Source organism: Melanotaenia boesemani, chromosome 16 (assembly GCF_017639745.1).
Source record: "Melanotaenia boesemani isolate fMelBoe1 chromosome 16, fMelBoe1.pri, whole genome shotgun sequence".
In the NCBI taxonomy this organism is placed as follows: Eukaryota; Metazoa; Chordata; class Actinopteri; order Atheriniformes; family Melanotaeniidae; genus Melanotaenia; species Melanotaenia boesemani.
Genome location: NC_055697.1, coordinates 23,708,261 through 23,769,208, shown reverse-complemented (window position 1 = coordinate 23,769,208; position 60,948 = coordinate 23,708,261). Strand labels below are relative to the sequence as shown.

General features: G+C 38.4%; 1 protein-coding gene and 1 long non-coding RNA gene across 2 annotated transcripts; one reads left to right on the top strand and one right to left on the bottom strand.

Moving 5' to 3' along the window:
* Positions 1–2,459: 2,459 nt before the first annotated feature.
* Positions 2,460–6,258, bottom strand: six3a (SIX homeobox 3a). The gene is made up of 2 exons (XM_042010439.1): positions 5,266–6,258; positions 2,460–3,486 (listed from the first exon to the last, which is right to left on the bottom strand). The coding sequence occupies exons 1-2, from the start codon at positions 5,955–5,957 to the stop codon at positions 3,294–3,296; spliced, it is 885 nt and encodes a 294-aa protein (XP_041866373.1). The 5' UTR covers positions 5,958–6,258; the 3' UTR covers positions 2,460–3,293.
* Positions 6,259–9,000: 2,742 nt separating this feature from the next.
* Positions 9,001–14,818, top strand: LOC121655067. The gene is made up of 3 exons (XR_006013075.1): positions 9,001–9,115; positions 9,288–9,717; positions 10,445–14,818. It is a non-coding gene; the product is annotated as an uncharacterized LOC121655067 (long non-coding RNA).
* Positions 14,819–60,948: the final 46,130 nt, after the last annotated feature.

Sequence of the window (60,948 nt, the reverse complement as noted above, 5' to 3'; positions counted from 1 at the left end):
CCCCCACTGTTAATGACCCCAGCCAGCAACAGATAGGCTCACATTTTTTTAACTACTGCTCTGGCCTACATATGTTTCGCGAGAACAATCTCATACCTGTTCACATGCATCTTGTTTACGTTATTACTCATGTGCTTATGGAAAATTATTACTGACCAGAACTAATATTGATTTATTCTGTGTCTGTCTTACAATATGCCTACTTCTATATTTATTGGGATCAATGGAAATCCATTGTAAATCTGGCGTTTTGTTCTTGGAGTTGTGCAAAAGTCACCTTCTTTTGTTGTCTTTTTAAAACGTACTATTTCCAACAAACTAATCTATTTTATTTATTTTCCCAAAGTTACTTAAGTTTATGTGCATATTTGAACTCCGTTTTCCAGAGACGTGTGTTTAATGAACATAAAGTTGCGCAAATGAAGCCCATTCATAGCTTATTTTGTATTCATGAGCTCCTATCTGTGGCTCCATCTTTTAGATATAGCCCCTAATCCTCGTGTTCTGCTTTGCTGATAAAAAAAAATGCTCTTCAGTTTACGATTAATTTAATCTCAATCATAGCCGGGACTTGGAGCAGCCAATAAAACTTATGGAGTGCATAAATGGGGAGGCAGGGGTGGGGTGTCTGTGATAAGGGTCTGGTGGTGCAGCAATGCTACGGCCCCATGGTGTTCTTGATAGAGCCTATCTGTCTCTCGCAGGACGATTTAAGACACGGAATGGATTTAAAATATGATACAGATTGACTTCATTTGCGATCAATTGTCAGTGAGTGCGACAGGAAATAGTTTGTTTTAGCCAAGCAGGGCCGTTGTGCTTTGCGTTTGCCTGCTTTATGGCCTCACTTATTTCCGGATCATATGGCTTTTACAGACGCCTTTGACACACTTGTTTTTCTGTTTTCATTTGTATCAGACCGTGGCATACTTGCATGGACATTTCGTGAAGTGCACTAACATTTGCAAACTAACATACAGAGAGAGAGAGAGAGAGAGAGAGAGAGAGAGAGAGAGAGAACTAAAACTAAACCATCTCCATAAATTAACTGCGCACGTTATTGTCTGAAAATTGTTGTCTGATTTCAATTCCAAATATCAAATACCTCCTCTCAGCTTCTAATGCTGCGCACACAAATCATATGGGTTAATCTTTGAAACTTTCAGATTTTTGTACTCCAAAAAAGGATACTCGACCATTTTTTATTTCACCGCAACAGGTCTAAATATCCAAGAAAGCTTTAGCTGTCAAATTCAAACCAACACGAACCTGATCAGATTAAGAAACTTAATGTTACCTCCGCTGCCTCTAATTTCTAAAAGTCTGCCTGAGTCAAACAGAAGCTCGTGTCCTATTCTGTCGCCATGACCGCAGCGATCACAGACTCGACGCGGCATCTCGGGGTTGCTGGATACTTATTTGGGGAAGATCCTGAGCTAAACAACTCTTCGAGAAAGTGTTTCCACCACTGTGGCTGTTCGTGCAACAGTGTCCTAAAGCAAAACTGCCCCAGCCTGCAGCATAATTGGTCGGGGATTTTTGGATGGAAAAGGACTGCAGGAAAGAAAGCCTTTTTTTTTTTTTTTTTTTTTTTTTTTTTTGGGGGGAAATGGTTCTCGTCCGAGGAAGAAAAGCTCTTTTCAGGGGCCACAATGGGAGATTGGGACAGAGGAGGAGTCCCATCATGATTAGCCCATTTAATGGCGCGTTTACTTAATTTCTGTATTCACCAGCAACGGTAAACAAAAGGGGAAATAGCACTCAGTTTTTTAAGTGCTGTATGACGTTGACGTTTGGCAAAATTTGTATACAGCGTCAGTCGTGGAGAGCGATTCCATCTATACGTCAACACTGATTTTGAAGCAGGGGTGCATTTGTCAAATAAAAAATAAGATATATATATATATATATATAAGCAAAAATAAATAAAAAATAATGAAACAACAATACTGCTTAACACGGTTCTGCAGATACAGTCGAATCAACGTTAAGCGACTTCAGCCCTCCTGACTGCATAACCTGCTCCGGGACGCATAAGCCATGATGAGCATTAATACTTTCACAATCCAATAATGACCCAATATGAACATGTGTTTAGCCACTTATCACTGTCCTTATCCGTAATCGGATGGAAACACAAGCATCATGCAAAGAGGTATAGCAAACTGAAAAGTGCATTTGATTTTACCACGCAAGAAAAAAAAACACCTTCAGTAACCCTGAGGCTGCACCCAGCACACTTAAATACAAGTAGTAAGATATAACACACACACAGACACACACACACACACACACACACACACACACACACACACACACACATATATATATATATATATAAATATATATATATATATATAGGGGTAAATACTGTTCATTGTGTCATAGTGACTCACCAAAATTCTAACCAAAAGCAACAAAAACGCCTGCAGCACTTCAGTTATAAGTTTTGACAAATATTTTATGTAGGAACACCAAGTCAAGAAAAGTGAGGAAGGGATAGAAAAGAGGATGACACGGGGTTGGAGGGGAAGAGCAATAATTATGTACAAGCATATTTCTACACGTATTTTACAGACCGGGAGAATGATCGCATTATTTGAGATATACATAATTCAATATAAAATTTTGAAAATAAAAATAAAAATCTGATACAGTCATAAACGGTTCCTTCCGACATTTTTTTTACTATTATACCCCACACAGGCAGTGACAGAAGTGTATTAAAAAAGGTGCTTACGACTTAAAATGATTGTCTGATGAACACAAAATGAAAAGAGGATTGCATCTTGTCTGCACGGCGACTTCCTCGCTGTCACCATCATCATCATCACTTGGACTAAAATCGGAGATGGAGGGGGGATGGGGGGAGAAAAAGTGCGACGAGACACGAAGACGATCTGTTTTTATTCCCTCTGGTTGATGTTCCTGATGGAAAATCTTGCATTCAGGTTTTTCCCCTGATAACAAAATTAAAAATAAAAATAAAACATCATGCAAGTATTCTAGTAGTGGTGGTGTTGTGGGGGTATGAAGAGGAGGGGTAAAAGTGGGTCCTTTGAAAGCGCTTTTAATTAAAAAAAATAAAATAATAATAATAATAAAAAAAGCAAAAAAAAAAAAAAAAAAAAAAAAAAACGTGCTTTTATCTCTTTTATTTTAATATTTATATCAATCGGTCCTTTTTTCATCCGCCATATTTAATAAGTCTTTTTTCTTCCTCTCAGGTCCATTTTCCCTGTAAATATTTCTCTTTTTGTTTGTTGTGTTTCTTTCTTTTTTCCCCCTCCGTATCATACATCACACTCCGAGTCACTGGATGTGACTGACAGGATGGACGTCCCATTATCAACTCTCTCTGTCATACTGGAAACGCTGGTGGTGGGACTGGCCGCAGTTGAAGGCGACTCTGCCGAGCTGTGAGGGGTGAGACCGGCCTCTGAGAGGGACCTCATACCGGTTGGTCCTATTGCTTGGTGCTGGAGCCTGAAGAAGAAAAGGAGGGGAGAAAAGAGAAGAAAAAAATGAGAGAAATGGCAATTAGACCTGAGAATGTCCCCCTTCCCCTCCTCCTCTTCCTGCAAAATAGGGGTTCAAACTCGCCTTTTCTTTCCCCCTGCCGGCCCCAGCCATGCATGCATGCTTTTATCAAACAGGCAGCTTTCAGGGGACAAAACACAGCGCTATTTAGACTACCAAATGTTGGAAGAAATTTAATGCACTTTTTTGTTGCAAAAGTATGCCTGGTCATGACACAAGTCAACAGTCTGGGATAGATATGTTCTGTCATATCAGTACAAAAAGCTTTAATTCCAACATAGAGTATTCATGTCTATTTTGGATGTGTATCTATTTTAGCTACAAGGTCCATTCGTTTATTATGTTTCCTTGATTCTGCACAATTTTGCTTAAGCCCCAATGATTGCACTACATCCAAATTATTATTGTTATATATTATTGTATATATATATATATATATATATATATATATATATATATATATATATATATATATATGTATGTATATATAAATATTTTCCTTTATACAAATGCAAACCGTCACGAGGCTTTGACACAGATAGTTTAGTCTGATGGAAGTGTATGAATGAGTGACGTCGAGATCCAGGTTACTCCAATCATACTAAATGTTTATCTCCAGTCCAATCACGATAATAACTCAACCACAACAGGATAATGTCTGTCGGAAATATATCTCTTCATTTATCAAAAAGATTAGAATAGTGTTCATATGGCTTAGTACTCTGCGAGATATTTTCTAATCAATTATGGCATTTCAATGAAATGATACCATACATGATGTTATGAATACAGCCTCTCATTTTACTCCAGTAATATAAATACTTTTCTCTTATCTTTTCAAATTATCTATATTTTCAACTATGTTTATACTTGACGTTAAAACGATAAATACGTGGCAAACTACAACTGCCATACAATGAGCAAATGCAGCTGAATAAACCGTAAAATTCTGTATTTTTGTTAAGAAAACAACAATATTTTGAATCAGCTGCAAATCAAGACACTGCTAAATGTTTAAATTTAACATTTCACTACAAACATGTTGTAGTAACTCAGTGCAGTTTATTATACTGACAATCCACATTTTCCCTCATAATAAAAAAAGTTTTTAGAATATCCACGGTAAACGTGTGATTAACAGTAACTACTTTTTATATTTACCTTAAGCATTCAATATAATTTTAAAATGTTAACTCTTGAACGGATATATATGTATATATATATAGCCTATACATATATATATATAAAGAAATACATAAAATAAACAAGGGAAAAATCTTAAATTAGCTAAGTAAATTTAGTTTATATTTGTATTATATTTTGTTATTCAAATGGACCTAAAGACTTAACTTAAAGACTGTATTTTTATATTCTGTTACACCAAAATAATTAATCTGCCTAAACAGTTTTTATAATTACTATTTTTATCCAGTCTCTCGTATATCCTACATATTTTGTAGATTAAAAAAAGTATTTTGTACATATTTAGGGAAGTTTGTTTGTATTTGCAACTGCAAACAAAGTGTTTTGGATGTTTATCCGTATTTCACTTCATAACAAAAATGTCGCCGCAGCCAACTCCCTCCATAAGGCTGATAGTAGTCGGTCTGTCTGGAAGCATAACTACATTTTTAAATAATCCTCATTTTTTGTTATGAAAATAGCCGTATTTGTCATACTTAAGTGCATTGTGCTGTCTCGACGGCGCAAAGAAAGATCACCAACCTGTTTTTGGCTGCCGCAGCTCTGTCTCGTTGCCTCCGGTTTTTAAACCAGTTTCCGACTTGTGTAGGAGTGAGTCCAGTGGCTTGAGCCAGTTCTCTTTTCTTGCTTGGGTTTGGATATGGGTCCTGAAGGTACCACTCTCTCAGCAGGCTCCGCGTCCTCTCTTTGAAACAGTGCGTCTTCTGCTCCCCGTCCCAGATGGTCCGAGGCAGCGGAAACTTCTTCCGCACGCGGTACTTATCGACAGGTCCGAGGGGACGACCGCGGAGTTTCTCGGCCTCTTGGTAGTGAGCTTCCAGCCACATGGCCTGCAGTTTACCGTGCGAGTCCTTGGTGAACTTGTGGTTCTCCAGAATGTGGTAGAGATCTCTGAAATTTCCCGTGTGGAAAGCAACCACAGCCCGGGCGCGCAGGATGGACTCGTGCTTGTTGATCGCCTCACACGCTCCTGGAGCCACAGGCAGGGACCAGAGGAAGCGGCCCAGCCGTTCGATGTCCCCGGTCTCCTCCAGCGTCTCGCAGACGCTTGCCACCTGCTCCGGGGAGAAGTTGAGGGTCGGTAGCTGAAACATGGACAAGTCTTCTGGAGACCTGGTGGTGGGAGCGCTGTTCGCCAGGAGTAGTGGGCGATCAGCGAAGTTAGGCAGGAAGAAATGGGGGGGATAAAGCTCTAAAGGGGATCTGAAAACCATGGAAATGACCTGAGAGAGAAAGAAAATTATCGAGAAAAAGGAAAAACCGATAAATACGGCAAGTAAAAAAGATTGAATGATTCAATGGCTATCGCCTAATGACACCAGACTCATAATATCTCCCCCCTAAATCCGCCGTTGAGTGTAGCATTGAAACATTTTGTTTCCCTTTTCTATTGGTCTTCTTGGTGTCGCTGTAGCGTTGTCATGGCAGCCCTGCCAATCACTGTCAAGCGTGCCAATCATTAGCCAGTACGTAGCGCGAGGCTTTCACCACTTGTGCAGCACGCACGGGGGGTTATCAGAGTCTCCGATCTCCACAGCAACCCTCCCACCGCACAGCGCGCATCAGGCACAAGCCAATGCTCGCATATCTACTGAATGGAATGAGCAATTAGAGGGTGGAATATTATTGCGATCTTAACGAGGCTCGTTAAAGCTAAAGAAGATATGTAGACTGGAGATGCTTAGCAGAGACGGGGAAGGGAGGGCGGGAGGGAGGGAAGCGGAGGGAGCTTTAAATGGGTGACAAATGGACAACCAATGACTACAACTTCGGAATACACGTTTTGAATAGAAGCGAGTTAATTTGCACATTATTTGCGTTTAGTTTTTCTCGAAGTAGCCAGTTCTATCATTTTTCTTAATCAGTCTGTTTATTTTGGCGTAAGGGAAAGACAGGCGAGAACTCAACATGTTAATGTAGTTCTTGTTTTTTCTTAAATATCATACTGTAACATATTGAAATTTCTTTTGATTTATATATATACTTATATATACATATATATATATGAAATTTTGGGACCTGCTGTGATCTAGACTTGACTCGGGCTCGTTGGTGTGTGTGGTCACATTTTGTTGGGTGGTGCTCGTCCGAGTATATGCTGCAGTGTGATGGCGCTCCCCCTACTGCTGTCCCCGGCCCTGCCTCCGGGAATCTGAGTGCAGCTCTGGCCCCCTGCCCACTGCTTTTCTCTCCATACTACAAATTTTATTGTTCCGAATTGATATCGATGCGCATCGCTGGTGCTTTAACACAGATATATTATTTGGAAACCTAAATTGTCGGTGGCATTGTCTTTTTAAGAGTTTATCAGATTTTTTTTTTTTAAATAGTCCAGCCTCCTTATTAAACCCATTAGGCTAGTATTGGAATTACAATGAAATGGTAACATGAAAGCTTCTTGGAGACATAAAAGCAGTTTTCATGTATTTGATCTAGTGGTAAGGACATGATCAATGTTCACATCCAGTCATAGGATTCGGCTTACAGCGGTAGCCAAGGCGGTATGATTTTCATGTTTATGGCTAAAACGGCTTCATATTTAGACAGGGCTTATAGGGTGTTAAAATACTGTGAGTCCACTCTAAAACGAACAGTGCTCACATTGTAAAATAGCCATGTACAAGGCGTAACATCTAGACTTCGCTTAATCCACCCTCAATAAAGCTGACATAATGATCCTAAGCTGCCTTTCTCCAAATTCATTCAGGAATTCAAAACTTTTCCTTCTCTCTCTCCGATTTGCACATTCTCCGGAGCTGGACAGATAGACCGCCGACTTCAAGCTTGGAGGGACAGTAAGTAGACTCCGCATGCATGTATAGTCACCTGTTTATCATTTAACCCTTAAATGGCACACTAAAACATGTGGCTTCCATCGTGCAATTATATTGCAAATATTTGCGCACTTTTACGCACAGGTTTTTTTTGTACAAAGAGAACTTCAGTGCGTGCATATAAGATGATGCACGCTTGTTGTGCCAGCGTCCGTGCCTCGAGGTGTGTGTAATTTAAAAAAACGGGGTCGTTATGATCTTCAGGATCAGACGTTTGGTTTGCGCCTTACCTTTGGGTGTTATGTTTGTCTGGGGGGTAGGGCAGTATATGGGATCAAACCTGTCCACTGTGCTGTTACACGAAACTCAGGAGGACTAATTCCAAGTGGCACTTGAATTGGTCCCATTGGAAAGCTCTGTGGACTGGAAGTAAAGACTGGTATTTTCATGCTGGTGTTAAAACTAACCTCCTAGCCTATAACCCCTCTCCCCTTTCTCTCTCTCTCACGCACACATGCACAAACGACCCCGGCACTATAAGTTGAGAGTGGAGGCTTAGCAGGATTGCTCCCAATATGCAAAGCCTCCTATATCTGACTGGGTGCACTAATTTAAGTGACCACAATTCAAGCCGAGGCTGCAGGTATTATCCAGCATTATGTTTTGGAGGTTACTTGTTTGGGAGTTGCCCTCGCAGGCAATTCGGAAATCACTTCTAGAAACTGGAGGTGAAATGTAAAACCTGAATGGGGGATTCTGGGAGGAAAGCCACTGGTAATTCACATTCTTTTACATGGCTTTTGTTTACGTTAAGCATGTAATTAACACCCCCCAAACAAGTTTATTCACCTGCCGTAATTGTGTGTTTATCCGAGAGCTTGCTGAATGTTCCTAGCAGCGGGGGACTGGAGCTCTGAATGCACTAGGAGCATTTAACGTCTTCTCCGTTTACTTACAGCCTAAACCTCCAGACAGACAACACAAACAGCATTTTGTATGCTCCAACATTAGAAATGTGTTGGTCAAGCACAAACAGACAATTGTGGTTTTGCTTTGCTGCCCCATTTAATTTTCTGTGAAGTCTTCTTCGTGATGAATCATTTTGAAAAACAATGTAAAACTTTGTTTTATTTAAGTTAAGTTGTTCATTTTCGTGTAAAACAGTCTCCTCAAGAGTTATTATTTGATTCCTTCAGTTCTTTTGGCACACATTGTATAACACATGATAAAACCTGAATTACAATGCTGATAATTGGCATTTAATAAGTTGATGCCGTTATCAGTTTGTTCCAATAAGGGGAGCAAATAAACAAAGCTGATGTTACGTCATATACGGGAGTGAGAGAGAGAAGGGGACCGGATGAGAGAAAGAAAGAAAAAGGTGTTGACTGTTATAGGTAAGAGGAATAGAGAAAGAAGGCACGAAAGAAAGGATCTTGTTTTATTTTTTGCTCCCTCGTTGACCCCGGTTTGGCAGAGGCTGGCCAGAAAAGGCAGCACACCCCCCTCTCTGGCAAACAGAGGAGAGGCTCATGTGCTGCTGCTCCATCCTGGATTCAGCTCAACTCCACAAGCGAGAAGACAAGGACTTATAAGGGGTATGTATCGAAAAAAAATGTCTATTTTTTATTATTCTTCAAAGTGAGTTGCCTGTTATACTTTTGAGAACATTTAGCCTCAATTGAAGCGACTTCATTTAAGAAAACTTATTACTGGTATTTTTCCTCAGTAATTTTTGGCTCTTTTTTTCGTCTTCTTCAATAAATGCAGGATGTCGTCCACAAACTGCCCCCATTTGAGCTTGGAAGTGAAGGTGCACTCGCTCAGCTGCTATTTCATTGTTAGGATTGTCCAACATCCAGATGGAAATTCATAAGCGGCTTCAGTAAGTTCCGTCCCCTGTAAGCTGATGTTTCCAGTTAGATGACTATTATTTGTACCGCATACACGTATTTTACCGTTTTAAGAAATTAAACGACTCATCCGACAGGACACTAGTTTAAAGAACACGTTTCTTTCTCTGGAAACAAAAGTAGTTTTCAACGAATTGTTTTTCTCTTTTGCCTTTCCCCCCACCGAGCAACGCACATATACGGTGCCTTTACAAAGCTGATGTTTGATGCTGTCGGGACGGGGAGCAAAATCCCATCCATCCCACTCTGGCCAGTCCAGGATGCGGAGAGTCCACGCTGTAAAAAATGTCAGTCTGAGCAACTCATTAGCCGAAGCACTGGATTTAGGCAAAACCAATTTGAATGTCTATGTTTTGTTTTTGTTTTTTGTTTTTTGTTTTTTCCCCAGAAAATGTGTGAGACAAGATAATTTGATCTGTTTAGATTATAACTTTTATAAACGAAAATTCTCAATGAGTGCAATTTTTCTACACATAGCATCATTTGTTATCAGAAGAGGCTTAGGTATTTGAAAAAAGGGCAGTGCCATAAATTTATGACCCACCCTTGTACAGTTAACAATATTCTGCCTGTTTTGGGGAATGGATAAAAATGCCGAATTGTTTAATATTTTTTGCAGTGTATTTTACACTCTGGTAATTGCCATACCATTTTGTATAAATATATCAGTCTAATACAAATCAAAATTACGTGTATATAAAAATGATAACAAAATTATTATTTCACCCCATTCAAACTTAAACAATTTTCTAAATTAGTATTTGTACAATAAGTTAAAAGTCTGTACGTTTGCAGACCCAAAATGACTCTATGCCTTAGTTTGATATTAGAGAAATTCAAAACAAAAGTCAAGAAGAAATCAATGCAGCTTTTTTACGCAAGTGTTGTTACAATGGTAGTAAATGTGGCGCCAATTTTAATAGCAGAGCTTTTACAAAAGTTTTAACATCTCTCTCCCTCTCTCCCTCTCCCTCCTTCTTTTCTTTTATTGTTTTTATTGTGTGGTCTCATTAGGGGGACTTCCTGGCAGGGCTGGGAGCTTGTATCGGAGCTGTCCAATCAGTGTATTTACACGGGTTGTTAGCGACAGTTAATGAGGGCTCCTCCCCGGGCCGGTAGAGAAAGGCGCCTCAACATTAAGATTTACCTTGTGTCAACTCGTTACTTCTAATGAACCTCCCTGCAAAAGCCTCCTCGTACTCAATGGAGCCGTGCGCCCGGATCTTGTGTGTGAGACTCTGGAAGAGTGGAGCTGCAAGCTGGCCTCCCTCTCCCCCATCCCATTTTCTTCCGTTCACTCAGGAGAGGTGCTTTTTCTCTCCAGGTCCGGGTCTGTGATGCATGCCTGCATGCCATGTGCGTGCGTGTGTGCACGCGAACATGTGTGTTGAATGAGGTGCGTGATGTCCATTTTTCTTAAAATTTCGCTTAAATTTCGCACAGCACTTTCTATTATTGCGCTGCAGATTAACACATTGTAATGCAGACCTTCAGAGTCACTTGCCTTGAAATTGAAATTTAATAGAAAAAGGTGTCTAATCACCAAAACTACGATCATGTTCGAGACTTAGGGAACAGGGGTGTGTCAGGGCCACGCAAACGCAAATCAAACCACACACTTGAAACATCTTTCATTGTTTGATTAACAAGGCTTGATATATCAGCTTTACAGAAGTTTATTAATAATCAACCTTCATCCCTTACTAGAGCACTGACCATAGATCGGACTCTGGGCCCCTCTGCTCACCCCTTCGTCTGCCCCCCAATGTGGCTTGTTGAGCCGCATCAGCAACACATCACTGCCCCTCAATTCAGGTACAAACTGGAGGAGTTTGGCAGATCCCTAAAGTGGACACTCCTCCTACGCTTCTAAACCACAGAGACACCACTTAAAAATCAATTAGGCTCATGTAGGCTTTCTTTCCGCAAGTGATCGTTCCGAAAACAGGTGGCTCCCATCGAATTTCATGAAGGATTTTAAACAGAAAAATACAAAATCACTTTTCAGTTTCAACTCAATAATTTTAGTGGCTCCTACTCACTTCAATGACAGAAGGCTGTCGTTGCGCCATACGTCTCAACGTGCAATTTGATAAATCAAACTTTCCCTCTTCACTATTTCCTTATCCAAACAGCAAATATCATCCTCTTATTTACAGGAGCTGAAAAGTAGAAAGCTGTTCCACAGTATGTTATCGCTCGAGAAAAGGATTCATCAATAAATCTACATCCGCCAGCAGGTGACAAAGTGGCACAGTCCCAGCTGCTGGCACCTTGTTACGCAAAGTTTGGTTTCCTTATCCTTTATAGAAAACAAAATAAGTAAATAAATATATTTTAAGAAACAAAATATAAGAATAATTTGGCCTTCTGTAAAATCTATTATTTCACATAACTCCAAGTTAAATGCCCATCTTTTCATTTTAACGTCACAGTCGTCTGTGACACGGAGCAGCAGCGCCGGGGGAAGCCGCGTGCTCACTCTTCCAGGTATATTGACTAATTTAGATAAGGAGATGCAGAAAGAAGCACATAAAATTGGTGCATATCTGATGTATTTCCCCAAGCTATGACGCTCGTCTTTCAAGCTCTATTCTTTCTAAAAAAAATAAAAAAAATAAAAATAAACACATTGAGAGGGAAAAAAACAACTTTTATAAAACTTTAATTTCAACTTTCAGCCCCCGAAGAATGGTTGTGCATCAGTCAGTTGAAGTTGGATGTGTAAAATATCCACTGAATTCTGCTGGATGGAGAACCAGCACAAAGGCCAGAGTCACACCAACACCACCCCCAAAAAACATGGCTGTTTTGGCTTTGGAGGCTGATTAAGCGCCCGGGTTCTTACGCGCAGATGGGGACTGTGGAGATGGTCATTTAGCCCGGTGTCACAGGAGCAGACAAGCTGTAATTACTGTAGCTGGCATATTGCTCTCAAAGCTTGTTAATGTGGGAGATTCTCGTACCACAGACAGCATGCATACAGTCGAGGCTACTCAACTCTCTGGCCACAGAGTCCCTTTTAACCCAAGCTCAGACACTCATGGGCTGGCCACACGCTCCACAGCTGACCCTTTCCATTTTAACATTTCAGTAGTGAAACACCCTCCTATTTATGAGCTAGTGATATCGTGGAAGGGATCACGAGGCTGTTTGTGAGTGAAAAACATCACACACTGCAATACACACAAATACTACAGTAAATCAGTATTGAAAAGGAACGAAGTAGATTTATTTAGGCACTTACTCTCAACCCTGATTTTGTAGTATATGTATATTTACTGATCTATTTGAGCTAGTCTTTCAAATTTATTCTAGTTTCTTTTATTTACTTGACAACAATGTGATTATCTTTGTGCAAGGGTATCATGCTATTGTACCTTAGCTTCTTTCCGCTTTTGAATCATGCATTTTAACAATAGAGATAGTACATGGGGATCTGATAAGTGACTAGTACCCCATTTACTCATACATTTACCAAGTTTTAGGTAGTTGGAGCATATTTTGCCCAAGTACTTCTAATTTAGCTGTTTCGCAGATTATCATTACAACATTTCAAAGGTAGGCCTAAATATAAATCTTTATTCAGGGTTCCCTGCCAAACATTCACAGAATGCTTAACATGCTATCCTTTCTGGTATTTTATAACATAAGAGTGAAATGGGCCGTGCTGTCAGTCATTTTACATTTAATACTTTGAATAATTTATAATCTCAAGTTTAAATATGCAAATGCAGTCCACTTAACGGTATGTATAGGAATAATAAGCATAAATAGATCTCACATGGCCATTATAACAATTTGGTGCCAGACTTTTTTTGGTGCCAGGGAGGTGATCCAGCCCCCAGACTTGTGTTAACACTCAGTAGCAGCTTGTCATACCCATTTTACTCTTGTCATGACGAGCAGCACTAAAGCTTCTTGACAGATAAATAGTTTCACCAAGTCTTCTTGTGTCTAATTAAATAACCTGATTGATAAATAGATCAAATGCTTCCTTTCCCCTCCCTGTAAATGTATGTCTGCAGTGTTATGATCCTGCAGTTTTCTCATATTTTGATTTGAGTTGTGTTTGCATAACAACCTTGCCTCCTCCTTGTCCCTCTTGTCCTTGACTGCAACTGTTGACATAACTCCACTCAATTTCCCGTTTATCCCCCAAGTCAAGTTGAAGACAGACATGAAGTGTAAAAAAGGTGGGCCATGTCATATCAGCTCAGTGTGTATGGGATTGTTGGCCTGAGCGGCTGTGATCATTGTTCAGGAGAACAATTCATGCCCGTCACAGACAGGAAGACTGAAAAAGTGGAAGCACTGTTGAAAACTTAGGCTTGTTGGACAATTTTCTCATGCTTTTTCTCAATAGCAGTGACAGAAAGGGTTTATCATGAGCATATATGCTGATGTCTAAAGGCCACAATCAGCTTAACAAAGTGCTTTCAATTTTAGACAGCCCTTCATTAAAATTCTGCTGCCAACAATAACATTTAAGATGCTGAACTTCGAAGAGAATTTGTGAAATGAGCCTGCAGACATTGTTCTCTTCTTCCTGAAACATTTAAAAGATATTAATATTCATGACACATAGCTACTTTAATAAGCTACAAAACAATTTTATTTTCACAACCTTGTGGAAGTTCATTTGGAAGGTTATGAGAGCCCTAAAAAGTCTGAGACATTTTAAAACCTGAGGTTAAGATACTACCTTTCAGTAGACCAGGATATGCTATGCTAGGATTTTTTTTAGTCAAAGCTTCTATCAAAAAAGTCCATTCGTTTAAAACATTTCTATATTTGGATACCTTATAAAGGCTATTTATTGTATCCTTTAGGGATTTAAGTTTAATGTAACCTCTGGAGAAATCGTTTCTGATTTTTCAAGAGTTAATTTGTGTTTGAAACCCAGTCTGTATTAAAATATATCACGTCACTATTTTAATGATTGATCTGCCTGAATGCTTTTCTAGCTTCTCTAATTAATTGGTTACTAAGCAACAGATGGACGAGTGTGACCAATTGTATATGTTGTCTCAGGTGTGAATTTGGTGAGTACTTCAGCGGGTTTGACTCGGCAGCCAATCAGAGGTGAGGACCGGAACTGCCATAGAACTGGATATTATAGTATTTGTAGCTTACAGGAACGCTGGGAAGCGTCGGTCGAGAAGCCGGTTAGCTTACTCACGGCTGAACAGCCCCGTCTAGTCTGATTTATGTCTGAATCTCCGTTTGGCTCGCTTGATCAATAGCTAATGTCCAAGAGAACATGGACAGGTCAGCAGGAGTGTGACCCACGAAGAAGGGCGACATAAAACCACTTGATATGCTTATTATTATTATTATCATTATCATTATTATTATTATTATTATTATTATTATTATTATTATTATTATTATTATTATTATTATTAATATTATTATTATTATTATTATTATTATTATTATTATAGTACTCACTGCAGATATTTGTATCAATATTTGGAAATATTTAATTTTTAAATCATAAAAAGTGAAGCGTAAAAGTTGGCTGTGCTTGATCAACTTTTTATTGGGATAAAGAAAACCGTTCATTCACCAATCTGTTTTTTTTTTTCTTCTTCTTCTTCTTCTTTCTTTTTTTCAGTTTAAGAAATTCAAGTTGAAGCTAAATCATCATTATTATTGTCATTAACATATTTCTGTCAGTTCGTCTTTGTAGGAGGATTTGAATTGATTGTGGTAGGCAAATCTGCTTTAACATCATCCTGATTGACTTCTCCAGTATCAGTGGTTTGTATACCAGGTTTATAACTCACACGCATACCCATTCCCTGCTGAAACCGTAATGTTTTCACTGGGCCCTTATACACACACACACACGCACACACACACGCACGCACACAAACACGCAGCTGGACCAAACGGAGCCTACATCTAACATGCAATCTCTTCTGTTCAATTTACACACTCAAAAAACACAAGAAAAAAACTGAAGTGATATAATCATCAAGCAAATCATTAGTAGCCTCAATATTATTAAACGATAAAGAGACGTAAACTTGACCCACATCCATCTTTGCAATATGATTGTGATATTTCAACTTAATTATTACTCTTCATTCATTATTCATGTTTAGATTATTAGCTTTGGATGGCAGATGTCAGAGCGTGATGGAGATGTTTATGTTTGACTGATTTAAGGAGCCATTATCCCGCCCGCTTATCAAACATTCATGCATGGCAGCTGTAGTTGTGGATCTGCCCTCCGCCATCTCTCTTGTGACCGCTTCATTTCACTCCTTAAGAAATCGCGACCTTTAGCTTCAGTGTTATCTTTCCAGATGCTTGTGAGGAAAAGGTATCAAAAGGCATTATTTAAAAATACATATAAATAAATTTAAATTCCTCGTGAGATAGCCGGTAAAGATTTTTGTGAATCGAAAGTCCTTTTAGTGTCTATTAGCAGACACAATATACAAAGACAATTGGGACGGAGATAGTGTGTTTGTAGACTCAGAAGGCTAATTACACCTAAGGCAAGATTACACGCACACACACACACACACACACACACGCACACACACACACACACACACACACACACACACACACACACACACACATATATATATGTATGTAACACTTCATTAACTGAATGTTTTCTGTTTTGCTATCTCATTTGTCTTTTAAACTAGAGAAGATGCCTTTTATGCAGGCTAAAAAACAAAACAAAAAAAAATAAAATAAAAACAAAAAACGCACAGCCTCTTTGCTTCAGCAGCATTTTCATTTGACTGTGGCTTCACAGACTAGCGCCCAAGTCTCTTTGTAATTGCCCTGTGAACACGGTGGTTTTCATTCTTTCGACCCTTCCATGAACAGCACGCGGCCGCCCTCTCTGCTCCCGTCCAACCTTCCAAACAGTTCCACACAATGCTGCGTGTGCGTGTGTGCGCTCTTCGGTATGTGGGCTAAATGTCGTGCAGAGGTAATGGGAAGTAGTCGGAAGGTAAGGTCGTGGGTTCACGGCGGGGTTAAAGACACCCGTCCATGGCTCCTGTTTGCTTTTTTTTTCTTTTTCCACAACTCTGCATCCTTCCTAGAGGAGGATGTGTCCAGAGTGCCACCGTCCTCACCCCGCAGCAAACCCGTCACAGCACAGACTCTGTTTGTTTTTCTGCGTTTATTAAATCTTCCCCCGGCAGGAAAACCCACCAATATCACCACGTCACTGGTGAGTTTAGCACTTTGCATCCCTTCTCGACTCCATGAGAAAGCTTTTGTGTTTGGACTTGTGAAGTCTCGTATCTATTTATATCCACACACTAAGACTTAATGTTCAAGGCTGTTGCAGTTTATCCGTGTTTTTGGCGAGATTTTCTCAAGGTTTTATGTTTAATGACGTAAATAAATTAATCAAAAGCAAGATTATAGGCAATATAGGCAATAATACTAATTATAAACCATTATAACAAAGGAAAACTACCTTTCATGTCCCCAGTATGTTATTTATAATTGATCACAAATTATTTCACTTTCAGAAAGAAGTCAGTTAGCCATCTCAAGAGTTAAGTTTCCTGATTGTTTCCGTGAATAAACTACATTCAAGTAGTATCACAATGATGTAAGCTGTTAAGAAGAAATAAATTTAGATTTTTTTATGTCATTTAATTTTACCAAGATAATTATTAATATGTCATTAGGTATAACCTCCTGCAGGTCAGGTGGGTTATCAACCATTTTAATTGCCACTGCATCGCTGCTCATTCCTTTGACCAATTTACGGTTTTTTCTTTTGTAATAAAAAAAAAGTATGCTTTATGGAAGTCACGTCTTTATATGATGTAGATTATTCCTTTAAGAAACCAAGTGAATTACTAATCATTACAGCCTCACAGATAACATATATTTGAAAAAGACTTTCTATTCTGTTTTGTACAGGAGTTATTTAATGTAAGTTCATGAATTCTTTTTGCATGGGATTAATTTTTAAATAAGAATTTGTGATTTGTTTCTCTACATATGAAAAAAGGAATTTTATTCTAACAGACTAGAAATGCTAATGTGTTACTAAAAGATCAATAAAACATATTTTAAAACTAATTTGGTGTCATTTTTCCTTTAACTTCACTAAAATACACATTTTGGAAATTTTGTTTATTTTTGTGTGGCTAAAACTGGCCATCTTGTAATTAAGGTAGCACTTGTAGTCTATATGACAGTAGAACTTATCAATATTCTGCAGTATCAGCTTTTTCTATTCTAAATAAATCAGGCATTGGAAGAGTTTTTAAAAAAGAGTATTTTTTTTTTCACTTTAATTGGACTATGTTCAAATTTTGCATTTAATTGGCACATCATACCAACTGATATATAATTATAATTATCAAGCAGTTTAATGTAACCTTGAAATCTTGTACAAAATACAAAAGCAAGTAATGGGTAGGATCTGTCATGGGATTTTAAGGTCAAATTGGACTCTTTTATATCTTTTGAACAAAATGTTTCTGATGCAAATGAGCATTGATGACTCTCATAGCTTTTTTGATGCCATAAAAATGTAGTACATAGACGTTGTGAACTATTTATATTCATGAGGATGAGCCCTTGGACTAAATTTGAAGAGAGAAGCTCATAAATGAGGTGACCTAGACCAAACAACAATAACTTGAGTATTCGTTTGAAGCAGAAGACAGGTTAGAAGATAGGCAAAGGGGTAAGCAGAAAACACATATCCTCAAAACAGGTGATTGAAATAAATCTAACCAAAAACAACAGAAAAAAGAACAACAGGAGTAAAGTAAAGGGCAGTAGGGCCTTTCATTGGTTTAGAAGTGTGTTTTATTGCTACCTTCTGTCTTTCACCATGTCTCTCATCCTCTCCCTTTCACTTTGTCTTCACGTAAAACATCTATACTAGAGGCGGGAGAGTGGAATTTTGGTTTTCTGCCTATCTCTTCCTCACCATGGTGCCCCCGAGACCTAGCTAGCAAGGAGAGTACACACACACACATATGTACACACAAAGACACATTCAGTAGGCATCTCCGAGGAGAGTAGCTTGGCTCTGTATTACACTAAAAAAACTCACTTTCTTTCTATCAGACAAACAGGTAGACAGCTGGGTGTTTCGCTAAATCCCTTCCACCATTTGTTCCTCCTAACAAGGGCTCCACTCTTATTGTTACTTTATCTCACTCCTCATGCTTGAAGACAGGAGAGGAAAGTCATCTTTGGAGAATATAAAAAGGATATTTGACTGTAAATAGTAAGTTTGAATAGTTTAGAGGGGATGCTCGGGTATGACACACCAGAATTAGTCACCAGAACTATTTATACAATGCAGAAACTAAAACAGGGAGTCCCCCAGAAGTGTTATTATCCCCTCTCTTGTCTCTCTTCACTTTGACCCTAAGTTCATTCCTTCTAAGCACCACTTCACCCTCAAGTCCACATTCATACGTGTATATATATGTGTGTGTGTGTGTGTGTGTGTGTGTGTGTGTGTGTGTGTGTGTGTGTGTGTGTGTGTGTGTGTGTGTGTGTGTGTGAGTTGAGAACTATTTGATTTCTTGTGCGTGGTGTGATAGAGAGAGATGAGAGAGGACGATGGTCAAGCTTGGCCTACTGACTCATCCACAGAGAGAAAGGTGTTGATACAGGAATAAAGCCATCAAACACTTAGACACACTCACACACATATAGGTGGCCTCTTCCCATCAGTCTTTTGTTTTGTTTGCCAGTGATGATGATCTCACCACATTGCAGGACTAAGCCTCAACAGTCAGTCAGTCTGATAGCTTGGCAGGCAGACAGGCAGCCAGTCAGTCAGTCAGTCAGTCAGTCATGCAGTAGCAGCTAATTATCCAAAGTTTTATAGTCAGTTAAGCAAGTAGTTTAGATATCAAATGAGATCATATCATCTGATTGCTTTGAAGCTGCTAGAATTAGACGGTTATAAATTCAACCATGAAAAGTCTTATGTCTAAAGAAACTCGGCTCAGACACAGAAAACAAGGAAAGGATAAGAGAATGAGGAAGAGGGAATATCATCATTTCTGTTTTCAGAGCTCATCTCAACTTTCTGTCAGCCTGCCCTGCAGTTTCAGGTGTAAATTCCAATAGCAAAGTCAAGTCAATAACAAACTGTACTGTAATCTTAAAAACAAGTGAATAGGAACATTCAAGTCCAGGCAAGATGTAAAGAAAGTGATCCGTCGTTTATTTCCAGCAGGTTGAGCTTTAACAGTCTCACCCAAAAGCCTCTGAGGCTGATAGAGCCCTAACAAAGACAAGAAAATCAACATGTGATGTTTAAAATGGCTCTGCCTGTCTGGAAATTGTGTCAGCTGTTCCTATAAGCAAAGCGAAACATGCAGAAGCAGCAGTCATTGTGACTGACACTTCCTGTTACATAAATCTGAACTCACTTCTTTTTATTAATCCTCCTTCAGTTGTGTTTAATCATTTGTTCTTGTTTTTAAAATGTGTTGTGGTATATGCACTATTCAGCTTTAGAATTTTAAAGCTTCTTTGCTTTGGTAAAAACATATATATTTTTAACAACTTTATGTGTTATCTTTGTGTAGATATATTAGTGCTTTGTTATTTCTTTGAGCAAATTATTAAATATGTATTTGCACTTTTTGTTAATAGTTGGATCCCTATAAACCTTAAACTGGTGGTAATGGGACAAGGTAGGTTTGTTATAGAGTTTGAGATCATGGTCATAAAATAAACTCGGTCAGTGTTTTAACCACCTGCTATAATGTCAAAAGAATTTATCAATTTCAATAACAAAATTCAGTTCCCGAGAAACATAAAAGTTCCCTCTTTAATTTGTATTCAAAATGGTCCAATAAGTGTGTGACAGATAAAAGAAGTGAAAGAGTCTGCATTGGTAAATCTGTAAAAAGAAAAACTTTGAACACATCACAGAAAGCTGAAAGAGAGAATAACGTGGTCTTATTGATTGTTTGCCAGATAGTAGCCTCATCCTTGCTCATCTAACAATGCCTATTTGATTGAGTTTCACTTCCCTCAGACTTTCCCGCTGCAATACTATGATGAAGAAGAAAGAACAGGCTAAAGGGAAAAAGCAGATTTATAAATTTATTTAGTTATTTTAAATTAGAGTCAGAGTTGATAGGCAAACGGTGTGCCTGATGAGCATGAACAAAACACAGAGCTGGATTCGAAATAGTCTAAGAACAACTGTATCCGTTGTTGTGCTAATCCTAAATGAAATATGTATTCAGTAAATGGATTAGGGCGTCCAGTGTCATAAAAGAAACCACTTACCAGCTCCAAAGGTAATTTGTAACCTTAGCAACTGCTTGTGGAAATGAATGGGGGATTAGGATTGGCTGCAGCGAGCGTTGTCCTCATGCAGTCAAAACAACCTGTACACACACACACACACACACACACACACACACACACACACACACACACACACACACACACACACACACACACACACACACACACACACAGACACCCATGCACACAACTGCACACAGTATTTGTTCATACCCCAAGCATGTAAAGTGAGGGTGTCCATAAGCATAAAGTCAATGAAAAAGTTGTGCAACAACATAAAAAGGTCTCATAATGAGTTAGAAAATTAAAGTGAAAGGCAAAGAAATCAGCAGGATTAAATGTTATATAAATGAAAAGGAGGCAGAAAAAAAGAAAAACTTTCTCAATTGATCTGTTATTGGTTCAAAGAACATGTCAAAAGGCTTGTCAGCAGGAATGAAAGTCCAGATGATGGGAAGGCTGAAGAATCAGAAGCTCATGACGCTACAGAACTAACTAGTGCTTGCACATTTTCAGCTGCTAACTGACACTAATTAGAGTGTCTTTCTTTTATATGCTAAACCAACACATTCAACAAAACTGTGCCTGCTGAAAAGTCTTGATATTCGTGTGTGTGTGTGTGTGTGTGTGTGTGTGTGTGTGTGTGTGTGTTTGACCCAGGCTTTGTGTGACAGCTCTCAGGAAGCAGAGGCTTCAACTGTACCAGCAAGTTCTCACATTACACTTAATGATGTCAACTCTCGCTTCAACAGACACGGCTGATTGTGTGTGTGTTGTGTATGCATGTGCGCAAACAGGAAAAAAAGGCAAACAGACATGCAGCCAAAAACTATAAATAAATTCATAGGTAGATTAATATACTGGTGCAGAACAAGTACAATAACTTGGAAAGTTCAACGAGAAAAGTGAAGGGAGGGAAAGCAGCAGAGAGATTTGTTATGAACTGCCACTTCTGTGGAGTTGCACCACCTTGTTGGAGACATCTCAAATGGCTAATTGCTTAATCATGTGGAAGTGACAAAAGCCCAACTGGTTCTCATCAGTTCTTTCTCTCTGCCTTAATCCCTCTGTTGTTTTGCGTGCCTTGCTGTTCGTGTACATTTGTTAGTCGCTTCTCTTTGTTTGCCACTCAGTTCATGTGACTCATCGTCTTCCTTCTCTCTTCTCATACGTCTTACTTTCTGTCACTCCCTCTGTAAGTCTGCAGAAGCTATTAAAACGGTGGCAAATGGCTTCTTGGGTGACATTTGCTGACATTCAAGGAAGTGCATTTATCAGACTACTACAGTTCACCTTGGTGAATGAAATCCATTTGTGCTGCTGTGATGGCCTGCTGGCCCCTCTCTCTAACTCTTTCTCTCTCCATCCATGTCCCTAAATGGATGCCCAGTGTATGGGGAAATGGCAAGGTGGCGCGCGGCTTCACAGCTGCTCTCAAATGTCATGCTGAAGAAAAAATCTTTAATGGGCTAAGTGTAGCCTTTCCAGCCCCAACTTGTCAGGTAATCAGAAATCTCTCTTACTCACTGTCTCCCTCCTCACCCACCTTTTCCTCGTTCCTCAACTCCCTAAGGCCACAACACACCACTAATTACCTGTTATACCAATCGGAGAGTGGGATGGCTTGAAAGAGGAAGACTGCTTTTAAAATGGGAGGATGTCACGTCTTTCTTATTGCCTTCAGTCCGACAGGCTACATATTTCTAGCTTGGTTATGCTTTTTATAAAGCCAAGATATAAATGTTTGGCACTAGAGTCACCTGGAAGATGACACCTCTTTTTATAAGTGGGTGATTTTCATCCAAGTAAAGAGGCTTAATTTACTACACATACCTGCAAGAGTCAGTGTCAGCCAGTTGCCATGGGTCACTGTTTCTCCCAGGAGGATGTACATTGTGACACACACAAACTGAAGCCAAAACAAATTCATAGCTAGTTTTTATTTTTTATTTTTTTTTGTGAATCGTGATCAAATTCTTATAGAATACTACATACAAAAAAAAAAAAAAAAAAAGAAGATAATGTTTAAGAAGATAGACAACTGGGTAAAAAAGTTACATTTTGCACAAATAAACATTACTACATTAACAGCGGGACAGATAGCTGGCATTAAATTAAATGCAAGAATTTGCAGGCTGAAACTCATACTGATAAGTATTATCAGACCCTAAAGTTCACTCAATTCTTAATAATGTTTTAAATATTGCTGCTTCTTATAGCTGAGCCCAGTTTCAGTCCAAACACAGCATGAATTTAAACTTTTCAGGACCGCTGCCATCACACTGTATCCTATTGGGTCTTTGGTTAAAGTGCAGGCTTACAAAATGGAAACAAGAATGGTTTTAGACAAACCAAACCAAAATCTGTAGAATGAATTCCACCATTAACCATCCAACCTCCTTCTACTGACATTGTTTTATATTAATAGATCACTATCTGCTTCATGTGTAAAATGCTGCAGCTGTACTAGATTACAGCACAAACGTCAAAAGACACTTTCTACATATCTAAGAGACACTAACAGCTTTGTAAAATGACAAAATGTGATGCCTTGGAAATGACAGCCTAAGTGATCTGATGAATGATTGCCACACAATAACCAAGTTTTCTTTCAGGAAATGTTTGGTTCCAAAGCAAAGTAAAAAAAAAAAAAAAAAAAGTTAAAGTTAAGACCTAAAGTTATCTATTTACGTTTGTTTAAATGCTTTGTCAATTGTGTTGTTTTATAGGAAAAGTAATAAATATATTTAAAAGCTGACTGTACCATTTGGAGCTAAAAATTTTTTTTTAATTTTTTTTTTTATCTAGAATCATCTGTTCTTGTAAAAAAAATTTAAATCCCATTTAGTAACAAGCATTTTCAGAGGTATTAAATGTAAATATATAGCAAAAATATAGCAAATAATGAAATAAAGAATAATAAAGTATTCGAAGTGGATCATCAGGAGTGAGATGATCAAATTGTTGTCATTAGTAAGAACTAAGCATTCTATGTGAAAAAGACAATGTCATTGTTCTAGCAGATGGACTTTTGCTTTGTTTTCTGTCATGATGGACACTATTTTAATATGTAAATGTTAAAATAACTCTTTGACTGACAGGGTTTTACTGTACAGGCAGACACCACAGTGTTTATGTGCATGCACACAGAGTGTAGTCCAGGTTAGTGATGATGAGGCCACAGCTGGTCATGAAGCTAACACATCCAATGTACTCTAACTGTACATGTTTATGCACACACACACACACACACACACACACACACACACACACACACACACACACACACACACACACACACACACACACACACACACACACACATAAATCTTAACCCAATGTGCCCTGTTCCTATATTTTAGGCCTCTATCAAAAAGTTGAATGCCAAGTGATAACAGTCATTAAGAGTGGTGTAAAATAATTCCATCACAACAAAACAGATTTTAATTAAATAATGTTCAAAAACTCAAAACAAGCAATCTTTCCAGAATAACTGTAAATAATCCTGCAGGCTGCACTATGAAAGCTGGAGAGCACTGGAACAGACAAAGTCTGCTCTGAAAATGTTTTTGTGGTTGAAGAAAAAAGTAATAAAACACATAATTTTGTACTTCCAGTGAACTTAATTAAAAATTCTAATGTATATCATGAGAACCAGAGTATACATCTCACCAAACTTTCTAATCCGACCTGGTGTCCAGATTTATTTAAAAATATGTTTAACTTCAAAGATGAGAAAACAAAACTATTAAATGATTACAGTTATGTCGTTTAGGAAGAATCAGATTTTTTTTTTTTCAGTTTAAGTGTTAGTTGCAAATTTGATTGAAAAAATAAATACTTGAGTCATTTTTGCACTTAAGTGTAACTTAAATTAAAACATCTTGGTACAGTTGCACAAGATAAGATTCGTCATCATACATGTGAATCACAACTTTGGGCTCACACATCTAAAATACACTCATAAACACACTGTGCAAAGTCTCCGGAGAGCTGCTGTTTGTGGATGTTGTCAGCTCTGCTGTTCAACCGAATAAGTGAGGGTGTTTGAGTTTCCCATTCATTCTGTCAGCTTCATATGTTGCCTTTGCAGAAGAGCAGACCCTTTAAAAGTCTTCCACTCTACATTCTGGTCTTTCATAGTGCCTGCTCTCTTTATTGATAAGCAGGTTTTCTATTCAGGGACACATGGGCAGTTGTATAAAGACTTGAGAACAGGAAATTACTTTTGGGGTTGCACATCATTTGAGAAAAATAGTTAAATTTTTCACAGTTTGGTACTAGAAAGATAGAGATCTCACACTGCTGATATACTGTACCACAGCAAGAAAAACAGAGGCAACTTTATCTTTTCTAGCTTCCTGGTGTCCGTCTCTCCTGCCCTCCCTCTGGGTGGCAGAAATAGGGGTCTCTTACTGTGTGACACGGTTGCTGTCAGGGATTCATCCCTTTACAGCAGAGTGAAACCTGTCTCTCAGGGCCCTGTGTAGATGTATGTGTGTGTGTGTGCGTGCACTTATGCAACCGTCTTTATGCAAACCAGTTTGTGTTCTGGACCTATTAAAGGAAGAATATTTAGGGAAAGTGAAGAATATTTGCATTGTCCTCACTTTCCTTACAGACCTTGGTTTTAGGGCTAAGATTAGAGTTATGTTTATGTCAGGGTAAAGATTTGGGTTTGGCCTCATTATGATGGTTAATGTCAGCATAAGGGGTTAGGAAATGCATTATACCGATGAATTTCCTTATACCAATAGTTATACTTACTTGTGTGTATATGTGGATGCAGATTTATTAGCGAAGTGCAGTAGCTCTATGAAAAAGGCCACAAAATATCTTGTTCGCACCTTTCCCCAGACAGCCTGTCCATAAAGTGCATTTCTGTGTTAGAATGTGATGTGAGATGTGCGTGTGTGTGTCAGCTTGCCCCCTGCAGACTCCGCTATGCTACCAACAGTGAGTTGACGTGAACATGACTGAGTGTGTGTCTCAGTTATGATAGGGAAAGCAGAAAAAATGTCTGTGTGCCAAGACCTCCTATACTTCCACTGAGGACAAACAACCATATTCATGTGAGTGGAATGGGTTTTTTGTACATGACTTATTCCTAAATTTCTGTTTATAAGGAATCTCAAACATAAAAACTCACATACAGCAAAGTAACCAGAGTAAAACAAATAATTCTATATGATTATAAGATAATTTATATTGGCTTGTACTTCCTTCAGGAAATTTAATGTTCCTTGTCTAGATCATTGGGTCAGATTATTTTTCTTTAGTGACAACCTGCTAACCCGATTTTAGAAAGCAGTAAATGATAAAGTTTGTGTATGTTAATGTGTGTCATTTCATGAATGTAAAATGTCTTGTATTAACATGGTTCGAGGTGCAATGAAAAATACGGTTTGAATTGTAACTCCTTGTGGCAACATGGACCACTTGGACCCAGTCTGTGTAAGGGCACAATCACACCAGGGTAGTCCTAGAGACTTGGGGGAATTGGGTGGGGAATGCTTTCACAGTGCACTTTACTCAAGCAGACCAAACCACCTGGACAATGTCACATAGTCACAACATCTGCTTGCTAGGGGCAATATTACCTGAAATGACCATTGATCAAGAAGAAAGATTAATAAAACCCACCTTATCAATAAGTCAGAACCGAAAACAGAACGTTCATATCGAGTAAGCATTGGAGCGACAATAAGTTTATGCAGTCTTGGGATGCCTGGTTTAATTTGTCTGGTGTTCAAACTTAAAACGGTTTTCACAAGAATCTGTCTATCATGAGCAGCAGCAAGCTTTCCAGCATGTTGCTCTATGCAGGCTGCTCTCACAAATGGTTGGTATGATTTCTTACAAAAAATAATATGTGGATATTTGTACATATCCTACAACATCCTGAACCCTGCAGGGCAATGAGAAATCAGCAGTGGCACTCTGTTATGTTATCTCCAGGACTTTTGTGGTTTTGAAACAACAACAAAAAAAGGATAATTTTTTAAAAAATATATATTTTTTATCATCATTTCACTGATTTAACTATGCTACATTATGAAAGTGTTGTTCTCCATCATCAGATTATTTTGAATGAAACGAAACCACTGACTCTTGGATTGTTTTATTTATGTGAACGAGAATATCATTTTATTACTCTGTTATCAATTAATCACTGTTATTGGTAGTCACCGGAATTATGGATGCTGAACAATCAATGAGGTGCTTGTAGTGAATGGCCTCCTGATTCAGGTGTCCTCACTCGACTGAATCAATGAACTGCATTATTTAATTACTTATGCACAAGCAAATACTGAAAATGTTTCATGTCAAGATAAATAAAACTATATGCTTTTGCCTTATGTAAAAAGTTTTTTCATTGCATTTTCACTTCAATAAAGCTTTGTCATTTAATTTTTTATGTTATTTTCCAATGGTTATTGAAATAGTAGCCTATGCATGTGTACATATTTGATGTAACCCTGACTAACTCAAAGACTGTGCTGACCCTTAATCCAGCATTTCATGCCTTCTTTCAATTTTATATGAATGTCCTACATTGTGAACTTTAAAGGTGACTCATTTTGAAACGAGTCACCTTTAAAGTTCTTAAAACTTAATTTTGTATACTAGGTCTTGCAAGTGCTCTCTGAAACTAGGCCTCTAAAAGTCAGTCAAATGAGAAAAATAAAAACTTTGGCTTTCACTAAACCAAATACATCATCAAAGGTTTTCATCTGGACAATAACATATATCAGTATGAAGACAAGACAAGTTTATTTGCATAGCACATTTTACGTACAGAACAATTCAAAGTGCTTTATATAAAACATTAAAAGGATTACAGATGGTGCAAAGAAAACATTCAGAAGTTGTAAAAGCCAGCAACAAATAACAAAAGATCACAATAAAATCATAAATTACATTAAAATTATTAAAAGATTCACTCTACATTAACTCTACATGACTCCTTATTTGAAAAACTGACCTTTGAACCTTGACCTCAGTGTATATTTAAAGGTTCGTGATGTAACAACAAAAGGGGCTAAAGACAAGGGACAAACTGTTATAGAGAGCTGTCCCCTGACCTGAGCTGTCATGCAATAGTTCATGTTTTATACCCACCAACTGGGGGCGCTGTCAAATATGAATAAAATAAATTTTCATTTAACAATTAGATCACTGAGATCTGAATCCACTGTTGTGTTCTAAATTCAATGCAAAATGCATCTATTAAGCCCTTTTTCCACTGAGCGGTCCAGTTCAGGCTGGTGCTGTCCGGTATACTATTTTGTGTGTTTCCATTATAAAAGGGGCCCATACAACCGAACCATACCGCACCTTTTATGGACCCCTTCAGTTGTAGGTCCATAGGAAAACGATATGGTATGGTTAAGGTGGAGCTACAGGAATCTAATGATGAAATCCATAGATCTGCAGACAGAAAAATGCCACTGCCCACAACAAAAGCAAATGCAAAACAAACCCAATGTTGCCATTCATTCGGACGTTGGAAAGATAATCGAAAAAGGAAAACAATCTTACTGCAAACAACAGTAAGGTCTGGTTGTACAATGCGGCATGTGTCGTTCGTACAAAGGACCAAAAGCCAAGCAGAACAAAACCGAGCTGCTGATTGGCCTCCATTGTTGTTTGTAGTGTCAAGTTTGTTGTCGTCGTACAAGGAGTGGGAACGCTCACCTGAATTGGCTGGACCATTCTAACCGAACCGCTCAGAGGAAACGAGGCTTTATATAAAAACTACAATTCCTTAAAGCAGTGCCATACAGCTAAAAACAAATCAGCACCATGACTGAAGTTCTTCCGGTTTTCAGAACAAGCTCGATACAAAGGGTTACATAATGAATTATATGTTACATGTTATGTGATGGCTTTTTTGAGATTTTTAATCTTTTATTAAATAAAGTGGGTGTAGGCTGGTAGTTCTTCCAATTTTGCAGTCGTTAATAAGGCCGTAAAAACAAATGTTCACTTCATATTTCAAACATGTTGTACAGCCGAACTGTCCATTACTTAGTAACTAAATGATCTATGGTGTGAAAAAGTAAATATGTGGGTTTATTTAAGAAAAACAAAACATTCCGTAAATGACAACTCACATGATGTCTACAATTACCCCAAGAGGAGCCAATAAGAAGAAGGACAAAGAAAAGGAAAAAAAAAAAAAAACTTTCAAAAGAGCTTGGAGCAGGGAGACTCTCATGTAAAACCCAATGTGGCATAATATGACTCACTGATTATGACTGTAAAGCTTGTAAAATGTACTTTATTGTGGTGAGGAGTTCCGGGCATGTACCCCTGGGAGGAGGGTCCGGGTTAGACGCCATACATGTTCGAGGGACTATTTTTCTCAGCTGGCATGGGAACACCTGGACAAGCTGTAAGAAGTGGCTGGGCAAAGGGAAAGTCTGGGCTTTCCTTTTTTGGCTGATGCCCCCGCGACTCGTCACCAGATAAGCGGAAGAAAATGGATGGGTGTATGGATATTAATGATGAATTGATACCTGCACACACAAAATTGTGTTATCAGGGAGCAAAACTTGCTTAGTTTACCAAGAAATTGGAACTTTTTTTCTCATAACCTTCTCATAGCATAAACCTTCATTCATGTAATTGCATATTATTGATAGTTTGATGTCACTGTCAAAATAAGACAGGATAAACCAAAGCACACGCTGCACAGGTGCACTGATCTCTCATGTTGCTGGAAATAATTAGCAAAATTATAAAATGTTGCACTTTACTTTTCATACAATATTCTACATAAGGGTAGTGAGAATATGTTGAGCTATGATGTGCTCTACATGACTTCCTCTCTTTAGTTCACTGGATGTTAGGGATAGGAATTGAAAACCAGTTCCAATCATAAATTTTCAAAAGCATCAGTATAATGTGCCACTGGGCTTTTATCGGTGCCGACAGGTGCTGGCCATCTCACTGACTACAAATAAACAATGTCGGACATGCGGGTCTGTTTGTTGCCAGAAGAAACAATCCAGGGACCACTAATAGTAACAAATCATAGGACAGATCTTTATCCTTGCACAAAGGAGTCTGCAGACTAATTGCTTGTGTTCCTTTATGTAAGAGTAGAGTATTCGCTGGAAGTCTGCCTGATGTGCAGCTGCAAAATATTTTTTTCTTTTAGTTCAATCCAGTTAATGGAATAACTTTTTTGCTTTCTCAGGATGAGAGAGTTCATCACTGATGAACTGTGAGTTTTCCTCCTACTGTTGAAAATACAGGTATTCCTGTTATATCTCTATCCGTAAACTATTAGCTGCTTAGAAATTTAGCAGTTAGCTTACCTGTAGCCACAGGTTTAAATATCTCCTTCATGGAGGCTGTAGTAGGCTTTAGAAAAGTTATGGTAGGCAGAGGACATATTTTACGATGTGTTTTCTGTGTACATCGAACAGTGCGTAATAGAGTGGAGGAGAAATGATGTGCAGTCGTGTAAATAAGACAGCTAACATCACACTGTTCAGTTCTTTATTAAAATGGTAAGTATAAAGTTGTGCTAAAGGAAAGGTCTAAAAGCAGGTGGGGTGCTGCCCTAATATAATTGTAGAGGAAACACTGTTGTGAGAATACATTAAAAAGCCATTTATTATAATTATTTATTTCTCATTTATACACCTGGTGAATTTGTTTTTGGTAAAAATGACTGTATTGCATGAATGAGAGTCACAATACTGTGGCCACTGTTTATTTTATTGCATTCTTGGTGGTTTTTATATTATGCAATGTGTTGTTTTCCCCTGTTTAAGACCAGATTTGTAGATATTATTGATCTGATCTTTACATTATTTGTGTGGAGTTGACAAAGTTTACTTATATGTCGATATTAAACTGTTTCTTTGACACTATAAAACTTGTTTTCCCATTGGAAATTGTTAATGGAACCAAAAAAGAACCGGACTGACAGGCAGAATTGATTATGACATTGACATCGATAACATCTTATCAATTTCCATCAATACTGGATGGTCTATTTGCTTTCACACTGCAAACAAACTGCACCAGGGTTCACTGCAAGTGAACTGAGACCCCCCAGTTTTCAAGTGGACCAGAGTTCACGCCTTTAGTGAGAGTTAAGGCTACGTAACTGCTAATCTCAATGTGGTAGGATGGCTTTACTCTGTAATAAGCAGGATCCCTTCCCAGGGTCTGGAAGCTGTTTTGAAGGAGTTCCTACTATGGGCCAGTTTTCTTCTCTTTTAGGTCTGAGGATGACTCACAGCCGTTGGTGTCTGTCCAAATAACTAAACTAAACAAAATACCAGAGAAAAAATATTTAATACAAAAATAAAACAATAAAGGAGTCAAAGCAACACCTCAGGCCTAATCGATACCACCCTGCGTGGCTGGCTGTCGGATCCTCTGGAGTAGCGGTCCTGGCTCATTTCCTGGTCTCAGCTCTGCTGATTTTGGGTAGAATAAACTATTTAATTTGATTCTAACATTTAATTTGGCCATTAATTGTGCTTAATGGTTATGGTGATAGTGGGAAAGGTAATATTGATGTTGATGAATGTGATGATGACTATTATTAGTAGTATAATCATTAGTATTAGTATTATTGTTGTTATTATTATTATTATTATTATTTCCAATAATAAGTTACTGTTTTTATGACTTGACATATTACTTTGATTGAATTGTAAGTTTAATGAGTTTATTGTTATGATGAACTTTGATATGATTAGTATTAATATGTGCACAAACGCACAATGTTTCATATCTAACACCTCACGTTCTCCCTTGTTTTGAAGCTCGATCACCTGACTGCAGTTCATTACCGAGGCAGCGTTTTTTTTTTTTGTTTTTTTTTTGACACTCCAGTATGACTGCAGCTGGAGCACCAGGGCACCAGAACCAAAGTACACATCGTTCATGTCTCAAAGATGCCACTAGCTTTGACAAAAGAGCAGAATTTGATGCCCTGGGAATACTGTATATACAATACACACATACACACACACAAAGTCATGAAGCAGCACCTCCTTGATGTGAAAAAGCCTATTTGCAGTTTGACTTAGTAATTATTAATTATTCAAGGGAACTGTGCTTCATAGTTCTTGATGGGGCATTGCTGATAAGATGAAGAGCCACAGTGCTGTCCTACAGCATGACACTTCAAAGATACTGGGAGTGGCAGCCATGACACTTTGAGGCTCAGCAGAGAGGTCTGTGTTGTAATCATAATTGTTTCTTGATCAAGAAGTCCTTAATTAATTTGCCAGTTTTGATATTCAACAAAAAGGAATAAGGGCTGCTTGAAAAGCAAAGAAAGTGTGTATAAGTAAATGTACTGAATGTGTGTGTGTGTGTGTGTGTGAGTGTGTGTGTGTGTGAGTGTGTGTGTGAGTGTGTGTGCATGTGTGTTTGTGTGTGTATGTATGTGTGCGTGCATGTGTTGGAAGCAGGATAGTAACTCCTTCAACATCTGTTTAATAACAAAAACTGCAAAGGTGATAAAGACAAATTTAGAAGCATGTGTCTATGGAGATGTTTAGTTACATGACGTCTACTCAGATCAGGGGCCATGCTGGTGTGTGTGTGTGTGTGCTTGTGTGTGCCTTAATGTCATCCCATTGTGATGGAATTGAAATGCTATAACAGCGACAGTTTGTCTGGCTGCTTCTCTCCACTTAATAGTTCTGCTGCGGAGGTATTTAATGCAAGAGGCCCTGGCTTTTAAAAACTATTTAAAAGAGTGCACATAAATCATAGTGTGCAGAAAATGACCGGCTTAATGAAAACAGTGTTCCCTCAACACTGCTCTGCAGGTGGTCCAGGACCTGAGGGAGTATTTGGGAATGCATGGACCACAGGGTGCAGAATAATGACCATGGAACCTGGACTGCAGAGTGCACGCTTGTTATGCAAAAAAGGGAGGACTAGTAGCCTAAGGCCTGCAATGAGAGGGCAGAAACATACATACATAAACATAGGGAGGGGTGGCTGTTACTTAATAACCTCTGGTAAATCATGCCTGAGGTAATTAAAGTGCACAGTGGGAACAGGAAAGGCAAACACTTTGAGCCAGCTAAAGCTTTGGAAAGTTGGTTTAACAAAAAAGTTTGGAAATCCATTGGAAAATGTGCTGATTATTAGCTTAGTTTTGTTTATTCATTGTTTTTATTTTGTTTTTAAATAACCTGTTAACATCTCCCTAACAAAAACAAAACAAAAAAAAACAACAACAACAACAACAAAAACAGTTACAGTCCTGTCAACACTTTTCTGTGTGTGGAAATGTGTAAGTGTGTGACTGTGTTATCGAGGACTCGGGTCCTGTTATCTAACAGCAGCCAGTGATGATTTCTTAATCTCTAACCTCTAGATTTGCTGATGACACCTAATATTTAGATTGCATTTATGTTGTTGTTTTAATATCTAATCTAAATATGGACATGAATGTTGTGTGGCAGCTGATGAATATTCATCACAATAACATGCTGTGTATGTGTGTGTGCACGTGGAAATGGATTATGTTTTACAAGCTCTCAAAAAAGAAATAAACAAAGATTGCTGCCAACAATATTCAGTGATGAATGTGATGATGATAGTGATGATGATGACAGATTTGATAAGACAACAGCTGTCACTGATGATGACTATGATGACAGTGATGCTTCCTCTGTGTGTGTGTGTGTGTGTGTGTATGTATTAGTTTGTGTGCTTCTTCCTGACTCATTTTCTTCATCCTCAGATTGGAATCCAGAGCAAAGAGGTGTGCTGCTAATCTTTGCAAGAATGTCAGGTGTGTGCATGTATGTGTGCTCATGCAACCGTTGATTACACCCTCCACACCAACATTGAGAGCCGACATTTCTGAAGTGTGTGTAATTATAGTGAGCACACATCCTCCTTAGTATCCTGTCAATCTGAATCAGAAAAACCCACACATATACACATGCACACACATACAAAAAAAAAACAAAACAAACAAAAAAAAAATACATTGTTTTAAATGTGTCCCTTGAAGTGCATGTAATTAACGTGTATACATGTGCATGTGTGTGTTTTTGTGAGTGTCAAATTTTTAGCCCTTCTCCCTCCGTCATATGTGAGAATTTGGCTGCCGAGATATACATGTCTGCACAGAGCCTGCTTCCCACTCCACCTCTCACACAATGACAACATTTGGATTTCATTCACACACACACACACACACACACACTTGCAGACTGACAGTCAGATGTTAAACAGAGGGTATACTGATTACCCTTTTAGCTTATAGCACAATAATGGTCTCAATGAGTATCTAAGCCCAAGGCCACATCTGTCAAAATGTCTTGCTGCCTGAGAATTCAAGTCATGGAGAAGGGAGGTATGCACAAAAACTACCTGTCAACAGCATCATAGTGGTTGAAGGTGTTTTATAAAACCCTGGATTATGTTCAATGACATCTTTTGCATGTGCCACAAAAGAAAAGCAGTTATAGTTAAGAGGCAAAAACAATTTCATTGCGAATATAACTGCTCTTGTCAAACTGGTTTCTGAGCTGGTTCCTATTAATTCTGCTTCATTATTGTTGCGTTTGGATGTAATCACTTACAGAGAACAGAACACAAGTACAAACCTCAGTAACTAAAAGATAATGCATACTAATGTATTTCTACAAACACGCTCCCTATCACACGCAGTGGCCTCTATCAAATCTGAATACACAAAGTACTATGCAAGTATAGGGATCACACCCTGTGAATGGTTGACATGAAATGAAAAAAGTAAAAAAAAAAAAAAAAAAGTTAAAATATGTTTTAAGTACCAGTCCACAAACATTTGTTGTAAAATTGGATCATTTAACACAGGACCCTGTGGGGATTTACCACAGACTTAATAATAAATGAGAGTTGGACAACTCAAAAGCCAATGTCCTGCAGATTTTAGATGGTTTCCTGCTCCAACACACCTGATCCAAATAAAATGGATCCGACAGCTTGTTGTCAAGTTCTGCACAATGTCCCAATAATAGTAATCAGGTTTGTTGAAAGGCAGCACGTAAAACCTGTGGAACAGTGGACTTCCTGGACCAGATTTGATCATTTTTGTGATAAACAGAGATGTTACCCAACTGGGCATCGCAATACCAATACTGATAATAATTATAGTATTAAAAGACTAACATACAGACATACTGTAAACTTACATTTGATATTATTGTAATATGATCTCAACTGACTAAATCTAAATGACATTTATTGCAGTGTCATTAAAAATCCTTTCTCCCTGTTTTGATTCAACTTAAAATAATATTTATTTATCCAACTTCCCTTTTTATATTGTTATATAATTGTCATTGTTGTTATTGCACCCAAAAAGAGCCACTTCATCCAGTTCAGCGTCACAGGGAATCCTGGAGCCAATCCTAACTGCCACTGAGAGAGGCAGGGTATGCACCACACAGGTCACAGGGCTAAAACAGACAATCAACCATACATGCTCACTCCCACAACTAACTTAAAACCACCAATTAACCTAGTTTGCACAGGAAGAACCTGAAAAGATTAGAACCGGCAACCATGTTGCAGTCCAGCAACACTGCTAACCACCACAACACTGTGCAGCAATTATGGAGTGAAAATCAGATATTGTTACAGCCCTTCATCACCTGTTGGTTTGAGAGGATCCCTTTGGTATCAGGTTGTTGTCACCATATCTAGACAAGAGCATGGAACTGCAGACTGAAGGATCTCCAACACACAGATCAAAAGGAGTTCATTTAGCTAATGAGATCATAATGAGTTGCATTGGCTATTTCATAAAAGGAGATGATGTTTTTTAAGGGGATCCTATTGGAGCCAGACATTTTTTGGCAGCACACTCTTGTGACCGTAGGTTGTGATTTTCAATGGGGCAGACTTGCTTTTGAAAACAGTTTCAAGTGGCCATTAGAAAAACAGAAGTTTTTGGCCTTTCCCATGGTAAAGCTGCTCTCTGGTATCAAACCAGGGGCCAATATTCACCATCCAGTTGCATCAATGAGCCTTCATGACCTTTCACCACTGCATAGAGCATGTTGTAGGTGCTGTTTCTACCATTTACAATGTGACCCTTGTCAAAGCCACTCAAACCTTTAGGTTATCTAATTATCCCGCTTCTAATACTGAGTACTATATAAATAAGGAAAGAAAATCATAATACAAGGTATGCAAATTTCCATTTGAGGCAGATGTTAGTGAGATGTAGACTGAATTTCTTTGTTTTGCTTAATTTGATTTTTTATTTGTTTTTGTCTCTTTTCAATATATAGGCAGCATATTAAGAATGAATGCATAAAAGGTTTTGTTAGTTTTATCCTGTTTTAATTCTTTTACATCACAAAAACCAACTAAACAAAGTGGATGGAGTTTTTTATATTGACTTTATCTTAGCCCTTTATAGATGCTAGTGTAATGAGACAATCAGTGTCTCTCACTTCACCTGTTAGTAATTTTTTTTTCCTCTTTATCCTCCCTCAAAGCACATGTGTGTTTCTACAATTAAATGAATTTGATATTAAGTATTTATCAAAAGATATGTAGAATTAGTGTAATTCAATTATGCTTTTACACTTTCTCCCCTGTTAATCTAATATTAGTCAGAAACACAAAAGCAATACAGTGTGCATTATGCTCTGCAGCTCTTCATGTCTGGAGCATTTATTATCAATTGTGTTTGAGAACAGGTCATCTGCCTCACAGAGATCCTTGCATTAATGTTTTGATGCAAGATGACAAGAGCTGTTTTCTGGTCAGCATCTGCTGTTTAGTCTCTACACCTCTCTCTATGATGTTTCATGTGTTAAACATATTCATGATGGAAACCCCGGCGGCTGCTTGAGTTTCTTCACCTCACTTTCTCCCTCTTGCAATGAATTAAACTGAGAGATAGCGAGAAGGGTGGTGGAGGCAGATAGAGTGGGAGAGTTAGTGGAGGAGAGTGTGAGAGATGTGGTAAATTACATTGTCAATTCAAATCCTGCCACTAATGCATCTCATTGAGTCTGTGTCGCTGTCATCCTCGATGCTCAGTTATCTGTGTCAGTGCAGCCAGCAGTAGAAGGCTGCCATGTTAACAGCTCGGTGAAAAGCAGAGCAAAGTTTAGCTAGCCAACATGCTCTGAGCCAGGACAAGAGAGGGGACAGTAAAGATGAAGCAGACGTGCTTGCACTGAAAAATTCATCTTTCCTACATGAGTTAGTTTGAGCGCCTGCAGAGCTCTATCAGCTTAATTACAGCAAGCGCTAAGGCCTCCATTCTGACATGGCCTCTTTCCTACAAAAATTAAAATATCCCTGTTACTGCTCACACATAATTGACATGCACACACTCAAAAGTACCAGTGCTACACACATGCACACTACCTTGTTGTAGTTGTCATCCCCTGTTCGCTCACAATCCCCCTCCTCCCCTCTTTTCCCCTTATTTCCCTCCCCCTCCCCCAGCCCCCGTTCCCATTCCTCGTCCTCAAAACTATTTGAAAATCAATTATCTCAACAAACCAGCTGTAAGGAGTGGGTGCCAGCCACTTACTCCTGAAGTGAATAACTTATTTGAAATTCATTATTGTGTTGAGCACAGCGACAGGGCCCTCCAAGACTCTGCTTTTCTCTCTCAGTCCCTCTTTCTTTACATAAACTAACCACTGTGCTGGACTGATCATTTTTTTCCTCCTCGCAGCTCCTCCTCCCGTCCTTTTATCATGCAATTTTAACCAGCTGAGTGCCACAGACAGAACCAGACATAAATTTGTGCACATACACAAATAAAGAGAAAGCTCCCTTGATTGGTTCACCTCATTTATTTATCACATGCAATCATGGGATGCCTGGAGATGTTTTTTCTCCTGCCTGCATCTTACAGGCTTTATTATGGAAGGTGAGAGCAAAGTAAGGCTGAGAAGGGAAGACGGGATTGAATATATATTTTACATTTAATCTTGTTTTGTTTGTCCAGAAATATTACCCAAATACCGATGGTAATATGTGTTGACATGCCAAAGTGTGAAACTTCAATATAATGAATATTGTGTTTAATTTGCTTTGTGTTACTGTATAAACAAGCCACACCAACTGGTTCTTCAGAGTGCCGAAAACTTCCTCTAAACTGTATCCAGATCATCATTGTGAAAAAAATGCTTCATTTGTTTCATGAGATGACGCAGTAGGGATGCCAGGGACAATAAAAGGGCTCTCATGTTTGATAAATACTTGAAATTAAGTAAACTTTTTCCACAATACAGTGTTATCCTGCAACCTTTATTACTCATGCCATCTGAGATCACATTTCTCTGTCTCACTGCACCTTTGTGTAGTTGTGCACGTTGCAAAGATGCTTTTCCTAATGGGAGCAAATCCCTTCAGCCATTACCAAACTTTTGTTATTATATATTATTTTTTTTGCTTCCTCTGGAGATATACTTGCAAAAACGCCTTTGACAGACATGAGAGATGTGCATAATTACAGAAAAAAATAAAAGCTAAAAAAAAAAAAAAATTAGTAACGGCATACAGAAACATTCAAATGATAGTTTTAGTGTGATTGTGCACAGAGCAGCTCATTGCAATTAAGTAAAACTAAATCAACGAAGATGCTCATAAAGACCTTCATTGATTCTGAACTAGCTGCAGGAAGTTTTCTAGTGATTAAATGACAGAGAAAAACTACACACAGTGAGGCTGGTGGTATGTCAAGGACATTGGTACTGAGGAAGGCTGAGAGAGACCAGTATGTAAATAGATTGAAAGGGAGTTAATGTGGTGCCACTTCTTTGTTTTTTTCCTCACTCTTATTCCTCTTTCCTCTCTCTCATGTGTCTTTTTCATGCCCACCATGCTTTTCCTCCTTGCATATATCGCTTGATGGAGAAGGGGAAAGTAAATGAGTGTGACAAGGGCTGTCATGTATGTTCCCACAAAGGCCAGTGAAGGCCAGTGCAGAGACAGGAGGTGTCATATCCTTACATCTCTCTCTGTTTCTGCCACCAGCTGGACTCTTCTTCTCTCTCCTTTTCTGTCACACTGTATCTCTCTTCTATTCCTTTCTGTCCCTCTGTGTCTCTCCTCCTTGTCTGCATTTAGTTTCCACTGTCACACTTCTTAGCTTTCCACCTCTATGGATCTTTCAAACCTCCAACTTCTAGTGTAAGTAGTAACTCTGGTAGATTGAACTATTATTTTACATAAACTGGAGAGAAACTGAATAATATTCCTTTTGGTAAGCAAACAAGACAACAATGTTGGCATTTTTTGTAAGTGCCAGTTCAGAGTGGACCGAGGTCAGAAATGAAAAATAAAAATCTGTTTTTCGTGCAGCTTACTGTGGAGATATATCTCTCCAAGAGCTTTGAGATATCTTTAAATTGTCTACACAATGTGTTATGCCACAATTCTATGTGACGACACAATTTTGTATATAAAGTTTAAAATGTGTAATTTATATTAAATAATTATAACACAAAGGTGCTGTTTATTCTTGCTAAGTTGAAAAGAAGTATGAAAATAACATTAATGGTAGAGGGAGGACACTCAATGAAACACTGTGACCCTCACCTCCTCATTAAGCTTTTTTCCTCATCTTTTTGTCTCTTTCTTCCCTCCTTGAACCAAACTCTTAATTCTTTGATTGTTTGTTTGTTTTTACAAAGGTTCCTTATTGAGTGAAATGACCTGGAAGTAAATAGCTGTTATTATGAGAGCTTGCTGAATTCTCCACATATTAAAGAAAGGAGCTCCATGGTTCATGTTATTAGCTTCCTTAGCATGGGATCTTTGATGAGAAGAAATTAGACTTTTCTGTTCCACAAATTCTTGCAGCTACAATTTCCAAAGCAATAGTTGATTTCCATAATGTACCGCTGGCATGTGTGAAAAGAAGAAGAAAAAAAAAAAAAAACAAGAGGGTGAGTGTGATCATCACAGGTTAAGATCCTCTGGTGACAATTTTTACTTGTGTGACTTTTTCTTTACTTTTTGACCAATCTTGATGATGACACAAGATTGATTTGGATGATGTATGTTATATATCTTATGGTAAAAATGCATGACAGAGTATCTATAAGCTGTTTTTATGGAAAATTAGTTAAATATCTGCAATTTTTTTAGAGCACAGTCATTTCACAGCTTAGTGCAAGTGTAACAGTACCATGCTCTACCATCTTAAACTTTCCTTAACCTGACTTTCCAGCAGAGCCAAGGAAAAGTGCTAAGGAAAAGAATTAGAAATGCTTTATTCATTCTTTTTTTTTTTTTCTTTTTTTTTTTTTGGACAGTTCAATTGTACTCTCTCTGTCTGCAAACACCAACTGGCAGCTGTGAGTACGTGTCCATGTGTAAATGCAGGTGGCTACTCACAGATTTTATAAATGTATGCATGCAAGCACTTGTGCTGAACTCTTGAATTAATACACATACTGCATAGTGTGCATGTGTGTGAGTGACTGGCCAACTCAGCAGCAGGAACTCGGTCAGCTGGTGCAAAAATGGGGTCAAATTGGCCTTTCAACTGCCCTTAATCTTTCAATCTTTCATAAAACCTACTTGCTGCTCCCCAATGAAACTGTACTCTAAAAATTCATGGTAAAAAGTTCCTTTCAACATCTGATGAACTCACAAACATCTAGCAGGAGATGCTGAAGGTGTCTGTGTGTGTGTGCTCTGAATCACTACGTCCGTTTACGCATGTAGCATTTGCCTCTCCGTTATCTGTGTAGGTGTATGTGTTTGTGTGCGTGCACAGTGCATATTCACATACCCTCTCAGTCGCTTTCAACTCTAGTTGAATGGGGTTTGTTTGCATTGGGAGTGAGTGAGGGGGAGTCGCGATCAATGTCAAAACCATTATGGGACACACTTTAAGTAGAGCAGCCCCATTTTAGCAATTTGGCAGTAGCTGGGGCCCACATATGGAATTATTTGATCAATAGCCTTGTAGCTTGATAGAGAGGAGTAAATTATACGATCAATGTTGTGTACAGTGTCTTTACTCACTTTGAAAGATTCTGTTTGTGTGAATCTTTCTATGTTTGTGTGCAGACATACCAGTACTTGGGAAGGTGCAGATGCATATTTCCTGACAGCTTTTGTCTGCACATTGTTGCTGTGCTGCTGCACCATTTACTTTCCTACTTATTGAAATAAAGGCCTTGTTTCCTGAGGCTCTTTGTGCATTTCTTGCTTGCTTTCTGGGCATAATATGTTCTGTTCGAGGGTGGAAACAGAGAGGGATATCAAATGGCAGAGATGAAAATAGAATGAATGGGGAATAGGGGAGACGAGGTAAATTATTGACGTGTATCATAGTGCGAATGAACACACAACATACTCAGCCATCTTCTTGGCTATTCACCTCCAATAACACTCTTATCACTCCACCAACAAGTGTACCTTTTATACCTCAACATGAAGGATCCATTTGTGTATAATGCATGTCCAAGCACATATTCATATTCACTTACAATGATAAATATGGATGTAGCAAACAGAGAAAGGACCACTGGTGTTTTGTTTGCAGTAAGCATCTTTCCAAAGGGATCTCATGAACTGAAGTGGCTCAAGTATAGGGAATGACTTCTTATATACAAACACACAACAAAATACACACTCTTCTCTTCTGAGTCAATGTCTGTCTCTGTGAATGAGATCACTGCTTTATCCTGTCAGTCTGAAACACTGCCTGTGTGTGTCTCAGCCTGAGCACAAGTGGCATACATCAGGGTGAAGCGATACCTTTCCTCACTGTAGGTTCATTGTCGTGTACGTGTCATAGGACTCACAGAGAGACACAGGGAGACAGCCTGATAGCCTGGCAAAGCGGTCTTAGTTTGAGCCTGATTTGTTTTTGTTTTATCCCATCTCCATCTCTCTTGTCACATGGTAAAACTGAACGACCAGGGCAACGATAAGCAAACGACACGAGGAGGTTGGGGTAGACAGAGTGGGTAGATGGATGGAGGTAGGGACAGAGGAAGGGAGGGGGACACAAAGGAGAGCCTGTCACACTCACTTAGATGCTGAAATATTAAAGTGAGCAGTCAGGTTGTAATTTTCTTGAGAAAGCCAAGAGAAGAGGGGGATAAGTGAAGAAGGAGGGAGGGGGAGGAGAGGGCACAAGTGATAGAGATGCATGGAGAGGAAAGGTATCACCGCTGATCTCTCTTTCCTCTTCTTGGAAGCGACACAGGCACACATTTAATACACTGACTTTAATTAGCTTGGCTTTATACGGTCTGTCTGTTTGCTCCTTTTTACCACAAGATGTGAATAATTCAGCAGGAATGGTGTACCGCTGCCTCGAAAAGACAGCCAGCTCACTGATCTGCAATGTATCTGTGGGAGAGAAAGAGAGGGAAAGTGGGCTAGCATAAAAGGTCTCTAAAATCAGACAAAGGAAAAACTAGAATTTAGATTTCAAAAACTTCAAGACATTTGATTTATTTTTTCTTTTGTAATTACAGGTGATCTGATTGTGCTAATGATCTGGAGTTATGTTAACATATGCATGTGTGGTTACTTGACAGATGTTAATTTTAATAAAGTGTTAAGAATGTCATCACAGCCTACATGGAAAGATTCAGCCTTATTTGAAATGACAAATACAACATAATGTATTCTAGCAATAGCCTCAGAATCAAAGAAACAATCCGCAAATAAAATTATGCTTAAATCCTCACTGTTTGAAAGTCTGTAACACCCCTAACCTGTATTTTGCACTTTAGTTGCACTTTGTTATTTAGATCGTTTAGAATAGATTTAGTTTTTAAATAGATGGTGTTTAATAGGGTTTTTAGTGTACTAAAGCTTCAATGTTGCTCTTTACTTGTTACGGCATAACATAAAAGTAAATCATTTTAAACAATGATATACTTAAAATTAAATGACATGTATACAGTATTTTCTGCTTTTACACAAATAAAACCATAACCAAAGACAAAATGTATAATAGTGACAATGTTTCATTGTGCATATTATTGTTTTACAAAATAAAAAGGCTCAAACATTATATAATGATTTTGTTTGTTTAGTTATTTCCTTTTGTCTATACTAAAAGAGCTTACATAATGACATGTTTCCTGTCTCCCCACATAATGCTATAATGATAAATGTCACAGGGCATTGCATGATGACATAGTCTCTATAATGTCATCCTACATGACAATGTGCACATGCCAAACATACGGATCCCCTTGCTTCTAATAGAGAACAAAGAATGGTGGATGGGATGACTCTTAGGCAAGACATTGCATATTTGAGACTCATCTTCCACCATATTTCCTACAACCTGTTCTGCCTCACATCCCACTGACGTTTCCTTACTTTTTGACTTTATACTCACTTACAGACAGTTAATGTTTTAATATCAGTGGGTCATGGCTGTTACCATGGTGTTGAAGTTGCCCAGTACAAAAAGTAACACATCACCATCATATTATTTAAGTCCATGGATTATGACAACACAAGATTTTGGCCATGTGGATATAAATCTATTGCCTATTACCAACTGCCTTATATATGGTAAATGGTAAATGACAGCGTATCTTATATATTTTCTAATTAGACTATACCCAAGACTATACTAAAATCTATATCAATTTTTATTGATATATGAATCATTACACTGATGTAAAAAATTAATTAAGAAGCATTATTTTGCCACTTGTCATCCCACCATTTGTTGCATTTTGAAACAAATAAATTGTGAGCAAGGTCCTGTTAATCAAAGCTTATTTAAAATAATAACCTGATTAAGATTCGCATCCATCACTCATAGCAAAACAGTCAGTAAAAATTAACCTGTTGAGTTGAGTCCACAGAGAGATTTTCAATGTTTGTAAATGACATAAAAATCCATAGTGCATAGTGTTACCACATTCAGCACACTGTCAACGCATTTCATGAAATAGTGATAAAACCACTCTTTCATCACTTTTTAAAAGGTGACAGAGTCCATATTTGAAGAAAAGCTAGATACTGTCAAGCCAGCAACCAATTGGACTCCTGTTCCTACCACAGATTTGTTTAGAACCACTGAACTTAACTTCAAATATTCAGTCACTGTTCCATCACAGATTTACACAAAACAAACACCTTGGTTAAGGAAGCAACACTGTCGAGAATGATCTTGTTCCATTTTAAATCCAAGGACACTTTTACAAGCAAGGCTCAAGGTTTCATTGACAATGAAAAGCAACCATCACTGGCAAAGCCTTGTGAATCTCTGTGTGTAAACACTTACACTAAAAACAGCATTTTAGCAGTCCCGTTAGCAAGGTTAGCACCAATGTTAGTTTATCTAGGTGTAGCATTTCAAGTTACACAGTGGGGAAAATGTGATATTAAAGCAAAGAGATGACACACAATTTGACATCACAAGCCTAAAAACCTCAGTTTTCCATTCTACAAAAAAACACCACAGTCAGACTCAGTGAAAATTTCAGTGCTAAAAACTGTTTTCACACATAAATAATCAGTGCAAATGTAAAGAAAATCTAAAGCAATCAAAACACCCATGTTTGTGTGTATAGGTCTTAAACTCTGTCTTGTTTAAGGTTCTTATGTTTAGATCTTATAGAAGCCACTTTAAAAGGTTTCCATTCATCTACATGGATTTTGGAGATCACAGTTTCCTAATTGTTTTACACTGCAGTGTTACATAAACCTCTCATTATACCTAATGGCTGAGTGCCCAGCTTGTAGAATAAACAGCTAAAATAAAAAAAAAGAACCAAGTAACAGCTACCAAATGCCCCCTATGAACATATAAAAGTTTGTATCTGAACAAGCTAATTCAGTCTCCACTCAGTATTTAAAGTTAAAAGCACAGCTTGTCTGTTGTCACATGTAAGGATTCCCATCTATTTTATCCTTTCTTCCTTGCAGTTATGTCAAGCCTTGCTTTCCTTTTGTAAGCTACCCTATGTCTAGTGAGTGTGTATAAGGGAGTGTTCGCATGGCTTGGTATATTTGACTGCTTGTGTATGTGTGTGCACCAGTGCGCCGGCATGTCAGACTATGCTGACTCCGCTCACCAGTTTGTGTTTTTGAAGATGATTTGTCAGGACACTGCAGGTTGGTGGGATTGCTGGTAGATGGAGAAAGACAGTGTAATGGGTGAAGTGGTGATCCAGTTTTTCCCACTTTTCATCATATTGATATTGTAACCTCTGTGAGTTTTTGTGTGTGCGTGTGTGTATTTCCCATGACAGCCTGTCAAGCTGCACCTTCACTTCCAAACCCACTGCTATCTCAGTGCTCCCCAGCTAAGCAGCATCACTGTCTGGATGGGTACGATTAGTGACTGAGGGGGACACTGAGTGCTCAATGGCCCAGACAAGGTGAGGATTTCTGTGCCAGGCTGAGGTGGACTATCCCCAGTGTCAGCCCCTGAGGCTTCCATGTCACTGCTCTGAGGGAGGACAAGAGGACTTAGAGGCACACACGCACAATGATATAAACACTGCACTGCCTCACGTCATCTTTCAGCTTTTGAAGAAGTTTTAATGAGCTGAAAATAAATGGAATTCCTCCGCTCCCCCTGCTTGTTGTTCTCTGTCTATCATTGCCTCCGTCTCCCCTTTGTGTGACTTGTCTCCATTCCAATCATAGCTCGCTTCAGTGATTGCTGAGTCACATCTGAAAGACAATCGACATGGCAGCCTGAGTGAGCCAGGACAGCAAGCCGAGCACAGATTAGTCACCCTGGTGAGGTGCTTTTGTCCGGGAATGATGACGGATCTATGAAATGAATGGGAAAGTGATGCGTTGAGGGTGTCTGACTGTCTCAACTAGAATTAAAGATACTCCTGAGTGTATGTGACCATGGCTGTGTGTGTGCGTTTTGTCATGCTCTATAAAAAGACATGACTCTACAACTCAAACTCAAAATTAAAGCTAGAATAACTTTAAAGTACACTTTGTTTTCTTTTTCTTTTCAGACTGAACTGGACCAGTCTGCATTAGTCTTCAAAAAAAAGGTAGAAGTAGGTTGATCAGAGACAGTGAAGAAAACATTTACAAGTGTATTTCACAAATTCTTTCTGTTTATGTGTGTTACCAGCCAGGCGACAACTTGCCCCACAGAGCTGTTTTGTAGCTTCCCAATCAAACATGATCCGCTGCCACTAATCTTGTTTGCGACTAGATCGGTCACCATAATCCTTTCCACAACAAATAGGCTTCTACAGCACACTGTGAAATCCACCCCCAACTAGGTTTAGATGGGCTCTCACAGTATCATCCATTGGAAATCTGTCAACAAGAGATGCCTCCTTTATCTGACCCTCCATAACTTTGTCAGAGAAGGGCTCCACAAATTCAACTCTCTGTGTATTTTTCAACACTAAACATTCTGGCCATACTGTCTGATGTCACATTATTTACTTTGTGACAAGCAGCAAACTCATGTATTCATCCCTCAAGGGAATGGCGCATAAGCTGCTGTTGTGAACATTATCTTTTTATTTTCTCATTAATTAAAAAACAATAACTATTAATCGTTATGATGATGCTGTCATATCTGATTTTAAATTCTAATCAGATGAATGGATATTAATTATAACAAACTCACTTTGCTTAAGAGCTCTGCTGTTGCTTTAAGACATCATTTTTACTTTTAGCTATTCTTTAAATCCAAATTCCATTTGTGCTAGTAGTACCATAGCACCTACTAAAATATTTATTTTATTTTCCGCTTTTCTGTTTTTGTGAGCTGCAGAGGCTTGCATGAGGATGTAAACTTCAGAGAAATTCAGACTCCATCAAATTTACAGATGTGAAGTTTAACATGAGCAAAGATGGGCTTGTATGATTTTTTTTTAAATTACATCTATTTTTTTAGCTTTTAATGCTTGAAGTTATCATTTAGAAGAAAAATCTATCAATGAATATGTTTTATAGTACAGTTATGTTTATTCTTGTCCTCCTGCTTATATACAGCAGAAGAAACAACATGTTTATGTCAATGAACAGGTTGTAAAGCTGCTTGTTGGACAGTTTCCCATAAAAAACAGATGGCCTCAGCATTGCTGTTAGTGTTGACAATAGAAATGTCCTCTCTGATTTAGAGACTCAGAGGCTGTGTTTTGAAGACACACAGAAACACACACATGCTCACACAACACCCCCCAGCTTGGATTGAGGAGGTGTACATGAGTGCATGACTGATTAAATCAACTTTCATTTCTAATTCTCCTCAGTCCCTGTGAGGTTATCCTGCACCATCACTTCTCAGGATGCAGGGAGAGAGGCAAGGAGGTGACAGCATGACAGAAAAAAGGAGAGACTCGGCTGTTTACACTCAAAGCTTCTTTTGTAGTTTAATAGAGGTAGAAACTGCAAGATATACATGCAAAGTATCACACACACAAAGAATAATAGGGGTTTTAGTCATAAAGCTTGTCTGTATTTTCCTTGACATAGCTTTCTTGTTATGCTCACAGTCTTTTGCTGAGAGATCATGTGGCTTATGTCTGTGCTCTTTTGGTTGTGGCTTCAGGGAAGAAAGCTAACTAAATTATGAATCTAAATATATACATAAACCTTTGTGTGTTGTCAGTTTGTGCTGCTCTGGGTTGGAGCTGGACATCCACTTAAAAGCCTCAGCGCTCAGATAGTTTCAGTCCTCTTGGCTTATAGGTCAGTTAAAACTATTTAAATGCTGTTATTGAATGCTACTATTTAAATGAGATGATCTGCAATGTTTTTATACTGATGTATAGACTGAGGTCACTAGCAACAAATAATGATGTTTTCACAACAGGAGTCTCTGTTAAAGCTTGTGGAATGGGATGTCAATCAATTGTCATCTGCTGTCTCCTGTTTCACTTACACTTTCACACATGAACTTGACAAGTGGAGACTGTCCATGTGTTATCTACCTAATAATTAAATAGCTAAATAATTTAAATGATTATATACATAGTAGGTCATTTTAATATGCATAAAATACATTTATTTATCTCCTTGAAATTGTCTAATTCACTGGGTGCCACATTGGCTAAAAGTTTACTTGCCTTAGTTTGCTCTGAACTAAAGTCATAGCTGAAGCTGGTAGTCCCAAAGAACAGAAGTCCAGAACATCAAATACAAGTGTCACAGGAAGATAACTACACTTGGCATGAAGAAAAATGCACACAACACAAAGCATAGAAAACACTTGTCAAAGAAAAGCAAGTGTCCCCCATTGTGCATCAAAGTCCCCTCCTCTCAGGATGCAAAGCTCTTAGGTTTACATTGAGTAGTGGCCATAACATATACACATGACAAGTTTTCAAGTTTGTCTCATAATAATGGCGGCTTACAGTTACATTTGAACTTGTTTCTGTATGAAAATATATATAGAAACCAAGACTACACTAACTGTCCCCACATCAACAGTTTAGTCAGATAATCTAAATATCTTTATTTAGAAATGGAAGTAAAAAAGTGAGACCGTGCATAAATGTTTGATATAATCCTTCACTACAAGGGAAAACAATCAGTAAAACAAGAACACACTTTAAGTCACATTTTCATCTCAGTTCATAAAGTAATCTTTAAGTTAAACAACATTGTATCCTACTTTTGTTTGCTTTCCTTTTCTATTCAAAGCACAGTTTCATATTTCCAGCTGCAACTGTCATCTTTGTAGCTTTAATAAAACATGTCAGCTGAATCTCAGAAATTAGAGACCTGGGAACGATGATCCAAATTAGCACTAGGAGAACAGAAAAAAACAATGTCAGAGATATGATAAAACGACATAGCAGAATTGTTCTTCAGACAATTCAACAGCAACCTCAGTTAATAAAAATTGAGTTTCTCTTGCCACCCTCTAAACTACCAAACATGTTTTGAGTTTTAATGTTCTTATTTTAGAAGAAATATGGATTGAGATATACAGTGATATTGTTTTAGCAAAAGTCTAGGATAATGTCATTGTTCCCAAGGATACTGTAGTAAAAGTAGCAGGAACAATTAACGTACATCTTTAAAGGAATCTTCATAACTTCATATAACTTCCTCTATGGGTCAGATACTGTATGGTAAATTTAACACACACACTGCATATATGTGTAGACATAGGTGTAGGCTAGCCTGGATAATGCAATAAGGAAGTGAGTTTTTATAATGGAGTGATTTTATCAGTCTTACACCCCTTCTTTCTATCTCTGCTGCCTCAGTTCTGTTCCCCTTCGCCTTCCTCCCCTCTGTCCTTTTCTTTCCCCTCCTCCTTTCATTGTGGAAGGTGGTAAAATATCAGTATTGTTTACGTAGAAGATTAGGGCAGAATTGGGCAGAAGGCGGTTGTTCTGTGACGATCAAGATAAGATAGGGAATGGTTGTGTGTGTATGTGTGTGTGGATGCAGTCGGGTGTGTGTGCTGCTCCACCATGTCTTATCTTGGGAGCAGGCGGAGCAGCCATATGAAGTTGTTCATTGTAATTACCCGTGGCAAGAGTAGATTTCATAGGGAGATTTAGGGGAGAATGTGACACAATGAGAGCACAGGAGGGAAAAGGGAAAGAGAAGGTGAGAAGAAGGGAAGTTTGAAAATATAAAAGAAGGAAGTACACAGTAACATAATAAATACTTGTCATTACACACACACACATACACACATGCATGTCTTTTTTCCATCTCCTACTCATCTTTCTAAGTATTTCACTGCTCTCATCTGTGATATCTTAACGCAACCATATCTTAATGACCTTTGGTATGCCTAACATCTTAGCCACTGTTCTAATAATCAGCTTCTCATGACTCATCCTCATCTTTCTTCTGTTTTGCAATCAGTGATCTTTTCTCTCGCTACCCATCTATTGCTCTCCACTGTAATTATCAAGCTGGATGAGAATGTCAGGTGCTGTCAACCAGATATGCATCTTCAAATGGAAAAACCAATTCAGTATCTGCTATAAAAATATTTATATTTTAATGGTTTTATACAACTTAAAAGTCTTTGCATACATTAAAACAACTTGTGCTGCTGAAAACAATTTTGTTGCAGCTAACTTATGGAAAATATAAAAAACATATTTCCCTTTTTTGCTGCATACATGTGTCTGGTCCCTGTTCTTTGTGATTCTTGCTCGCAAAAAGACTTTAAAGGACTTTAGGGCTTTTATACACCAAGACAAACATCCACAGCTGGCATCATCAGGGACATTCATAAATGTTTGTCTTGAGTCTTTTCATTGTATAAAACATCATCTGTTCTTTCAGAGCTTACCGACAACTTTTTTTTCTGTTTTAATCTAATTTACCATATTCAATCCCTGCTGGGTCTGTCAGTAGAAAAGATCCCACTCCCACAACAAAGTTCTCATGAACTAGATCCCCAAAGTACACACACAATTATAGCCCCATTTCCACCAGCGGGTTTGGGTCGTATTGGTCAGTTTGGTGCAGTTTGGTTGGTAAATCCTTATTCTGCGTTTCCACAGCCAACTTTACCTTCACCTGGTAGGCAGCATATCGGTCAGATAGCAAGAGATGCATCAGCAAAAATTCCATGGTTTATTTATATCGCTGTTGCCACTTTGTTACCAGAGCAGAGTCGCACAGGAAGTGATGACTCTTTTGACCAATCAATGGATTGTAGCGCGTCAAACTCCACCCTGTTTAGGGTTAAAAATGAATAATGCTTGATAAGCGACAGAAAACCATCATGAGGGCTAAAATACAACATGACCAATATCGCCGTCGAAGTTATGTTTAGTTGCTCTTACTAAATAGTTCAGTAAAAGCAACCATGTACTGCAGTTGCTCTTATAACCACTAGAAAGTTACTGAAGACCTTTTTTGCTTGCATTTATAAACAATACATATAAAAGAGGGTGACAATTACTGTCTTACCATAGGTGGGGAAAATGAATTACATCATACAACATCCATTTATTACTTATTTCAATTTAGTGCAGCTTTATTTGAGTTGCACCAGTTCGCAAAGCCTTCACAAGGCAGATACAGATGTCAATTCAAGCCTATTCATTGTTCCTCTATTAAAACAAGCTGAAGTTTAAGATAGTCTTTTTAGTAATCAGCAACTGCAGTGAGAGAACAATGTTGTAAAATTTATCAAATGTATCTTATCTTGTGGAGAAGATATTAAGGACAAAAGAAGCCAGGTTGTTTAACCCTGTGTCTTGGAGCGGACGAATGGTTGAAAAGGGGAGAACTCATCCATGACTCAATAAAATGTGGGAAAAAGATGTGAAGAGAGGGAGCAGAGGCTGCCTAGCCTCGCTGCTGCTGATGTCCTTGCTCCATATGTATATCAAGATTAGATAACTCTTCTAGCAACAATTTATCTCTTTTATTTTTCTGTTCACGTTCTATAAACCACATGAAGTTGAAAACAACAGTCAGTCAGTCTTTTTGCCTTTCGCTGTAAATGTCACACTGAAAAATAATGGCAGTTGATTGTATGCACTGATAAATGCAACGGTATTCTAGGATGTTATTATGGATGTTTTTTTTCTACTTAACTTCAAATTGTACATATTATCTGAATTCATACTTTCAATTTTCAGATGGAAATGTTGCTCGATATAGAAGTTTTTTTGCAGGTCTTTTAAAACTTTGAAGTGACCATGTCCACCATGGTAACCTGACAGTAAATTTTCCCCACAACAACATTTCTTTCACTGTTGTTGGAGTTGTGGTATCATACCACAGAGACAGTTTTACCTTCTTCCCTGAAAAATTCAGTGAAAAAGAATACAAATGCCCTCTGGTTTCAGAAATAGTTATTTCTTTTGTTTCATCTTTGTTCTGCAGATGCAGAATTTTCTTTTTCCAATCTGTCAGCTTGTCTTATCTTAACCTTGTCTACACAGTGTAAATGCCATTTACGGACAAACAAAAGACAAACTTTACGACACTTCAGCATTCAGTTCCTCATTAGTTCTGCCTAAAGAGATGCTAATGTTTCTCAACTGAGGTATTTCTACCCTCAGTGCTGTTCTGTAGGTGTGTTTACATACATGTGCATGTGTTTGTGTCAATCTGTATGTGTAGAAGGAGGGTTCCATCTTTACCTGAGGGAGGATTTAAATCTTTTCCTCAGCTGAGTGAGCAACACAGAAAATATGCCACGGGCACAACAAACTGACATCAGTAAGTGAAGGGAAATGAACTCATCGCTTGAATTCAACTTAGTGGAAGTCACCTTCTCGGTGATCCTGCTGCATTTGGAGTGGTAGGTTGAAGAGGTAAGGTTTACCGTTCGTTTGTCAGTATCTCTGTATAGCTGCTCCTAAGTACTCTAGTAATAATTTCTGCTAAAGGTTTTGTTTACTTTTCACACCAAAACCGTCACTTGAATGTCCTTTGATAAATCATGGTTTAGTGGTAGTGCTGGGTTACTGACTCTGTGCAGGCATACAAGGCCATTAGGAAATACAGGAGCTGGAATTTAAATTTTTTCAGATGTGCACATAAAAATGAATAGAAAGACATTAAAAACTTTCAAGTTTGAGTCAAATAAAAGAAACACCTCCATCACCCACTGCTCTTTTAAAATGAAACCTTAAATCCTTCAACTCTACAACAAAATATCAACATGCTCATACTGCAAGCCCTGTAAGTTGATCTATAAGGCTGACAACATAATGTGTTGCCCATGTTGTGAATTTTAATCATATAGCACATATATACATGCTTAAAGCATGCTTAACACCTTAATCATGCTAAACTCTACATTTAAATAGCATGTGGTTAGTAGCACACTTTTCTAGGGTAATTAGACCGCTCAAAGCATTAACGACACATCTGGGGTTCAGTGTCTTGCCCAAGGACACTTTTAGTTTGTGAAAGATGGGGTTGGCACTGAAGCACAGTGTATATTTTCATGCATGCCTGTCTAGAGCAACCTTGTCATATTTTAAAAAAGGGAGAAAGAAAAATACAAGGAAGCTCAGACAAACTGTTTTGTTCATTCCCTTTCTACGTTTCACCCTTACTATGTGATAACAGTTGTGTGAATATTAAGGACAAATTCACTGTGGTGTATTAACATGAGAAAAAAATCCCTGAATGTGACACAAAAAGCCCACAGTGAGAAGAATTCAGAGGGCATGAGAACAGATGGCAAAAAAAAAAAAAAAAAATCAGAGAAAAGAATCACTTGACAGTATTTGTTTTATATTATATTCTGACTCCGATTATCACACACAGTAAAGGTTGTACACAACTGTAACAAATGTACAATGCTTACAATGTTTCTCTGCTTTCACATTTTTCATGAGCACCATAAGTTAGGGTTAAAGACCTGTATAAATAAATATTTATCATGTTTTTATAGTGACATAGTAATTATAGTAAAAAAAAAAATAAAAAACAATGAACGATGGTAATTTGAAATGGAATGCAGGTCTGCAGGCAGACTGGATTCCAGTCGGACAGGATTGTGAATCTTCCTGTATTAATACTGCTGATCAGCAGCATCAATTAATTATAACAGCCCATTACAGTTTATTCATATTTATTATAACCACTGATAATGTTGATTCAATCGAGTAAGAACATCTGAATCAGGAGCTCATCCAATGCAAGTCCTCATTGGTTGCTCAGTAGGCAACTATATTTCTTGTTATTACCAGTATTAGTGGGGAATTGTTAATAGAGGGATAAAATTATCTTTTCTATCACATAAATAAAACAGTCAGTGGATTTCAATCAAAATGATCCAATGACATAAAAAAAAACACACAACACACAAATATGTTATTAAAGAACAAAACTCAGAAAAGCCAGAAAAGTCCTGCAGACAACATGACACAGCACCTTCACTGACTCGGACACTGATTGGCTCAGAATTCTGTAAGAATATGTTCAAATATCCTCCCACTGGTTTTGTAGAAAATCATACGAACCATTTGTGAGAGCAGCCTGAAAGGTATCTTTAGCTATTTAAAAAGCTATTTATTTGTTGAAAGTGTTGGTTAACCAAAAGTTATTACACATTTATTCACATAGCAGTGTGCAATACACTGCTTTTATATTCATTACTGAATGTTGTGCAAACATGATTAATCATGATTAATTACAAATATGTATATACATATATATATATATATATATATATATATATATATATTAGGAGTGAGACTTTAACATGTTAATTATGATTAATTAATTACTAAAAATTGACATGGTAAAAACAAATTTATGGATTTAATTGCAGTTTGCATTCCAAACAACGTGGAATGTTTGTCAGGGCAGGGTTTCCAGTGCACTGGAATAATTAATGGACAGATCCGAGCTTGGCTAAATCATAGTGTACAATTTAACTTCTTTGGTGCTATATTTAGCGAGCTTTCAGACCCATGTAGTGACTCTGTAGAGAATAGCAACAAATCTAGCGACTTTTTCTGTTGATAATGGAGACTTTTGGAAACTGACGTCAAAGTATGTTTACTTCTTCTCAATGCACAGCACTTCCACCCCTCCCATATCCAAAAGCACTCACAGTTGCAGTCAGAGCAAAAGACATTCACCTCTCTACCATGACCAGAGTGAAAATGAAACGTGTAACACTGACATGGATTTGTGTGTGTGTGTGTGTGTGTGTGTGTTTTGCATTAGCACGGAACACTTGTATGTCCTTGCAATATTTTTGCCTCCTTAATTCATCTTTTGTGTTTGTATCTTCTCCTAAACAACAAAGCAGCAAAACTTATTTTAACAACACCCAACCCAGCTGTCATAGCTCCACTGGAGAGGATACTCTAGCAATTACATAAAGGTGTTGGCATGGGGAATGATGGTTAGCGGTCAAAAGCTCATCCGTTTGGCAAGGAAACAACTGCCAGGGGTCTCTTCAGATGTAGGGCGAGATCATTGCACCTCATTGGACAGCTACCTCCCAACTTAAGCTGGGCAGCCCCCAGTCAGTAATGTGCTGTCATGGCCTGCCTGCTTCACTGGTTGCGTAAAGCTTAGAGAACCACCTTGAAAAGCGGATCATAAATTCTTTACCAAGCAAAAAGATGCAGAAAAGAAAGAAGAATCCAGCTCTTCGTTTTGCAAGCTGTAATGCCAGGACCATGTGTGCTGGACTCATTGCTGACCTGCAGCAGATTGACAATGAACACAAGACTGCCGTCATTAACAGGGAACTGTCCCAATTGAAAGTTGATGTTGCCTGTCTACAGGAGAACAGCAGGTGTTGGTGCATGGACAGCCCTTCTAGGGATTACTTGAACCTTTCTTGCCACAAGGGAGTGGTCTGTGTCACAGTCAGTGCTATGGTAACTGCGGGTGTGGAGGACATTGGCAAGATCTGCGTGCCTAGAATTGATGAGGTCTAGCAGGTGCCGGGGGCATGATCGTGGGTGTCTCCATGACTCCTCATCCATGGCAGCTCATCAAGAACTTGTAGCAGAAGAATCACATGGAAGAATTACAAATTGTTGACACAATCAACTCCAAGTGGTTCCACCTCCAAGATGCTGTGTACACTGCAGTCGTCACCACCTGTGAGAAAAAGGAGCACAAGAGTGCCGATTAGTACAAGTCCTATTGGGAGGAGCTAGTGGAGTCTGTGACTGAGGTGAAGAGGAAAGCCTTTCTAGGCTATAAGGCATCGCCAAACCCAAGTACACTTGGAGCCCTCGGGTTGACAGGAAAAATGCCCAACAGACTGCCCGCCAATGTGCTAACACCTACTGGTTAAACCTGGCTTTTCCAGACCTTTCAGTCATGGAGGAGTTGGACACCCCATCCACTTTGGAAGAGCCCAGCAAAGCCATTTATTGTCTCACTTGGAGAAAGGGCTCTGGAAGTGACGGCGTACAACTAGAAGTCCTGAAAAGTGGGAAACTTGCATGGCTTCCACAAACTCTTCTGCCTATGCTAGGATCAGGGCCATACCACCAGGACATGCAAATTGTAAACATCATCACTTTGTACAAGAACAAAGGTGAACGCAGTGACTGCAACAACTACCGGGGCATATCTCTCCTCAGCACCATTGGCAAGGCATTCGCCTGTGTTGTCTTGGTGCAACTGTAGACCATAGCCTCCCGCATCTATCCAGAGTCCCAATGTGGTCAAGCTGACGGCATTTTCTTCTACATGCTCCTTCAGTATGCTTTCAAGGACTGCAGCAAAGGGGTAGACATCTGCACCAGGGCCGACAGCAAACTGTTCAACACCCCTTGTCTTCGTACTAAGATGAAAGTCACAGTGGTACTTATTTGTGAGCTTCTCTTTGCAGACGATGCATTAATGGCATGATGTCGCCATTGATGGGGACAATCTGGAAGTTGTCTAGAGCTTTACATATCTCAGCTCCACAATGTCCAACTCACTCTCAATCGACGCAGAGGTCAACAGTCAGATCAAAAAGAGAGCAGCAGTAATGGCCAAACTGAACAAAGGGGTCTGGAACAACGTATACTTCACTGAGAAGACAAAGCTATATGTCTACCAGGCCTGTGTGCTCAGCACCCTCTTCTATAACAACAAGGACCACCTACACGGGGCATGAGAGGAAACTCAAGAGCTTCAGCCTGAGGTGCATGTGCCACATTCGGTGCATCCAGTGGCAGGACAAGCTACCAGACACAGAGGACCTGAAATGTGCCGACACAATAGTGTGCATGCCATCCTTAGCAAGAGGCTGGCCGCATCATGAGAACTGACCTAGGCCATATTCCCAAGGACCTACTGTATGGAAAGCTAGTAGAGGGTGCACATTAGATAGACTGTCCTTGTCTACACTACAAAGACCTTTGTAAGAAAGACATGAAACTATCAAAAATCAACATTAGTATGTGGGAAAGCCAAGCAGAAGACTGCTCTAGCAGGCATCTTGCTGTCAGACAGAAAGCCAAAGAGGCCAGAAACAGAGGCCTTGGTGAAAAGAAAGCTAGTAGGAAGGGAGAACAACTGCAGCCTCAACAGGCATTTGCGTTCATCTGCAGCATATGAAGCAGAGACTGTCATTCAAGAATCTGACTATTTAGCCGGTCAAAAAAGTTTAGATAGAGAAAAGCCAATCGGAAGCTACACCACTATCTCCCGAAGTCGAAAGGATGCCACTGTATATTAATGTATTCTTTGAGATATTTTTCTTCATTCATTTAAGATGCTAGTTTGCAGCATTAGATTAAAAAAAAGATACTTGGCAGATTTTCTCTGTGACGTGCCGTCTTCCACCGACTAAAACAGCATTCATCTTGCATCCTACCTGCTCTCTGAGCTCTTTGCAGTGAGTAAACGTCAGTCTGATGTTGACATTTGTCATCTCTTGCTCTGTCCCTTTCAGCAACAGCAAGCAATCAATCAACAACAATGCACAATCAAAACTGCCAATTTGTTCTTATCCAGATGTTGGCTTAAGCTGTCCATAAAGCGGTACTCAGCTGTAAAGAGATGTAGCATTTCAGACGCAAAAGTTTTGAAATGCAGTTTAAAAAGTGTGGTGCCGTAAAACGAGACATAGCGGTCATGTGATTCTCCGGGCTGGAAAACAAAATGTTGTAAAGTGCCGTTTCTCAGCCTCATAATGCTGCTAGGCAACAACAGTTTCAGGAATGTACATAAAAAATGTCACCGTGCTATCAAGCTAAGAGTTTTATGGTCTGAAAAGTGCTACTTTACCTTTAATAAGAACATTCTTGGGGGGGAAAAGCAACTTTATTTAATTTACAGTTGTTTCATTAATTTTTGTTTTATCGAAAATTCATGCTCCATTTTGTAAAATTGTTACGAATAGTTTATAACTGATATTTATGAAGACAGTGCATCTGTTCTCCCAGGTTGTCCACTGCCTGGAAGGAGGCACAAGTAACATCAATCTATTAGCAGCATATATGAAACACTTTGACATGACATCTCAGACCCTTAAATTTACTGTTCAGAAAGTTGTGGTTCAGTTTTCTGTTTTGTTTGTTTGGTTGGTTGGTTGGTTGGTTGGTTGGTTGGTTGGTTGGTTGGTTGGTTGGTTGGTTTGGTTTGTTTTCAGTCACTGCTAGTGTACATGTAAAAAGGCTTTGGTTAAGGACAGAAGATTGTGGTTGCATTATGATCAGTGTTATAAAAATATAGTCTCCTGTGCTAAACTGCTTTACTGATTAATTCATTCACCAAACTCTTACTTTTGTCCATGTTTATAACAGTCAAAATAAAGTCATACTTTATACAGCTGCAAGAATTCCATGTCAAAAAGACATTTCTTTTTGTAGACATCCACACAAAGAACAAATTTCATCAGTTTTCTTGCCATAAAATAAATATAAAGAGTGACGTGTAAAAATGTAAAGAAAGAAGTTTTCCAGTTATATTTGGGTCAGTTGCAGGACATAAAGCTCCAAGAGATGCATTGTTGTTGATGTGATGTTTTCCTGTTTACTTCTCTACTTCTCCATCATTTTCAGTGGGGTAGAAATGTTGCATTCATCTATCATTCATCAGTGCTGACTATACAATCCAAAACAGACAATCCACATTTAGCTCTCATCATAGTTCCTAAAATTCTTCACTCTGGGTCTCTGCGTCATTTTCTCATTCTTTATTTCTCAGTTGAATAATGACTATCTGTTATGGTCTGTTTTTATTTTTGGTCCTCTTCACATAATCCTCACATCTAACCAAATCAGTCAAATTCAGATGATGCTGGAGATGTTTCCCTTTTGTTCAACAGCAATGCACCTAATCTATTTTGAGATATTTTTTTCCTTGATTGACTCTGTCCTCTTTACTCTCCTGTCTTTCTCACATACACACAGTCAAACACTCATTTGCCCCCAGGTCTTTTTTCCCCCTCCCAGTGACTTTGAATAAAGCAGATGAGGTGAGTGAAGTCAAGGGCTCAAAGACAACTACTGACACTCCACCAGGGACATTCCCAAAGACAGCGGTTTATTTGACACTCAGCCAATCAGGTTTAAGCTTCTGCATGACTGACAGCAGTGGTGTCTAATTACACAGGAATTTTTGGAAGCACCGAGATAATCCTCTAAACACCTACCAAAAACTAAAACTCCCCACTTTAGAAAAACAGGAATCAGTCATTGTATTTCAAGCAGTATGGGGTTGAAAATAGTGGGAATCCCCTCTCAGCTTGAACAAATTAAGTACATTTTTGAGATGTGGAGAAGCATCAGTCAGAGCACATTGTGGTTATTGAGGCATGTTCAAAACAAAACCAGAGGTGTGACACTCAGAATTGTTTCCTCTCGTTCCCATCCGGAGAGAGAACTGACTGAATAGTAGAGATAAGTGACTGGAGATGGGCCCAATAGGCCACTAATGTCTGATGTTTAAGGCTTTTCATCAAAACAACACTCAGTACCTTTCAAACACCTCTCCTGGAGGTTGACTAAAGGGCAATCCACAACATCCAGCATCTTTGAAGCATTTCTTTGAGGGTTTCAAATGTCTGTCACCTGTCTTTCTCAGGTAGCTTATATGGTTCTGTTTAGACAAATGCATTAATCCACGCTAGCTCAAAGACACACATGTAACATTTGACATTTCTGACATTTTACGTGTTGCCCATTTTGAGTGTTTCAAGAGTTTCAGTATTTTCTCCTGTGTCACCTCCACAGGCCACATTCAAATAAAACAAATCTTGTCAACAGTCTTGACTATATATGATTGTGTAATTTCTAAACAAATACTTTCTTAAACAAACAAGTATTTTTTTATTGTGACACCAATGAGTGAAGTTGGTGTATATAAACCAACTGAACTGCACATCTCGCATCACGTGTGAAGAAGAAAGGGCAGCAACTTTTCTGATGTTAACAATAAAACAATCAAGCTCCTAATTCAGCACTTCACATAGTGTGATAAGTGAGAATAAAAACTCAAGGTCATTATCTTTCACCTAAACAAACACAGCGGTCAGTCTCCTTGACAACAGTGCAGAAATGCAGTAACCGGGACCAGTGAGCTCTTTTAAGGCTATTGTGGCTTCTTGCTGGTAGCTGAGTTTACATGCCAGCTAATGGGTTTCTTACGTTCACTTTCATACCCCAAGAGTATATTACTGAATCCTAGATTAAATAAACAGTTCCCAGTGTCAGCCTCTGTCATCGCTTTATATCTTATGGTAAGTAATGAAGACAGTAAGGGAGCTGAGTGGTGAGTCGTGCAGTTTTAAAGATAAAATGGCCCATGTGTATTGTGTAAATGTCAAAGCAGAGTTGAATAGGATGTGACCTGATTCGCCAATGTTAATGTCATATGGCATTTCAAAATTAGTAAGGTAGATACATGGGACTTTAGCCACTGATTGCTTTGCTTAATGGTACTGCACTAGCAGGCCTGCTACTGTCTAGCTGCCTGTGTGTGTGTGTGTGTGTGTGTGTGTGTGTGTGTGTGTGTGTGTGTGTGTGTGTGTGTGTCATGGAGGGGAATATAAAATGCTCTGTACATACATATATATATATATATATATATATATATATATATATATATACTGAGGATTTTATAAGGCATGAAGACTAGGAAAGTGGACACAACTGATAGTAAAGAGGAAGTGTATCCTGACATTGTCCCTCCAGCTTTAATGGAAGAGTCATGTTCGCAGGGTCATTGATCACCTATGGGAGATGGGTAAGAATCTAGAGCAGTTAGGTGTGTTTGGGGAATGAAAAAGGTGCAGCGAGGTGAGGTTAAAGAAGAAAGTGAGGGGAATAAAAGAACAAAGATAGTGCAGGGTGGAAAAAATAAAAAGGAATTTTAGTGGAGGGATTTAGGTTTATCTTTTTTTACTCATCTAAATATTTAATCATGCTACACATTTATAAAAATAACTGTAAATGAACAATGATTATAACTGGCATATCATTTTCTAGCTATCATTTAGTTAGTCTTGTAAAAGTCTGAACATTTTGAGCAGTTTCAAACAGGAAACAATGCTGTAATTTAAAGAAAGACACAAAAGGTTCATTCATGTATGTAAAAGAAACTCAGAAGATAATTACATTTACAGAATTAGTAGAGTAAGTGTCATTAGGACAATTATATAAATTTTATGATTATTATTCTCTAAAAAAAAATATGCCACACATCAATGTGTTGAAAGTTTTACTGGCATCTGTTGATGCAGTTGATTTTCATTGTTTAAATTGAACTTTTTCAAAACTTTAACTTTATTAAAATATTTCAATTTAATTGATGGAGTTATTGACAGCTTTTCCCTATAATTCTGTTTTGACTGACATTTATTGGGCTGATATATGTGTATATATTAATAAACTGTGAAAATTATGGTA

What these genes read in the sequence shown, in the direction of transcription:
- six3a (XM_042010439.1), bottom strand. Translation starts at nt 5,957, where the DNA reads ATGGTTTTCAGATCCCCTTTAGAGCTTTATCCCCCCCATTTCTTCCTG. An exon ending in GCTGCGGCAGCCAAAAACAG is followed by an intron (nt 3,487 to 5,265) that starts GTTGGTGATCTT and finishes TTTCTTCTTCAG; the next exon opens with GCTCCAGCACCAAGCAATAG.